This window comes from Saccopteryx bilineata, chromosome 2 (genome assembly GCF_036850765.1).
Source record: "Saccopteryx bilineata isolate mSacBil1 chromosome 2, mSacBil1_pri_phased_curated, whole genome shotgun sequence".
Classification (NCBI taxonomy): Eukaryota; Metazoa; Chordata; class Mammalia; order Chiroptera; family Emballonuridae; genus Saccopteryx; species Saccopteryx bilineata.
This window is the reverse complement of record NC_089491.1, coordinates 103,549,843-103,621,931: the sequence shown is the minus strand read 5'-3', so window position 1 is coordinate 103,621,931 and position 72,089 is coordinate 103,549,843. Positions and strand designations below refer to the sequence as shown.

The 72,089-nt window shown below is 43.4% G+C and overlaps 1 protein-coding gene and 1 non-coding gene across 2 annotated transcripts; one reads left to right on the top strand and one right to left on the bottom strand.

Moving 5' to 3' along the window:
* The first annotated feature begins 24,863 nt into the window (after positions 1 to 24,863).
* LOC136322908 (protein FAM240B-like) lies at positions 24,864 to 43,722 on the top strand. Its single transcript, XM_066254767.1, has 3 exons — positions 24,864 to 25,098; positions 29,264 to 29,409; positions 42,541 to 43,722. Exons 1-3 carry the CDS (start codon positions 24,973 to 24,975, stop codon positions 42,632 to 42,634), a joined length of 366 nt encoding a protein of 121 aa, XP_066110864.1. The 5' UTR covers positions 24,864 to 24,972; the 3' UTR covers positions 42,635 to 43,722.
* Positions 43,723 to 59,919: 16,197 nt separating this feature from the next.
* Positions 59,920 to 60,026, bottom strand: LOC136327987 (U6 spliceosomal RNA). Its single transcript, XR_010730032.1, has one exon. It is a non-coding gene; the product is annotated as a U6 spliceosomal RNA (small nuclear RNA).
* Between the last annotated feature and the right edge of the window lie 12,063 nt (positions 60,027 to 72,089).

Sequence of the window (72,089 nt, the reverse complement as noted above, 5' to 3'; positions counted from 1 at the left end):
AGCAACCTGGGCAATACAAGCTAAGACTTGTGCCAAACCCAGACAAAGAAAGACAAGTGGGGCAGCCATTTTCCCTGATCTTCTGGTCGGCGCGCGCAGATAGTGGGTGAGAGATTCCTCAGAGTGCCTCAGCAGTGGGCGCTCGTGTTATCCCACAGAGAGGCAGAGTCAGAGGCCTTTGTGTGGGCCAAAAGCGGAATCTCCGGGCCGCCCCAGTGTCCTGAGGGAGCCGCGCACGGGGAGGGAGTGAGAGCCAATTCCAACGCTGGAACTTTTCCGTGCGGGAGGGGTTTCACTCAGAGGGTGAGGCGGCCAGCCTGATATCCTGGTCGGCGCACACGGAGAGAGGGCAAGAGATTCCTCCCAGCACCTCAGGAGTGGGAGCCCGTGTTATCCCACAGAGGGGCAGAGTCAGGGGCCTTTGTGTGGGCCAAAAGCGGAATCTCGAGCCACCCCAGCGCCCTGAGGGAGCGAGAGCCAATTCCAATGCTGCAACTTTTCCATGCGGGAGGGGGTTTTACTCATAGAGTGAGACTTCCGGCCTGATATCCTGATCTGCATGCGCAGATAGTGAGTGAGAGTTTCCTCCAAGCGCCCCAGGAGTGGGTGCCCACCCGTCTTACCGGACAGAGTAGCAGAGCCAGAGGTCTTTGAGTGGGTGGAAGCCCCGCCTGATTATGCTAGCAGCTCTGACTGACTGAGCCTTACCCAGAGCCCTGTGCTGAGTGGGAATAGAGTGGGGAGTGGCCAGCTCTTTGAGCCTCTTACTATCCAGGAAGAGGCAGCAGCAATCCCATAGCTGGATTATCAGGCTACTAATTGAGAAGGATAGACTAGGAGAGAGGCTCCAGGAACACGAACTCTCTTACTGTTGGAGCCTATAAATGCTAATGAGCCTCGACTGCCAACGAGACTGAAGCACAATACATGACATCGCCACAGAGACTTATCAACTGCAAACCTCTACCTGAGTGTACCAAAGGGGCAGAACCCGGGGTACAGAGTCACCGACCAGGAAGAGGGAGAGAAAAGTAAAAGCAAGAAGATAACCTCTCAAAACCAAGAATAATCCGCAGACTTTATAACCTATCCCATTTTATTATATTTGTTCGTTTCTTTCTCTTATCTTCATTCTTGATTTTTTTTTCTTTTTTTCCTCCTCCAATTTGGTCGTTTAACTCTCTGCCAGTCTTACTCTCTCCTCTCCTTGAACTACACTACCCATAAGTGGTACATCTCTCATTATCTTTTCTTTCCTCTTCCTTTCTCTCTATGAGGGTTGCACTCCAAAACCCTTAACTCTCTCTCTCCTTTTTTTTTCTTTTTTCTTCTTTTAGTGGTACCCTCTTTTTTTCTCTCTCTTTCTTTCTTTTCTCCCTCTATATTAGTTTCTTCCTTTCTCCTTTACGTCTCCTCTCATTCAAACCTCAATAACGAACAAATTATCTTATCTGGGACTCAAACTTATGTTTGTGGATTTTGGGGGGTTTTTACTTCACCTTTTTAACTCACTAGCAGTGCTCCCATCCCTGGCTCTCCATTTTATCTAGTTCTTGTTCCACTAAATACAACAGTAATTTTTTAATTTGTCCCCCCATTTTCCTGTTTCCCTCTTATTCCTCTCATCATAACTATTAGTCAACCAACACCTAAAAGCAAATCATTCTATTCTTGACCCAAATATTTTCCTTATTTGCTTTTTGTGGGTCCATACCCCCTTTTTTTGGTTTTTTTTCCCCTATTATTACTTCTCCCCAATTCAGGTCCTCCAGTACAGGCATTGTTTGTTCTATTTAGTACAATATAACTCACAGTTCACCACAAGATTTTCTCAAGAAAGAGGGGAGAGGAGAGAAAAGGAAAAAAGGAGGGGGGGAATAATTTCCTTTTTAAAAAATTTATTTTATTTTATTTTTCTTTATTTTTTTAAACTTTGATTTTTTATTTTGATTTTTTTAACTTTTTATTCTTTATTAAATCTCATTAATACTATCAACAAAACCACCCTCAGATGCCACTAAAGAAGAGAAAATAAAATATCATGGATACAAAAGAAAGAGAGGTAACACAGACAGATGAGGAAAAATCTATGGAGAAAAAATTTAATATATTGGAAACCTTGGAGTTAAACGACAGAGAATTTAAAATAGAAATCCTAAAAATACTCAGAGATATACAAGAAAACACAGAAAGGCAATTTAGGGAGCTCAGAAAACAAGTCAATGAACACAAAGAATATATTTCCAAGGAAATTGAAACTATAAAAACAAATCAGAGATGAAAAACTCAATACACGAGCTGAAAAACTAGGTAACAAGCTTAGCTAATAGAACAGGCCAGATAGAAGGTAGGATTAGTGAAATAGAAGACAAGCAACTTGAGGCACAACAGAGAGAAGAAGAAAGAGACTCAAAAATTTAAAAAAATGAGATAGCCCTACAGGAATTATCTGACTCCATCAAAAAGAATAACATGGCCCTGGCCGGTTGGCTCAGCGGTAGAGCGTTGGCCTAGCGTGCGGAGGACCCAGGTTCGATTCCCGGCCAGGGCACACAGGAGAAGCACCCATTTGCTTCTCCACCCCTCTGCCGTGCTTTCGTCTCTCTCTCTTCCCCTCCCGCAGCCAAAGCTCCATTGGAGCAAAGATGGCCCGGGCGCTGGGGATGACTCTGTAGCATCTGCCTCAGGCGCTAGAGTGGCTCTGGTCGCAACATGGCGACGCCCAGGATGGGCAGAGCATCACCCCCTGGTGGGCAGAGCGTCGCCCCTGGTGGGTGTGCCGGGTGGATCCCGGTCGGGCGCATGCGGGAGTCTGTCTGACTGTCTCTCCCCGTTTCCAGCTTCAGAAAAATGAAAAAAAAAAAAAAGAATAACATAAGTATAATAGGTATATCAGAGCGAGAAGAGAGAGAAAATGGAATGGAGAACATACTCAAACAAATAATAGATGAGAACTTCCCAAGCCTGTGGAAAGAACTAAAGCCTCAAATTCAAGAAGCAAACAGAACTCCGAGTTTTTTTAACCCCAACAAACCTACTCCAAGGCACATCATAATGAAATTGGTACAAACCAACGGCAAAGAAAAAATTCTCAAGGCAGGCAGGGAAAAGAAGAATATAACATATAAAGGAAGGTCCATTAGATTATCATCCGATTTCTCAACAGAAACTCTACAAGCTAGAAGAGAGTGGACCCCAATATTTAAAGTCCTGAAAGAGAGGAACTTTCAGCCACGAATACTATATCCATCAAAGCTATCCTTCAAATATGAAGGAGAAATAAAAACATTCACAGATACAGAAAAGATGAGGGAATTTGTCATCAGGAAATCCCCACTCCAGGAATTACTAAAGGGGGTTCTCCAATCAGATACAAAGAACAAAAAAAAAAAACAAAGCCACAAGTAAAAGCTCCAAGAAGAACACAATAAAACCAAATTTAAACTGTGACAACAACAAAAAGAAAGGGGGAGGAGAGGATGGAGATTAACAGTAGCAAAGGACAATGGAGTGCAAAAATACTCACAAAATAGTGCACTACAATGAACAGGGTAGGAACCCTTTTCATTACTTAAAGGTAACCACCATTGAAAAAACCACCACAAAAGCACATGATTTAAAAAAGATAGCAACAGAGGAAAGATGTATGGAATACAACCAAATAAAAACAAAAGATAGAAAGATGAAACAGAAGGATCAAACAAGACACAAAACTAACAGAAAGCAATCTATAAAATGGCAATAGGAAACTCACCAGTGTCAATAATTACACTAAATGTAAATGGATTAAACTCACCAATAAAAAGACACAGAGGAGCAGAATGGATTAAAAAAGAAAATCCAACTGTGTGCTGCCTACAAGAAACTCATCTAAGTAACAAGGATAAAAACAAATTCAAAGTGAAAGGCTGGAAAACAATACTCCAAGCAAATAACATCCAAAAAAAAGTAGGCATAGCAATACTCATATCTGATAATGCTGATAACAAGACAGCAAAAGTACTCAGAGACAAATATGGCCATTTCATAATGGCCAAGGGGACACTGAATCAAGAAGACATAACAATTCTTAATATATACACACCAAACCCAGGAGCACCAAAATATATAAGACAGCTACTTATTGACCTTAAAACAAAAACTGACAAAAATACAATTATACTTGGAGACCTCAATACACTGCTGACGGCTCTAGATCGGTCATCCAAACAGAGAATCAACAAAGATATAGTGGCCTTAAACAAAACACTAGAGCACCTGGATATGATAGACATCTACAGGACATTTCATCCCAAAGTCACTGAGTATACATTTTTCCCCAGTGTACATGGATCATTCTCAAGAACTGACCATATGTTGGGCCACAAAAACAACATCAGCAAATTCAGAAAAATCGAAGTTGTACCAAGCATATTTTCTGATCATAAAGCCTTGAAACTAGAATTCAACTGCAAAAAAGAGGAAAAAAATCCCACAAAAATGTGGAAACTAAACAACATACTTTTGAAAGATGAATGGGTCAAAGAAGAAATAAGCGCAGAGATCAAAAGATATATACAGACTAATGAAAATGACAATACAACATATCAGAATCTATGAGATGCAGCAAAAGCAGTGATAAGAGGGAAGTTCATATCACTTCAGGCATATATGAACAAACAAGAGAGAGCCCAAGTGAACCACTTAACTTCACACCTTAAGGAACTAGAAAAAGAAGAACAAAGACAACCCAAAACCAGCCAAAGAAAGGAGATAATAAAAATCAGAGCAGAAATAAATGAAATAGAGAACAGAAAAACTATAGAAAAAATTAATAAAACAAGGAGCTGGTTCTTTGAAAAGATCAACAAAATTGACAAACCCTTGGCAAGACTTACCAAGGAAAAAAGAGAAAGAACTCATATAAACAAAATCCAAAATGAAAGAGGAGAAATCACCACGGACACCGTAGATATACAAAGAATTATTGTAGAATACTATGAAAAACTCTATGCCACTAAATTCAACAACCTAGAAGAAATGGATAAATTCTTAGAACAATACAACTTTCCTAGACTGAGTCAAGAAGAAGCAGAAAGCCTAAACAGACCTATTAGTAGAGAAGAAATAGAAAAAACCATTAAAAACCTCCCCAAAAATAAAAGTCCAGGCCCAGACGGCTATACCAGTGAATTTTATCAAACATTCAAAGAAGACTTGGTTCCTATTCTACTCAAAGTCTTCCAAAAAATTGAAGAAGCAATACTACCAAACACATTTTATGAGGCCAACATAACCCTCATACCAAAACCAGGCAAGGATGGCACAAAAAAAGAAACCTACAGACCAATATCTCTTTTTTTTTTTTTTTTAGACTATGAAATTCCTATTTTTATTTTGCAAAAATATTTCAAACTTTATCAAACTGGGATGTATTAGGTTCTTTCTTTAAAATTAGATTAGATTAATAACCTAAATTGTGCCACAAAATTTTGTGGTATTTCTTTAAAATTACATTATTATTTTTTCCTTAAGATGGCAGTATTGTTCTTCTTAAGATTTTAAAAAGTGTTTTGTTTTTTTTTAAGGCTTCATGAGGAAAGCATAGCTTTTCTTTTCTTTTTTTTTTTTTTTTAATAAATTTTTATTAATGGTAATGGGATGACATTAATAAATCAGGGTACATATATTCAAAGAAAACTTGTCTAGGTTATTTTGTCATTAAATTATGTTGCATTCCCCTCGCCCAAAGTCAGATTGTCCTCCGCCACCCTCTATCTAGTTCAACAGACCAATATCTCTAATGAATACAGATGCTAAAATACTAAACAAAATACTAGCAAATCGAATACAACAACATATTAAAAAAATAATACATCATGATCAAGTGGGATTCATCCCAGAATCTCAAGGATGATTCAACATATGTAAAACGGTTAACGTAATACACCATATCAACAAAACAAAGAACAAAAACCACATGATCTCATCAATAGACACAGAAAAGGCTTTCGATAAAATACAACACAATTTTATGTTTAAGACTCTCAACAAAATGGGTATAGAAGAAAAATATCTCAACATGATAAAGGCCATATATGATAAACCATCAGCTAACATCATATTAAATGGCACAAAACTGAAGGCTTTCCCCCTTAAATCAGGTACAAGACAGGGCTGTCCACTCTCTCCACTCTTATTTAATGTGGTACTAAAGGTTCTAGCCAGAGCAATCAGACAAGACAAAGAAATAAAAGGCATCCATATCGGAAAAGAAGAAGTAAAGGTATCACTTTTTGCTGATGATATGATCCTATACATCGAAAACCCCAAAGAATCCACAAAAAGACTACTAGAAACAATAAGCCAATACAGTAAGGTCGCAGGATACAAAATTAACATACAGAAGTCAATAGCCTTTCTATATGCCAACAATGAAACATTGAGAACGAACTCAAAAGAATAATCCCCTTCACAGATTGCAACAAAAAAAATAAAATACTTAGGAATAAACATAACAAAGAATGTAAAGGACTTATATAATGAAAACTATAAACCATTGTTAAGGGAAATCGAAAAAGATATAATGCGATGGAAGAATATTCCTTGTTCTTGGTTAGGAAGAATATAATCAAAATGGCCATATTACCCAAAGCAATATACAAATTTAATGCAATTCCCATCAAAATTCCTATGAGATTTTTTAAAGAAATGGAGCAAAAAATCATCAGATTTATATTGAACTATAAAAAACCCTGAATAGCCAAAGCAATGCTAAAGAAAAAGAATGAAGCTGGGGGCATTACAATACCTGACTTCAAACTATATTATAGGGCCACAACAATCAAAACAGCATGGTATTGGCAGAAAAATAGACACTCAGACCAATGGAACAGAATAGAAAACCCAGAAATAAAACCACATATATATAGTCAAATAATTTTTGATAAAGGGGCCAACAACACACAATGGAGAAAAGAAAGCCTCTTCAATAAATGGTGCTGGGAAAACTAGAAAGCCACATGCAAAAGAATGAAACTGGACTACAGTTTGTCCCCCTGTACTAAAATTAACTCAAAATGGATCAGAGATCTAAACATAAGACCTGAAACAATTAAGTATATAGGAGAAGACATAGGTACTAAACTCATGGACCTGGGTTTTAAAGAGCATTTTATGAATTTGACTCCAAAGGCAAGAGAAGTGAAGGCAAAAATTAATGAATGGGACTACATCAGACTAAGAAGTTTTTGCTCAGCAAGAGAAACTGATAACAAAATAAACAGAAAGCCAACTAAATGGGAAATGATATTTTCAAACAGCAGCTCAGATAAGGGCCTAATATCCAAAATATACAAAGAACTCATAAAACTCAACAACAAACAAACAATCCAATAAAAAAATGGGAAGAGGACATGAACAGACACTTCTCCCAAAAAGAAATACAAATGGCCAACAGATATATGAAAAGATGCTCATCTTCTTTAGTTATTAGAGAAATGCAAATCAAAACTGCAATGAGATACCACCTCACACCTGTTAGATTAGCTATTATTAGCAAGACAGGTAATAGCAAATGTTGGAGAGGCTATGGAGAAAAAGGGACCCTCATACACTGTTGGTGGGAATGTTAAGTAATACAACCATTATGGAAGAAAGTATGGTGGTTCCTCAAAAAACTGAAAATAGAACTACCTTATGACCCAGCAATCCCTCTACTGGGTATATACCCCAAAAATTCAGAAACATTGATACGTAAAGACACATGCAGCCCCATGTTTATTGCAGCACTGTTCACAGTGGCCAGGACATGGAAACAACCAAAAAGCCCATCGATAGATGACTGGATAAAGAAGATGTGGCACATATACACTATGGAATACTACTCAGCCATAAGAAATGATGACATCGGATCATTTACAGCAAAATGGTGGGATCTTGATAACATTATACGAAGTGAAATAAGTAAATCAGAAAAAACCAGGAACTGCATTATTCCATACGTAGGTGGGACATAAAAGTGAAACTAAGAGACATTGATAAGAGTGTGGTGGTTACAGGGGGAGGGGGGAAAGGGAAAGGGGAGGGGAGGGGCACAAAGAAAACTAGATAGAAGGTGACAGAGGACAATCTGACTTTGGGTGATGGGTATGCAACATAATTGAACGACAAGATAACCTGGACTTGTTATCCTTTTTTTTTTTTTTTTTTTTCATTTTTCTGAAGCTGGAAACAGGGAGAAACAGTCAGACAGACTCCCGCATGCGCCCGACCGGGATCCACCCGGCACGCCCACCAGGGGCGACGCTCTGCCCACCAGGGGGTGATGCTCTGCCCATCCTGGGCGTCGCCATGTTGCAACCAAAGCCACTCTAGCGCCTGAGGCAGAGGCCACAGAGCCATCCCCAGCGCCCGGGCCATCTTTGCTCCAATGGAGTCTTGGCTGCGGGAGGGGAAGAGAGAGACAGAGAGGAAGGAGGGGGGGTGGAGAAGCAAATGGGTGCTTCTCCTGTGTGCCCTGGCCGGGAATCGAACCCAGGTCCTCCGCACGCTAGGCCGACTGGACTTGTTATCTTTGAATATATGTATCCTGATTTATTGATGTCACCCCATTAAAAAAATAAAATTATTTTTAAAAAAAAGAAAAACTAGGAGAGTTTAAAGATGCATGTCCAGCAAGTGACCCTGCTGAACATCTTGATCTCCAGCAGCTAGCGGGCTTCACATCTAATCTCCTGCAGTCATTCAAAGCGCGCTTTGGAAAATTTCGTGAGTGCACTGGTCTTTTTAAGTTCATCACCCATCCACATGAGTGTGCAGTGGACAGCGCCTACCTGAGTTACATCCCCGGTGTCTCCGTCAGAGATTTTGAGCTACATGCTGCTGACCTGAAGTCCTCAGACATGTGGGTGAATAAATTCAAGTCACCGAATGAAGATTTGGAAAGACTTGCATGACAGCAAGCAGAGTTGGCGAGCAAACACAAGTGGGGAGAAATGAAAAAACTTCAACCCGCGGACCAGCTGATTGTCAAAACTTGGAACGCACTTCCCATCACATACCACACACTGCAGCATGTGAGTATTGCTGTACTGACAATGTTTGGTTCTACATATGCATGTGAGCAGTCTTTCTCACATCTAAAGAACGTTAAGACCAAACTACGATCACGTTTAACAGATGAAAGTCTCAATGCCTGTGTGAAGGCTTAACCTCACCACATATCAACCAGACTACAAAGCCATCAGCAAAACCATGCAGCACCAGAAGTTGCATTAATGGTAAGAAGTACTTTATTCATCATTGGTTAGCAACAGCATAACAACGTTATTAAAAAGAATTCAGAGACTTACTGTACTTTAAAAGTGTTGGTCTTACATAAAATGCACACATTTACTTGTATTTAGTGTTAAACATATTGTATGGCTCTCATGGAATTACATTTTAAAATCTGTGGCATTCGTGGCTCTCTCAGCCAAAAAGGTTCCCCACTCCTGTTCTATATTTACCACAAGGCAGCGATGCCTGGATGGAGAAATTTCCCCCAGCTTTTTCCTCACTTTTCACCTCCAGAAGCCATCGGCCCATCCCATAGTTAATACAATAGACCAGGAAGAGAAATGTCATCTCCAGCTCCATCATGGCATGTTTCCTCAGAAAACTGCCCTGCACATGACGTACAGCATTGTGGTCGGGTTGACCCATTAGCCCCTGGGTCTCTCCTGGCCCCTGGAGATGGAAATCCCTCCGCCAAGCAGACCCCAGGAGCAGGGGATTGCCCCTCCCACGCAGAAACAGTCTTGCTGTTCTCACGCCCACTGGGCAGGATTGCTGTTTCTTCTCACAGTCATTCACTATCTACACTGACCTGCTTGCACTAAATACAAATTTCTCCATCACTCCCCAAATTTGGAATTTCTCTTCCAATTCAGTTAACAGCCAACCATCCTCAGTTCCAGATGCCAGACTGCAGGGACAGACTCCAAAGACCGGACATGCGTCCTGGACTCCAGAACCTAGACCCAGAACCTAAACCTGCATCTTCTCTCCCACCTACAAAGATCAGAACTGCTTACCATCCCAGAGCCAGGCCATGGATCACGAATGCTGAACTCTAGAAACTGACACCCCACCCCAAACGCCAGATTCCATACATTAAATGTTAGAATGTGAGGTAGGAATGGATGCCACGCAAAATCCCAGTGCACAAAACCACACCCAAACATGACTCGCCAAACTCAGATTCCAACCCAGGCCACAAACACGGTAGATGCGACCTGGATTCATAAACAAAAAACAAACCATGAACAAACTCCATCCGTTAGAGCTACACGACAGACCCAAGCTACCAAATGCTAAAAACATGGGAGCTGACCCCAGATCCTATTGATGGAAACACAGCCTGGATTCAATAAAAACAATTCAAGATTCTGTAACTCCAAGCACCTAGATGCAAACTATGTTTTACTGCCAACGTACACATAAAAAAGGTAGATTAAAAAAACAACTCTCCACACTATTAAATTCAACCCCACTCTGAAGAAGCTGACCAAAAAGGGGGACAAAGTGAATGAAAATAATGTTTACTTTTGCTGACAAATGTCCATGATCTCTCTTGGCTGTGGCTCTTTCCTGATGGGACTGCCCATCCTTCATTTCACACGGCAGCTTCACCACGACTTAGGGGAACAAAAAAAAAAAAAAAAACCAACTTATTTTCCATATTCTAAAGACTTCCCACAGCTGAGCACATTAATATAACAACATGGGCAGGATAAATTCACCCCTTAATACCTCCAATGAAGGGAGCCACTATTAAAATGGATCCCTAAGACCATGATGAATTACTAGGTACACATACAGGACACTTTAAAAAATGGAGATGGAGAGTCTTAGATGTCACAGTTAAAAGAGTGCCTTACGGTCACTTAGGAACAGTGCAGCATGCCTGGCAAGTTCATTTTTCCTGGGCAGCCCCCAAAACCTCTGTACCACACAAACTTTTAATGTATGTGGGTCAACAAGTTCCCACTTCAACTCTTCATGTCTAAAGCCAAGGTGACCAGCCCTGGTCAAAAAGCTCCATGACTTGCAACAACGTTCCCATAATCAAACGATACCTATTCCAACTCTGGTTTAAGGCACGCACGGTGCAATGTCAGTGGCTGAGGCCAGGCAGGTCCACATTGGATTCAGGCAGATGGTAGAAAAACTGAGCCAGAAAAGATTGGGCCATTCCATTCAATAAAGTCACACAATAGTGGACAAGTACACAGGTGGGGAAAACCGCTTCTCAGGCAAACAGCAGCGGGAACGCAATCCATAATCCCCCATCTCTCTCGAGCACAAGCACACATAGCCTGATACAGTATAGGCCATGCACACGTGGCACAGCCACGCACCCATGCACTAATCAGGCAAAGTGCTTGCAGCTGGTAACCCCGCGAGCAAGCCTAACACAGCTGCCCACACACAAGGACAGACTGTTACTGACTCCCACCCTTCCTCTCTCAAAAATGAATGTATACATTCTGTGATATCTTCAACCTTTCCCTTTCCTAGCAAAGATATTCCAAAAATGCCATCCACTGACCAGTACATATATGTATACATGGCACCAGGAACATCTTTGATAGATACTTACATTTATGACCAGCGCCCCTCTAAAATCAAACTACACTCACCCAATGCCCCACTGGGGCAGCTTCCTCATGAAGCTCTCTCCCTCGCCTCATCTCCCCCTTCCCTTAACCAACTCCTCTCACCCTGGGAGGATCTGGGCTGTGTCCTTCAGACAAGGCCTTCAGGAAGGGTCTCAGGGTGGATGAGGTAGACAGTCTGTGACCCGGGCCACTAACCAGGATGGGCTAACCTGAGCACGTCCACGTCCGGGTGCACTGACCCCCATGTCAGCACAGACCTGCAGACACCCCCTTCCTGCAGCTTTCCACTGATGTCACTAGGGTCTTCGGCCATCTGTTTGCAGACACATAAATAAACTTCTTAGGAAACTCATCAGGCCTTCTATGCCCCTCCTTTTCTGACCTCACAGGTACATACAGCCCCTCTCCTACTGGCACCTACCCTGCAGAGAAAAGGTCTGACAAAGAAAATGCTCCTTGGATGCACCTGCCGGCCTGTAACGCCCAGGCGAGCCAGGCAGGTCCACACTGGATTCCGGCAGACGTGGGGAATGGCGGAGCCGGAAAGCATTGGGCCATTACTGTTTAACAGATTCTCCCAACCGCGGACAAGTACACAGACAGGGGAAGACCTCTTCTCACCGCAGTGAGCAAGGGATCAAACAGCAAGAACGAACAGCAAAACGACCCCTAGCATGGCAGGCAGACAATCCACCGTCCACCATCGCAATCCGCCCTGAGCACAAGCACCCATTACATAGACTATACACACGTGCACTAATGGCATAGCCACGTGTTCACGCACTAATCAAGCAAAGTGCTTGCAGCCAGTAAACCAGTGAGCGAGCCTAAGGCAGCTGTGTTCCCCACAGTGCCCACGTGCCTCCTGGTCTTTCGAGTCCCTCACTAGAACTTCCAGGGACTTCACTTTCAGTCCTTGAGACCTACCGCACCCCGGGGTCCAGCTTTCTCTTTTTCCCTTCGGTGAACACAAAACTGAACCGGATGAGCCACAAACTTTCCACAACACATCCTCTCGAACCTCCAAACAGCCAGCCGCCTGACCGCGTCCTCTTGCGCGCCCCGCCCGGGGAGAAGCTAAGAGCCCGGCCATGAGAGTCACCTGCGACCCACCGCGCTCCCCTCTGCTCTCTCGGCCTGTCCACCGAGAGGGGACACCCCCAAACCCTCCTGGCCGCGAGATGCCGAGCCCCCTCTCTCTGAACCTCCCTCCGATCGGACCCCACCGCGCAGACAGTCGCTCGGTATAAACACTCAGCTGTCGCTCATTCCTCCCCAGTCCTCCTGTCCGCCCTGACCCTGACCGCTCTCCGAACCTCCTCCCCGAGGTCTTCGCTCGACACCTCTCATGGACCTACACCTCTTTCTTCACAGCCCCCCTCACCAGAGTCTGGTCCTCCTCCCGACCGCGGCCATGGCGCCCCTGCCCGGACCCCTGGCTTCAAGCCCCGCTCGCAGGCGCCGCCTCAATCGCCCGCCCCTCTCCCTCTTCCCCACGTGCGCGTCCTTGGCTCCGCCCCTCCCTCACCTGTCACGGACTGCTGCCCTCTCTTTAGTTGTGTCGCGTGGAGGTTACCGTCCCTTCCCTACGACTTTCCTTCGCTGAGACGACCACACACACTCACACACACACACTCACACACACTCACACACTCACACACACACTCACACACTCACACACACACTCACATACACTCACACACACACATACACACACACTCACACACACTCACACACACACACACTCACACTCACACACACACTCACACTCACACACACAGGACACCCACACCGGCCGCTCTCACGCCCCTCCCGACGCCCACAGCCGCAACACCAACGTGTCGGATGCGTCCACTCCACGCTGCCCACAGGACTCAGGCCGCCGAGGGGAGGGGAACACCGGGGAGGGGCTGAGGTCCAGAAGACTGACTGAACCCCGCTAGCTGGTGCGATCCTCCCCACCCCCACCCCCACCCCCACTCCCACCCCCACCCCCACCCTCACCAGCTAGGTCTCAGCTGAGGAGCCTTCCTCAGGAGGGCTGCCTCGCCGCGGGGTCCGGGCTGTGGAGAGCTTCGGCTGGGCCAGGAGAAGAGGATCCATCGGCCACATTACTTTCCGATGGGCTGGCGACGCTATTGTTTCTTGAAGGGTTTTCCATTCAAAGCCTTGGCGAGGGAGTCCGTTCATTTCCCAAAACCATATTTAACATGAACTGAAGTCGGGTACTGGCACAAACATGACAGCGTACATGTGGGCGCAAGAAAACACATGACGTCCTGTGGCTCGTGGTTTATGCAGCTGTACACACAATAAAAACAATAAAGAGGCCACTTTAAATTCGGGCAACTGCTAGCAAAGAACAGAACAGAACAGAAGGCTGTCAGGAACAAACATGAATGATCTGGAAAACCTGTTTTTAAAGAAGCTACATGGAGGCCGAGACCTAAAGCGCAGAAACGGAACCCTGGCGGCAGCAGACTGCACAGAGCACTGTCCCGCCCGCCCTGCATGATGTAGTCACTCACAGCTCAAGGCAGGTGCAAGAAGCAACAGATGAGAACACCAACAAATAAAACTACATGGACAATGAGAGGATGCTCCTCTTTCTATGTCTCTCCCCGCCCCCCATAAAATCAATACGGTGGTCCTCAGGTTATGACACAGTTTCATTCCTATGACAGTGATGTAACCCGAATTTTGGTATGTCAAAACACCATAGCCTAAGTCACTTACCTATTGTAATGCCGGTGGCCGAGGCCAGGCAGGTCCACATTGGATTCAGGCAGACGGCAGAAAAACTGCAGAGCCAGAAAGGGTTGGGCCATTCCATTTAATAAAGTCTCACAACGGTGGACAAGCACACAGGCAGGGGAATCTGCCTCTCAGGCAAACAGCAAAATGGCCCCTCACAGTGGTGTTGGGCAGGCAATCTGTGCACCTGCAATCCCCCACCTCGCTCCAGCGCCAGCACCCATAGCCTTATATAGGCCATGCACATGTGGCACTGCCACGCACTCATGTACCAGTCAGGCAAAGTCTTTGCAGCTGGTAACCCATGAGCAAGCCTAACACAGCCGCCCACACCTATCCTAACCCAGTTGTAAAATCAAAACAGAACATAAAAACACAAGCCACAGAAAAAGGAAAATAACATAAATGTACTATAGTAACAGAAAAAATGACAAAAAGTGAGTGTAAAAAATATTCCTTACCTTTATTCCTGTAGTTGGCTTGCACACTGCAAGGTAGGAGAGAGTGACCTATTGGGAGGAGGCAAGTTATCAAACAAAGCAACACAAACGAACGTGCTTTTAACAGTCCAAAATGGCTAGATAATTGTACTGGGGTATGCCAACTCCCTCTCCCATACAAAGCACTGCTGTATAGTCTTCCCTGGGGGCAACCAAACTAGTTCGCCCATGTTGTCAGTAAGTGCACCACTAATGGTGTATGTAAACTGAAACACTCAAGTCTCAATTTTTTTTAAATTTTTATGGGAGTGAGCCTCATACGCTCAAAAGGTCATATGTCGAGACTGTCTTAATCCATGGACCCCCGTGCATGAAGTATAAGCTGCAACAATAACAGCAACAACAACACAACTTTCCAACCAACGGCAGTGCTCTGCTGGTCCCTTATCGACTGACAGTCTTTCTGCCTCTCCGGCTCCTCTCTTCGGCTCATTTCCCCGTGCAGTACAGTCACCTCCTGGGCAGCTGCTCGGGTTTGCTGCCCTCTCGCAGCAACATGGGACCAAGTGAAGTGGTGTCTCTGGCGCACGTCTTGATTAGGCACGGCTCTCCTGGAGGCTGGCTGGACACTGAGGGCAGGAGCGCCACGTGGATCGGATGGGCAGCTGGAAAACCCCGCCCTGCTAGGGGGAACGGCATTTCTGCCACCTTACCACACTGCATCCCTCATAAACCACAGGGGGCAACTAAGTATCATTGCTCTGTCATGGCTTTTCCATCAATCTTTTGTTCTGGTTCTACACTGTAACTAATAAACTATATTCTTCATCTTTTACTTTCCACAATCCACCATGGACACATTCCCTTCCTTAAGTTGTAAGCATGGAGAGTGTCTCTGATGAGACAGAATATTTCTCATTTTCAAAACACCTTGCATCCAGACCTCCGACATCCTTTAAAATCCTAGGAATTCTATTGCTGCTTTATTTTTTTCACCAACTTAAAACTAATAAAAACAATTTTATAAGTCATGATGTCAATTCCCAAATATGTCTAAAAATTCATGAGGATGTAAATTAAAACATCATCAAGACGTTTAAGAACATAACGTTTTTTCACCTCACCTTTTGAAATAAAGAATGAAGGAACATTCTGGAAAAAGCATTCTGTGGAAAGACACCCGACCACATATAAAAATTCCTTCCAGTCTACAGCTGCCAAAGTTAAACAGTGCATGACCACCTTAAAACTGGACAAATTGTTTAAACAGAAGGTCCACTCATAGATTCAAATCCATATGGATATGTTGCATCCTAAACGTTTCTCTTGACAATTCAGCAAAAAAATAGGCATGTTAGAATAACTGGTGTTAGAACCACTAGAGGAGAGTATTACACCCCTACATCATACCATCCACCAAAATCACTTCCTCGTGAATTTCAATGGCCACTCAAACCTAAAATAAAAAACTGGGTACAAAAAACAAAAACAAAAAAAACTGGAAGTAAAAGAATTGGAAACAAGAATTAAATTAAATTTCTGTCACATACAGTAGGTTTCAAGGCAAAATAACAGTCCCAGAAATAAAGAACCAAAATTCCTTTTAATAAATTTTACCTACCGGGAAGATCTAAAATCACATGTAATTCATGGCAAACTCCAATGATACATCACACAGCAAAAGGGAAAACAATAGACACCTTCTTAATTATACAACCAGCATGAGTTTGCCTCTCTCAGAGATAGAGCATGCCTTTCAGAAACAATACAACCCATGGAAAAGAACCAGTCCAGATATAATAAAAAAAAAAATAGTTACATTGGCACCCAATAAGATACCATATGCATAAATAACTCCACTATGCAAAAAAAAAAAATACTGTAAATTGAACATGATGTTCAAGAACACCTGAAACTTTTTAAAAATGAACCATATGAAATGATAAAACAAGTCCCTACTGATCTCAATTCACTGAAGTTACATAAATTCCATTTATTCCTCTCAGGGCCATCGGTCTGGAAACCTACATGGAAAGGGAATGACGACACCCGTTATATTTACATATTTTGAATAAACTTCTAAAGGAGCCCCAAATGAATCACTACTACAAGTTGGAAAATAACTTCCATGGAAAGATAATAAAAATACTACATTTCAGGTGTTTCGATCAAAGCAGAATTTGTCCCCAGGGCATATTCAGCCAAGATGGCCGCATTTCAGATTATCGAGAGGGTGGGGGTTGCTGGTGAGCAGTGAAGACACTAACACGTGCTACTCAGTACCTATGGTGCAGGGGACCTTCACCCACATCGGAAAATGACTGGGTACAGAGGTCTATACTGCTGAGAGGACAAGCCCTACTTTATAGGAAACAAGATGAAGAATCCCTGACAACACAAACAGTGTGTCCTTTCGCATCCTACACCTGAAGGGATGCCTCTCTTCAACAACCAACATGGAAGTTGACACCTAAGGAACAACAACAAAGACATAATCCGCCATCTTCCAAACACCAGGGAGGGCTGTCCTAGGCTCAGGAGACACCCAAGAAAGCCAGGAGGCAAATACCTTTTCCCTGAAGCTGCACATTATCCATCATTTAGAACACGCGTGTGGCAAAAGTGATCTTCAACAGTCACCACCTTTTTCATACACTTTTGATGATTAGGTTCCACGACCATCAACATTTCCCCAATTCTCCAAGGCTATTACTTATGATGAAGCATACTTAAAGGACTCATATTCTCTTCACAGATATTAATGTCAAAGAATAAACATTTTCCAGCCTTGATCGGGTGGCTGGATGCAGTCACCATCGACCACGCCTGCAAAACATTGCAGGTTGGGCCCCCGTCCCCCTTCCCCCAATGTCAGGACACTTCCACACTGCACAACTAAATGGAGCACCTAAGTGAACCGATGGGAGCTCATACTCCCCTCCCTCCCTCGTTTCTTCCCTCCCCCTGGCCCCCTGGCCCCCTACCCCTGGTAACCACTTCATTTTCTCTGTATTCATGAGTTGACTCAGTCTTTCTACCTCACCTTTTCCTCCCAGGACCATGGAGAGCACTCCCAGGTGGCTGCTAAGGTATGTTCACCTGTCTCAACAAAAATGGGAGGATCTGAAGTGGCCAGTACTGTCTCTGGCACACATCCTGACTGGGCAAAGCTATCCTGGGCGTCCACTTGACACTGACACCAGGAACCCGAGGCATGAGCGCCATGGGTCCGGGAGGCGACTCCAAACCCCCTGCCTGCGCGCTAGGAGAAAAGAATATCTGTCACCTTAGCACCGAGTCACCTCATGAACCACTGTGGGCATCCGACTATCATTTTCTCGTGGCTCCTACAGACCACTTTCATGCTCGTTCTGTCATACACCTTTTGAGACTTCACACAATTGCCAATGTCCGAGTTTGTCACTTATAGAATACTTCTCATTTCTAGAACACCTTGCATCCAGATCCTTCACTCATTTATGATGTTGCTATTGTATGCATTACTATATTCCAGTTAAAATAATAAAAAGAACTTTATACTATATGCCAAAATTTATGTCATTTTTCCAACACATGTCTATAAATATATTTATATTATAATACAATTTAAAACACCAGCCACATTTTTTATGATCCTATTGCCTTATGTTCACTTCACATACTAAAAAAATAAAGGAAAATTATGGATAAAACCATCCATGGAAGAAAGGCCAAACACACATAAAAATTCCTTGTATTCTACAGCTACCAAAATTAAACAGTAGATTGCCACCTTGCAAATACACAAATTGTTGAAAGGGAAAATACAATAATAGATGCAAATCCACAGGACTATTCCTGACCTGTGGTGGTGCAGTGGATAAAGCATCAACCTGGAACACAGAGGTTGCTGGTTTGAAACCCCGGGCTTGCCTGGTCAAGGCCCATATAGAAGTTGATTCTTCCTGCTCCTCATCCCTTTCTCTCTCTCTCTCTCTCTCTCTCTCTCTCTCTCTCTCTCTCCATGCCCTCTCTAAAACTAAATTTTAAAAAGGAAAAAAGAATTTTTAAAAATTTCATAGGAATATTTTGTAGGATAAAGGTTTCTTCTTAGATCATGGGGTAGAACAGTCATGATGGAATAACTGCTGTTAGGACAACCCTAGCAGAAAAAATAGTAGGCCCCTACCTATGCCATAACATCCACTGAATCCGTTCCTGGTGGATTGTACTAGGCACTCACCACTAATAGAAGACACTGGAGCTCCCTGAAACATGAGGATGCAATGACATTCGAAGTAAAATGATGGAAAACATGGACCAAATGAAATTTACACACGTATAGTACATTTGAATATGAAAGTGGTCCTAAAATAAAGAATAGAAATTCATTTTAACAAATTTCATGGAACGGAATGATATAACATCACCCTCCATGAATAACAAAGTCAACCCATACATCACAGGGCAAACAGGAAAAATAGGCAATTCATAATGATTCAAGGAGATTGAATATACCTTTTCCAGGGATACAGCCTACCTTTTAGAACTGGTAGGACCCATAGATCAACCGCTACAGATGTGCAAACATAACATAAGTAGCAAAAAAGTTTTCATATGCTTGCCAGTTTTCAAATAAACTTCTAAAAAAAACCCAAAATAACTTACTAGTACAATTAAAAAATAATTGCAATGGAAAGATAATAAAAATACTGCATTACAATCCTTTCAGGTTCCAGAAATGTTCCAAGCTTCCACCTCACTGGTTTCTGGATCAAAGGTGACGGTGCCCCCAGGACAGCATTTCACAATGTGAATATGGTGGGGTGAGCCTGGGGTTTACTGCCCAGAAGTGAAGGCAAGGAACAGTGCTCCTGAGCACCCACGATGCAGAGGGACAACTAAGGACACTGAATCACATTGTAAACTGCTGGACACATCTAGGCACCCTTGCTTTTTCATGATTCATTCAATATTCTTTAGTACTGCTTCCATAATGTAACTAATCATTGATCATCTTAGTCTTTTACTTTTCAGACTCCACCATCTACGGGTCTCTTTTTCAAATTTTAGACATTGGAGCCCTGGCCAGTTGGCTCAGTGGTAGAGCATTGACTCAGTGTGTGGAAGTCCTGGGTTCAATTCCTGGTCAGGGCACACAGGGGAAGTGACCATCTGCTTCTCCCCCTTTCCCTTTCTCTCTCTCTCTCTCTCTCTCTCTCTCTTCCCTTCCTGCAGCCATGGCTCGATTGATTCAAGCATGTTGACCCCAGGGGCTGAGGCTGACTCCCTCGAGCCTCTGCCTCAGGTGCTAAAAATAGCTCGGTTGCAATCATTGGTCCCAGATGAGGGTGGCAGGGTAGATCCCAGGTGGAGCACATGTGGGATTTTCTCCCTATCTCCCCTCCTCGTACTTACAAAACAATTTTGGACATTGTTTCTCACATGATCTACAGGGAACAGCATTTCACTGGCAAAATGCTTCTAATGTCTAGAACACCTTGCATCCAGACCCTTCATGCATTTGCAATGCTTAGGATTCAGATCCTCTTTTCTTTGTTAATCTACCGAAAATAAAAACCATTTTAGCCTGAGCAAGCAGTGGATAAAGCATCAACCTGGAATGCTGAGGACCCAGGTTCGAAATCCTGAGGTTACCAGCTTGAGTACAGGGTTGTGGGCTTGAGCATGGGATCATAGACATGACCCATGGTCGCTGACTTGAGTCCAAAGGTCACTGGCTTGAGCAAGGGGTCACTGGCTCAACTGGAGCCCCCCCAGTCAATGCACATATGAGAAAGTAATCAATGAACAACTAAGGTGATACAACTACAAGTTGATGCTTCTCATCACTCTCCATTCCTGTCTGTCTGTCTGTCCCTGTCTGTCTGTCTGTCTCTCACATGAAAAAAAAATAAAGTTAATAGTATAGACTTTATAAATTTTAAGACTACCCTTTAAAAGTTTATTCAGATAGTCTGACCAGGTGGTAGCACAGTAGATGGAGTGTCGACCTAGGATGCTGAGGACTCAGGTTTAAGGCTCTGAGGTAACCAGCCTGAGTGCAGGCTACCTGCCTGAGTGCAAGGTCGCTGGCTTGAGCATGGGGTCATAGACATAAACCCATGGTCACTGGCTTGAGCCCAAAGGTCGCTGGCTTAAAGCCTGAGGTTGTTGGCTTGAGCAAGGGATCACTGGCTCAGCTGGAGCCCCCTGGTCAAGACACATAGGAGAAAGCAATCAATGAACAACTAAAGTGCTGCAACTATGAATTGATGCTTCTCATCTCTCTCCTTTCTCTCGCTTGCTTGCTAAAAAAAAAAAAAATAATAATAATAATAATAATAATAATTTGTTCAGGTAATAAAAAGACAAGCCATGAACTGGAAGAAAATCTTTACAAAACAAATATCTGATCAAACATTTCTGCTCCCTAGACTGCCAGAAAGACAATAGTATTTAGATTTCTGCTCAAAATTCACAAAAAAACTCTAAAACAACTACACTGAAAATGGGTTCATATCTAAATAGACATCTGACAGAGGAATATAGACAGTGTGGACAAAAAAGAGGTTCTATGGAAAGTGACCTACCTCTTTATCTGATAGAACTTTCCAAATTGAGCAGGTCGAGATGGGTACTCACAGCCCAGGTAGTTAACTTCTGTAGCAAAATGTTTCTCTTCATCTCACTAAGCTGTCTAGTGATTCTGCTCAGCTATAGCATCATACCTTTGACATAGCCCCTGACAGCCCCCTCCTGCAAGAGGGTGAGAGCACAAACTCTTAACGACTTGATCATCCCATACTGGTCTTGCTCTCTCGGGCCCTCATAGAATCTTCCTCACTTTTTTAGTTTTCCTTCAATGTATTAAGGGAAACTACTAAGCTGGGAGTCTCTGGAGCACTGGAGATCATGATCCCAATGACTCTAGTGCCTGGAGTCATTTGGCTCAAAAAAAAAGTCCTGAAAATTTTCTACAAGCTTCCATGTTTCTGATGTCAACAAGAGCAAGTAAATAACCTTGCAATATACCATTAGGAAATGACAAATTATAAAACAACAATCACAGGGCACTCCACTCCTATTGGAACTGCTAAATTCCAAATATGACAATACCGATGTTCAAAGTACCGCAATGCCCTACTCAGCAGGAACAGGTGATTCTCTCCAGGTTACATTGCAAGAGGTACAGCCCACCTCTAGAAACAGTATAGCAGAATAACCCACGGCAGAACAGCCAAGCTCAGGTGGTCTAACGCAATGAAGAGCAACTAAGACCTGCTCTCCTCTTCCCCAGGAGCCCTAACGTGGAAGCATACAGACACACTAAGCACACTAAGAAGAGATTAGGACCGCTCTTTTATTTTTTAATTGATTAACTTTAGAAAGACAGAGAGAGAAAAGAACGCAGGAAAGAGAGAAAAGCATCAACTCGTTGTTCCACTTAGTTGTGTGACTATGGATGACCTCTCCTATGGGCCCAGATTGTGCCTTGAACTGGTAACCTTGGCACTCTAGGACAGTGGTTCTCAACCTTTCTAATGCTGTGACCCCGCAATACAGTTCCTCATGTTGTGGTGACCCCAAACCAAAAAATAATTTTGGTGGCTACTTCATAACTGTAATTTTGCTACAGTTATGATTCGGAATGTAAATACCTGATATGCATTATATATTTTCCGATGGCTTTAGGCGACCCCACCAGGGTCGCAACCCACAGGTTGAAAACCGCTGCTCTAGGAAGACACTCTGTCCACTCTGCCACTGGCCAAGGCTGCACTGATTCCTTATGCAGGGTCCTGTCCTATGCATTGCAAAATGTTTAACAGTATCCTTGAACTCTACCCACTAGGTGCCGTTACCACCTCTTCCCATCCCCTCAGTGGACAACTGAAATCCTCTCTACACATTGTCCAACATCCCCAAGGGTGACTAGGCCCAGGGCTGACACCCACTGGCTCAGAGCAGATACACCCATGTAGAGCAGTGGTACTCACTGAGGGGTGAGATGCCCAGAAATGTATATCTTATCCTCAGTTGCTCTGTATTTTGCATTATTGGCATGGATTACTTTTTAAATATATATACATTAAAATATTTGGAGGCCCTGGCCGGTTGGCTCAGTGGTAGAGCATCGGCCTGGCGTGCAGAAGTCCCGGGTTCGATTCCCAGCCAGGGCACACAGGAGAAGCGCCCATCTGCTTCTCCACCCCTCCCCCTCTCCTTCCTCTCTGTCTCTCTCTTCCCCTCCCGCAGCCGAGGCTCCACTGGAGCAAAGATGGCCCGGGCGCTGGGGATGGCTCCTTGGCCTCTGCTCCAGGCGCTAGAGTGGTTCTGGTCACAACAGAGCGACGCCCCGGAGGGGCAGAGCATCGCCCCCTGGTGGGCAGAGCATCGCCCCCTGGTGGGCGTGCCAGGTGGATCCCGGTTGGGCGCATGCAGGAGTCTGTCTGACTGTCTCCCCGTTTCTAGCTTCAGAAAAAAAATATATATATATTTGGAAGATTCTTCATTCTGAGGGTCAGGGAGGAGATCTGCATGCAGCTATGGAACAAGCTGTCAGGGTGGAACCCTGGGGCAATGACTGCTCAGGTGGGGAGATGGTCTCATGGACCCAAGAGAAACAGAAGGCAAGTTAAAAAGTCAAGGGTGCATTCTCCACCAACTCCTTCATATTAGAGAACAAAAAGAAAAGCTGGAGAGGAGGAGAGGAGGGAGGGAAAGGGAGAGAAAAGAAACTGTCATCTAGTAATATGTCATCGTCTATATAGTTACTCTGTTTCACTGTATATTCTTAAGCAGAATATATATACTGTATATAACACTTCACTTTTGGGGCCCTTGCCAGTTGGCATAGTGGGTGGAGCATCGGCCTGGTGAGCAGACCTCCTGGCTTCAATTCCCAGTCAGGGCACTCAGGAGAAGTGACCTTCTGCTTCCCTTCCTCACCCCCTCCCCATTCTCTCTCTCTTCCGTTCCCTCAGCCAGTGGCTCAATTGGTTTGAAGCTGAGGATAGTTCCGTTGACTAGCAGAGCATTGGCCCCAGATGGAGGTCACTGGGTGGATCCCAGTCTGGGCATATGAGGGAGTCTGTCTCTCTCCCATCCTCTCACAAAAGTCTTTTAAAATATTTTTTAAAATCTTTACTTTTGTGATTTTAATGTACTCCTTAGAAACATTTTTAAATTGAGTTTTCTCTCTTTAAAGTGTTGCTTTTGTTATAGGATATACCTGCAAAATGGTTTCAGAATTGACTCTTTTCTCTCCATATATATATATATATATATATATATATATATATATATATATAATCTCATCTGTAAAATTTGGTTCTGCTATTAAAGTGGGAATACAGTTTAAAGTAAACTGGCTTATTAAACTACTTTTATAGATTCAACATTAAATATTCACACTTTAGCATAATAAAATTTGAACATCAGAATTAGATGAGTCGTAATGTATAATGTAAGTTATAGATTTGTAACCCACTAAACCAAGAAATGGGTATGCAGTTAGTAGCATAGGAGAAGGGTTTGAAGAAAACCAGAGCTATTTTTGTTTTGGAGAAGTATTCTAAATATTTTTCCTAAGAACAAAATGTTCTCGTAATAGGATAAGAGACACTCTAAAATGAGAAGTTGATCTCACTTGGATGCATTTTATTGGAAAATACACATCAGAGGTGATTCCTGCTCCAACTGGGAGAGAACTCAGCAGACCGTGATATGTCATCACTAGATCCGTTCAAGGATTAATGGCTCTAAAGAACACGATGCCTTTCTAAGTCTTCCTGTAATGTTACACCCAAGAGTGACTTGTCCCACCATTCCAGCCCCCTTTGCACACCAAGGGGCAGATGGTGGCTTTTCACAAGTCTCAGATGAACAAGGCACAGTCTAATCCAGTGCATGTTCTAAATCAACTCTCTTGTGTCAGGCCAAGTCATATCACTCCTGGGACCTGCCAAACAGAAACTCGGCTGCCCTGGGCGGGTGGGGTAGCAAAGGATGCTCAGAGTATCTCTCACTATGAGGGAAGGCTGCAATGTGTCTGGAAAGATATTGTCTGATTCTGCTACTAATTTGATTCAAATGACCTTGAAAGGCCAAGGGATTTCTGTAAGTCCTCCACTCCACATATAAAGGACTGCAACATGAGACTTCAGGACATCGCCCGTAGCCTCCACAGATCAAGGCTGAGGAGTCAGGAGTGGGGCCGTGAGACTTGCCTCCTTTGCACCCCAGCAGGACATTGGTTCACCTGCACATTCACCTTTAAGGTACAGTCTGTTGAGTTTGTGTTGTCAGGAGTGGGAACAGCTCGCGCCTGGGGCTGGAGACTAAGACATGCTCCTTATTCCTGTGTCTTTGTTGTCCGCCTGAACTTGTGTTCTCCTCACTTGGGACAGCCTACCCTGCACCAGTTTGAGAACAGATTCAGACAGGCCAAGAGAGATTTTCCCTCTCTGATTTCTATGTGTCAACAATGCATACATTTCAAGTTAAAGAGTGTGGGGGGAAAACCACAGAAATTGGTGTTGATCCCAGTGAACAAGGCTCTCTTAAGGTTAACTAAAACACAGAATATATCTAATGTTTATTAATAAATAACTTAGCTCCAAGGAAACATTCATTATAGGTGCCAGGAGGCTTCTCAAAAGCTGATGATCAGGCGGATTAAAGGTTAATTGGGGGTGTTTACTTGACTGAGTAACTTGGGCCTTGAGAAATTAAACTGTGGAGTTCTCTTTTGTTTCAATTTATACAATTAACCATTATCTAACCCCTTATAAGACATAAGTGCACAAGCCTCACATAAAGTCAAGGTTCAATAAATGTTATTAGATCAATGTTTATTAAAAGGGAGTTCTAATCATCTTTATTTGTAAGTTAATTGATGAAGTAAATTTTAGGCTTGCCATTGGAATCACGGTTTTTCCAAATTAGTAACAAGTTACTTCAGATAAAACTGATTCTCTCAATAGATATAAATTGTGGTATAAATGTCTCTGGGGTGGCGAATGCAGTGACATAGAACTGTTTGTCAAAGAGCAGTCCCCTCTGGCTAAAAGCCTGTCTAGTTACAGATATTTGCCCTTCACATATGGGAAAGGCAATCAGACATTCCCATTTGGAAATGAAATTACTAAAATATAAAGCCCATCTTACGCTGAAGGCACAGACTCCCTCCTTGACCTTGATGCTGATGGGTTTCCTTGATGACTAGACACCGGAGAGAACCTCCACGAACCTCTGAACCAAACACCTCAATTGGCAGATGAGGAAACTGAAGTGAAGGATCTTTGCCAAATTCTAAAAAATAAACTTTCCAAACAAAGTGGATGAAACTCATAAAATCAAGGTCATTTAAACATGTATTTAAGAAATAACTAATATGTTAATAATAATATGGTTGAAATAACTATAAGCCAAATATTGTTCAAAGAAAATAGGAGAAACAATCATAATTGGCCATTTAGAATATCTATTGATTGTTAGAACTTGAACATTTCTTTTTATTTACCTAAAACTTTACCTTTCCCATTAGTATATGAAGACAATAAAACTAAAGTTAATGTTTATTTGTTTAAATAATGAGTTCTTTATGTCTGAAATATAACTGAATTAAAACATATGCTCTCCATAATGGTACTACCATGATCTGTTTATTCATTAATTCAACAAAGTTTTTTTGAGAGAGACGGAGACAGGAACATCGAGCTGCTCTTGTATGTGCCGTGACTGGGGGTCAGCCAGCAACCTCCACGCCCGGGAGCTCTAGCTGAGCTATCCGGCCAGGGCTTAATTTTTATTGATTTTTAGAGAGACAGAGAAAGAAGGGGGAGAGGGGGGAGGAAGAGAGGGAAGCATTCATTCATTTTCCACTCAGTTGTACATTCTTTGGTTGCTTCTCATATGTGCCCTGACCAGGGATTGAACCCGCAACCTTGTCGTTTTGAGATGGCACTCTTAAGAGACTCAGCTAACCAGCCAGGGCCTGGAATGTAATTTTTGAACCAATCACCTTAGGAGATTGATATTTATGATCTTAGTGGTCCTCATCCTCAGCGGAGTCCCCAGAGCTCCTGTTTTCTAAAAGGATGCTATCCAATCTAGTGACCAAGACCCCTAGATCAAGCTATAGATATGAAATGGAAGGAATATTATTAAGCCATGAGGAAGAAGAAATTCCTGCTATTTACCACAACATGGATGAACTTTGAGGATATTATGATAAATAAAATAAGTCAGACAGAAAAAACAAATACTACTGTATGATATTATTTATAGGTAGAATCTTTAAAAAGCTGCACCTGCAAATACAGAGTAAAGTGGTGGTTTTCAGGGGCTAGGGGATGGGGAAATAGGAGAGATGTTGCTTAAGGGTGAAAACTTGCAACCAAGTAGATAAATAGGTCCTGGAGATCTAAAGCACAGTACTGTGTTATAATCATCAAACTTGCTAAGAGACTGGACGTTAATTATCTCACCACAAAAAATAAATCATATAATGTGATAGATGAGCTAACTATCACTACGTTAGCATCATATTATAATATGAACATTTGTCAAATCAGCATGTAGTACATCATAAAATTACACCATATATATTTAAAATATATGTCAACCTAAAAATCTGTTTCTTTATGAACAAAATGAGAGGACAATGGCTCTCACGTATCTGTGCGTGGCAAGTGAGACTCACCCACGGCACCCCTGGCAAACGTGGACTCTCCCTCCTCTCGGCACACCGGCTGCCGTCATCTCCACCCCGTACCAACACCCTCTGCCATGTTCCTGGCTACAGAGAATGCCAAATAACTAGGAGATGGGTCTAGGAGAAAAAATAAGAGACGTGTTTTGTTTTTAATCTTTATAGAGTACTTATTATCTCCTCTCAGTTCTGGAACACGGAGCTGCTTCTCCTCAGAGCATTTGCACATCCCTCCTAGAAGGAAGGTCTTGCCTCCTCTCTGGGGCAAGTGTCAGTCTGTTATCATAAACATAATATGAATAAAATATCTATATTATAAATCATGCTATATTATGAATTATGTTCTGCATTATATTGTATGTTATTCTGTATTACAAAGTATTATAATTCTATAATATAGAATTGCTATTCAATGTGATAAATGTAAAAAAATAAAGAAGTGTTATTTATGTCCTTTTCTAAAGTCATTTCCCACCCCAACCCTGTGGTTGCCCTGGGAAACCCGGGTCAGTGGGCCTCTGGGACTCAGCAGTGAGGCTGAACATCGAGGTCCTTTCCCATGTCTGGCCAGGCCGGAGCTCCCCACTGAGCAGCGCTCGCCCCCAGGCAGCCCTCTGCACCTGCCTGCCTGCCGGGGCTGAGAAATGGTCAGTGTTCAGGGGGAAAGTGAGCATTTTTGAATGTTAAACATGTGTACTTTTAGGGCGTACAAACACATACGTGCCAAACAAGTTTGGCTTGAATGTGACCATTTTCAAATACAATAGGCATTTCTTCTGATAAAAATCTACAGAGGAAAAAGCACCTACTTTGAGGATGGAGGGATCTAGTTGAAATTTCAACCCTTTCCTGTCCAGTTATAAGGTGATAGGCAAATTCTCTGTTTTCTCATCAGACCAGTGAGTGTGAAATCACCCATCTCCAAGATGTGGTGAGGATCACATGCAACAGTGTGTATAAATGCATATGTCATACTATGTGCTCAAAAAACCATAGAGGTTATTGTTATTCTGTAAGGAAGGAAGGAACGAGCATAACATTTGTTGAATGCCTATTTTGCTATTTAAATATACTATCCATTTTACACATACCTGCAACTGTGAAGTAACTGTTGACGGATACTTTTTTAAATGTTAAAATCACGACTTCCATACAAATGTAAAATAAATATGTCAAGTTTTTAATTAAACTTATTAATTAATATAATTAATAAGACAACTAGTAAGCTATTACAACTGATTCAAAGGAGGATTTTAAAAAACGTGTATAGGCAATCAAGAATACTGAGGTGAATTCATAAGTATACAATACATGAAAAGTTGGTTGATCCATCCTAGGGATATCATTGCATCCCACTAGACAATCTATTTGAATTTCTATGTTCAAGAATAATTAGCACTGCCATATCTTTTCTATAGTTTACAAAGTTGTAAACTAGCTCAAAGACAATAAAAGTGGCTGGACCTTATATAACCAGATAATCTGGAAGGGTTACTAGACATCTTTTAAATTTTTGTTTCATTTCAAACTTTTTCACAATATTTTCTGACATAATCATTATTATCCTCACTACAGTTGAGGGAACAGACTCAGAGACAATGGGATTTGTCTACAGTCACAAAGAATGTAAACAGCAGAGTCTGGAATCAAACTCATCTTTCACCACTCTAGAATGGGAGTGGCTTTATTTGAAGGGCTGGGATTTGTTTTTGTTTGTTTGTTTGTTTTAGGAGATGAACAATCAATACATCCATCGAGAAGTCTTTTGCTGTGAAACTTGTCATGAGCTCAAAAGCTTCTGGGAAAAAGAAATTAACAAACAGACTCGTTACCGGGAGCTGGAGGAAGATCGCCGCGGAAGGAGCGCCCTGAGAAAGTATGTGGATTGTCTCTTTACTAGTTGTAAAAGGAGATTTCCCCAGAAACAGACCAAATGTGAAAATGGGAAGACTGAATTATTATCATTACCCACTGTTCTAAGAACACAAATATTGGCTATGGTTTGGTAAAGTTGGTGCAGCCAAGAAAAATGGAAAATGAGGTCTCATAGGGGTCACCGCATGCCATGCAGAGCCATAGCAGAAGCACCAGGTTTTGATCAGGAGACAGAACCAAAAGGAAAGTCTAAGCCAGGGGTCCCCAAACTACTGCTCACGGGCTGCATGCAGCCCCCTGAGGCCATTTATTCACCCCACCGCACTCCCGGAAGGGGCACCTCTTTCATTGGTGGTCAGTGAGAGTACTGTATGTGGCAGCGCCACAAAGCACTGCCGTCGCTCACGTACAGTACTACTTCCAGTGACCGGGACGCACATGTCACGACTCCGGAAGTGCGTCATATTACTTGTTATGGCTAGCAGTGACAAATATGGAACCGGACATTGACCATCTCATTAGCCAAAAGCAGGCCCATAGTTCCCATTGAAATACTGGTCAGTTTGTTGATTTAAATTTACTTGTTCTTTATTTTAAATATTGTATTTGTTCCCGTTCTGTTTTTTTACTTTAAAATAAGAAGTGCAGTGTGCATAGGGATTTGTTCATAGTTGTTTTTTTTTATAGTCCAGCCCTCCAACGGTCTGAGGGACAGTGAACTGGCCCCCTGTGTAAAAAGTTTGAGGACCCCTGGTCTAAGCCATAGCCTTTAATGGAGTTTCCATGGGAATGGCAAGGAAGAACAGGGTCAACAGTTTAGAACTGGCTAATTTGTATAATTCCAGAGGGCTTTAGTCTACAGGTGTGGTCCCTAGTTGCCTTGGTCCCTGGCCCTGGAGTAATTTAGGACAGGGGAAACATGGCTTCATGTATGACACTTAGATAAGGAAATGGTTGGAGCCACAGATGCAGGATTGGTTTAGATGCCGGCAGCCAAGCATGTCTCTATCTCTGAGAAAAAGCGAGGGCTGAAAGTGGCAGTATTTCTGTGGCCAGCAAGCTTTTTAAGATGTCAGAATATCATAAAATATGGAAAATTAAATACAAGATTAATTCATCTATCATTCAGTCTTACCACAATCTATACCAGGGTTTCTCAACCTCAGCACATCTGACATTTAGGGCCAGACAATTCATTGTTGAAGGAGAAAGAAGGGGCTATTCTGGGCTTTGTAAAAAGTTCAGCAGCATCTCTCAAAACATCAGATGCCTATGGGACTCCTTTGTCCCACTGTGGCAACAAAAATATCTCCTGACATTAACTGATATCCCCTGGAAGCAAATTCATACCAACTGAGACCCACAGACTTGTAGATAAAGATAAGCATTTTTTATAAATAATAAAAATGAGGTTTTGTTATTTATATTTGATGAGCTAAAACATATGTTCCTCACTCTGCCTCTGTTGTGATCCCCAGCACATGAGGTGATACTAAATTTTAGGATTAGGTCAACAGATTCGTGTGTGGAAGATCCCACATCTAAGATGATACATATTATGATTTGGGGGGAAGGCTAATGTGGTCTTTTTCTCATTGGCAAATGAACTTGTTCTAGTCAAAACACTGTGTTCAGAGGGGAGCATTTACTTATATGAGAATACAAGTATCACATGTGTCAACATTATTCTGAATAAAAGGGCCAGCACCTCCCCTCACATATGCAGAGTCTTGGAGCAAAGAGATCAGCTTGGTTTTTCAGGGACTGTCTGGGCTTTCTATACTTCAAATATCAACAGCCCAGCCCAGCTGTCTATTTGCCAAGATGCCCACTCGCAGGTGAGCAGCAGCGGAGTGTTCTGCTCGTCAGCAAGGCACCATGCATCTGTGTTTCTAAGCACGTGGCGCTGAAAACATGGGCAATTCACATGCTGAATCAACATTAACTTATAAAAACATTTCTTAAGCCCCTGAGGAGAAATAGCCTCTTTCCATACCCAGAAGTGAGCTCTGCCACCATCCCAGCGACATTCCTAGTCACCCAGCAAGCAAAACCAGGCTTTTCCACCTGCTAGAAGACCCACATGTTAGAGCGTCCAGTCCTTGAAATTCCAGGAGAGCAAAGAAGGTCAGTTGTGTGGTCTTCCTCCGTCATCTTCCTCCCCTCAGTCCTGGTTCACAGCCCACTGGAACCTGATCCCAGTACAAACCCTGTGCTGCATCTTTCTTTCCAAAAGTCCTGGGGTGCAACAGTAAAAGCTAAACTTGCAATATGATCTGATTTTTGTCAAAACATATGTATACACACACATACAAAATCTATCTATCTATATATATAGATTAGAAAAAATACACTCAGTAAGAGTGGTGATATTTGATTGGTGGGATGACAGATTTTGTGTGTTCTATTTTGTCCATAGTTTCTATAACAATGCTGTGCCATTTTTTGTAGTTAGGGGGGAAAATGTACAGAAAAGGCAACCAATTGCAAATGGTGTATAAAACAAATGCATTAATTCTCCTGGCTCCCATGTGCCACGGAAATGACCCCCATCGACGCTTGGGGTAACTTACTGTTCCTTTCATAGCTTAAAGAATAAACCTTTAAGCCTGACCAGGTGGTGACGCAATGGATAGAGTGTCAGACTGGGACATGGAGGACCCAGGTTGGAAACCCCTTGGTCACCAGCTTGAGTGTGGGCTCATCTGGCTTGAGCAAGTTCTCACCAGCGTGAGCGTAGGATCACTGGGTTGAGCATGGGATCATAGACATGACCCCATGGTCACTGTCTTGAACAAGGGGTCACTGGCTCTGCTGTAGCCCCACACACAAGGCACATATAGAAAGCAATCAATGAACAACTAAGGTGCCACAATGAAGAATTGATGCTTCTCATCTCTCTCCCTTCCTGTCTGTCTGTTCCTATCTGTCCCTCTCTCTGACTCTGACTCTCTCTCTGTCTCTGTCAAAAAAAAAAAAAGAATAAACCTTTAAAATATGTTCATCTTGAAAGGCTTCATCATTATGTCCCCCAAATAAAAGTTTGCTGATATGAGCAGAGCCGCTGTACTGCTTGAAACAGAGGAAGCTCTAAGAAGTGGAGAGCAGAGGCAGTTTGCTATGTCTCCTCCTCTGTTCTCGAGTCTCACTTACTAGAACCATTGCCTTTATAAACTGTGAATGAAAAATCCAAAAACCTTCCTAATTTGCTAAACAATGAATGACAACTTAGTGGTTTTGTCATAATTTTTGTTAAAACATACACACACACACATACACACACACACACACACACACACCTGATGGACTAGGCTGCATAAAAAGAATATAAACAGTTTCAAACCAAAACCAAAATTAATAATATTTGTTTAAATCCTGCTGATCTGAGCAAACAGTTTGAAATGCTGCATACCCTTGCAAACCAGTGAATGCCATGAACCCCGTGGGCCCTACTCTAGCCCTGTGGACTATGCCTCCCCAAATTGCACTGGACACAGTACCTGCTCCCAATACACGTGTCTTTTTTTAGTCTACCCTCCATTTATATAGGCAAACTCAAGTCATGATACAATCAAGAAGTATTCTAAGTGAACAGTAGGAGACAAAATCTCAAAATTTTCCACCAACCCCTTTGCTGATAGAACAAAATCAGTATTAATCACCTTACGTTCCTCTCACTTCGCTGAGCTGCCCCGCAAGGACTAGTGCCACAGCTGGGTGGAATGGAACAGGTGTTTCATCAGCACAAACCTGTGGGTTCCCCAACTGAGAACACTCCAGAGCTGCATAGAACGCATTCAGTCTGGAAACTGATGTATCTGGCAGAAGTCCTGGAGGTGAGATCACAAAGTGAAGTGTGCGACACCCTTGCACTCTGAGCCCAAACAGAGAGAGGCAGCACAACCTAGGTGGGAAAATCTGAAAACTGTTTGCAAGCAGCTGATGAAGCAATCTGAGAAAAGCCAAGTGCAGCTCAGGGATGAGATGACCAAACCTCCTGGCTTGCTGGGACAGTCCAGGCATATACCTGTCACTGCATTATAATTATGGATTGCAACTCCCTTTTATTTTCAAAAATATTTCAGTTTGGATGATAAATTATATGGACACTCAAGTCTAAATTTCCAGCCTGTAATCATAACTGAGAAACATACAGTGCTTATATGCAAGAAGTTTGGTCTTCAAAATACCTCTTTGGAGTTTAGCAGAACTCACAGTGTTGGGTGGGGCCCTTGTGTGGGGAGAGAGGTTTATCCAGCCTCCACTCAGGACTACTCAGCTACCTCTGCTCAGATTCCTGTTTATCAGCTGGGTCAGTCAACATGCTTTCAGCTGCAGGTAACTAACTATTCAACTCACAACCTCCAACTCATAAGATGAAACTTCTATTTCAAACTTTTTATACAGTAAAAGTTAGTCTATAAAGAATAACTAGGGAGAAAAAGTTAGAGTTTTCATCAAACTGCTGGAGTGAGGAAAGTAGCTGGTGAGTCGAGCTGGTGAGATTGGTGTGCCCAGGCTGCCAGACGATGTTGACTGCTGACACGGTCTGCCCTGTGACCGGACCCAGCCGGTGAGCTGCAGGCCACAAGAAAGCCAACGTCAGGTGCGTCTCTGCTCCCTGAGGAGAAACAGCGGCAGAGGCGTGCTGGTTGCTGTACTGGAGCAGCAGCAGCAGCAGCACCGCCTGACCCTTCATACTGAAACCCCAGTGCAGAGACTAGGATGGGAGCACAGAGATCTGACATGGGAGACCAAACACTCCGTAGACTATCAATTCCTGACGGCAGGGATGACTATTTTACTACTCTTCTTTACCTGTCTGGGTAACCACACAAGTGCTCTGCTCAGACCTCCTTCGAGATAACTCGCACGGGGTGCAGTGCTGACTGGAAGCCCAAACTGCCAACTTTCTGGACCTGCCATTGCGTGTGAGCAAAGGCCACACTTACCCCACCTGCTCCTAGACAATGACTGGTCAGGCACAGGTAGTAGCCCTGGGCAATGTTTACATGTCAGGGCTCCTCTGGTGGGTGACTTTTGTCCAGGACACAGCATCAGCCCAGGCCGAGCCCTCTCAGGACTGTGCCGAGGTAGGGGCTCTTCCTCCCCAAGCACTCCTTCCTTCTCTCTCCTCTCACGGTCTGGACGTCTGAAGGCTCTCTCTTACCACTTTACCATTCGGTTCCCTCCCTTATTTTTTTTTTGTGGGTGATTCTTCCAAATCTGCTCAGAGGGCTCAAACTGACATATATGTACAGTGCCTAGCACATGAGAGAAAAAACTAATTATGTGCCCAAGTTGTCTTCACCGGCTCCCGTGAGAACATTATTACTCTGATCCAAAAATCTCATGAACGCCATCTTATCTTCTAGTCAGACCCCATGTTTATCAAGGATAATTTGTGCTCCTAGATATTAACTACAACTCCTCCACAAATCAATCAAATCTAAAACAATCAATAGGAAACATTATTTGTCTCCATTTGAAAAGTGAGATCAATGTTTCCAGGCATAAAGAAAAAATGTAGGCCTGACCTGTGGTGGCGCAGTGGATAAAGCGTCGACCTGGAAATGCTGAGGTCGCCGGTTCGAAACCCTGGGCTTGCCTGGTCAAGGCACATATGGGAGTTGATGCTTCCTGCTCCTCCCCCCCTTCTCTCTCTGTCTCTCTCCTCTCTCTCTCTCCTTTCTAAAATGAATAAATAAAAAAATTAAAATTAAAAAAAATTTTTTAATGTTATTTTTAAGCTTTAATGTCAAGTATATTGCTCCTCTATGTATCCGAGTCTGTACACTAAATTTTAAGTATGATCTTCTTCATATTGACCTTTCTCACTACAGAATAAAAGGTACCTATATTCACCAACCAAAGATAAGTGGAAGCAACACAATGGTGAAAAAATACTGACCAGAAAGGGACAGCAGTCTAAATCGCCATCAAACAGTATATAAAGGGAACTTGAGTAGAGGAGATTCTAAATCCTTCAGCACCACCTGGCAATAAATAATAATTAATAGCTGCTATAAATAGTGAATAGATGTGTCATAAACCCCAGATATTTAAATTTTGTTTCTAGAATAAAGTCATCATTCCCAATGTGTTAATCTGGATCCTCCAATAAGCAGAGGGCAAGGCAAGATTATATGAGTATAAGATTTATTTGCAAAAGCACCTGAGAGAATGAGGATGTTGTGGTGTGCTGGTAAATGTTTAATAACTGGCTCTGTGAAAAAAATGCATAAATGTATGGTATATACATACATACATTTATTATAAATTTTACTGGTATAAAAGATGAGTAACTCATAATTTGTAAATCCAATGCTCTTTATTATAAACTCCATATAGCCAACTTATTTTTTTTTTTTAACAAAGACAGAGAGAGAGACAGAAAGAGGGAGAGACAAGAACAGAGAGAGATGAGAAGCATCAATCATTAGTTTTTCCTTGCGACACCTTAGTTCAGGGGTCCCAAACTCGCGGCCCACGGGCCGCATGCGGCCCGCCCACCAATTTTGTGCGGCCCAGAGACTAATCAAACTTCGTGGATTAGTCTGCGGGCCAGTCTGCGGGCCGCACAAAATTGGTGGGCGGGCCGCAGGCCCGAGTTTGAGACCCCTGCCTTAGTTGTTCATTGATTGCTTTCTCATATGTGCCTTGACCGTGGGCCTTCAGCAGACCGAGTAACCCCTTGCTCAAGCCAGTGACCTTGGGTCCAAGCTGGTGAGCTTTTGCTCAAACCAGATGAGCCCGCGCTCAAGCTGGCGACTTTGGGGTCTCGAAACCCGGTCCTCCACATCCCAGTCTGACACTCTATCCACTGCACCACCACCTGGTCAGGCACCAATTTATTTTCATAGTATGCTACTATTGATTTTGCCAAACTCTGTTATCTATAGCCAACCTACAGTTGCAATTCAACCATGATTTGACAAATCAGACAAAATGCTTAATTACTGTCCAATTTAACAAAGAGGTCATATCATTAAAGATAATAGTTTTCTATGAGTGGGAGAATGTTTTCACAGTTTTTTGTTGTTATTTAAAATATAACACTTATAGACACTGCACAGGTCTAAATTTAATCTACATTATTAAGGTTTTCCACTACTTACTTAAATGCAGGTATGTGGTCAGCAAACATTTTTTGTAAAGAACAAGGCAGTATATATTTTTTATTTTATGGATCATGTGGTCTAGGTGGCAATGACTCAACTCAGCCGTTGTTCTGTGAAAGCAGCTATAGACCATAATCAACAAATGGGCAGGGCTGTATTTCAAACAAAATTTACAAAAGAAGGAACTTCCCAGCAGGACCTCTAAGGGCATATTTTTATGCCCACCACACCAAAGAAGAGTTAGAGCCCCTCTGAATAATGAAGGGACCACATTATATTAAGAAGTCCCTCAAGTTCAATGAAACACAGAGACATAAACCCTTATTAGTGAGTTTTACAAAATCCCAGTGACAAATTGTACGTACTTTGGAGGCAGATGTAATACAGAATCTTTTTTTTTTTTTTTTTGTATTTTTCTGAAGCTGGAAATGGGGAGGCAGTCAGACAGACTCCCACATGCACCCAACCAGGATCCACCCAGCACACCCACCAGGGGGCGATGCTCTGCCCATCTGGGGCATCGCTCTGTTGCAACCAGAGCCATTCTAGCGCCTGAGGCAGAAGCCATGGAGCCATCCTCAGCGCCCAGGCCAACTTTGCTCCAATGGAGCCTTGGCTGCAGGAGGGGAAGGAGAGGGGGAGGGGTGGAGAAGCAGATGGATGCTTCTCCTGTGTGCTCTGGCCGGGTATCAAACCTGGGACTCCTGCACATCAGGCCAACGCTCTACCACTGAGCCAACCGGCCAGGGCCTACAGAATCTTTCAGAGATGCTTGACAAGAACTGTTAAGCCTAGATAGTATCCAGGTTGGAGAGGTTAGTTAAAAATTAAAATGTACAATGAGTAGTTAATAACCATAATGAAGAAATTGAACCATGAAAACTACTCATAGGTAGATATCAATTGGAGATCGTATAAGCTCAATAAATCACCACTTCTTAGTAAAATGTGAAAAGATCTATGTGTGAGGCAATTGCCCACCAGTAGAGAGCAGCAGTTCAATGGTTTACCCCCCCACCTTTCAAACAGCCCATGTTTATGTCATTCACTTTTATTTTAAGTGTAGGTAGAATGAAGATAACCGATGTTTTAACATTCTCCCACGTCCCTAATTCAATATTTTAACTTCCAATCCTTGGTTGCTAATTCGCTAAAGCAAAGCCACCACCAAACACACTGATCCTCCAGATTCTTGCCATTCTTTGGTGCCTATAAATGAGCAAAGTTTTAAGTAAGAAGTTTCCTGGAGCCAGTTTGGTAATAAATTCCTACACCCTTCAGAGTTTGTATGCCTAAGTTATTTACCTCTGGGAATCTTTCTGAAGACAATAGACAGCTACATGAAAAGAGTATTAAGTGTTATTACATTTATTGTAGAGTTGTTTATAAGAGTAAAAAATAAGGTTGAAGCCATTTTTAAACAAGTTTATTGTATATTTATTTTCCTGTAATAGAATGTATTCTTTCACTTTAGCAGTTATGAAAGTGAATCACGCCCCCTCAACTCATATGTTGAAGCTCTACCTCCCCATACCTCAGAATGTGATAATATTTGGGGATAGAACCTTTAACTGACCAGGTGGTGGCGCAGTGGATAGAGCATTGGATTGGGATGCGGAGGACCCAGGTTCAAGACCCCAAGGTCACCAGCTTGAGCGCAGGCTTATCTGATTTGAGTAAGGCTCACCAACTTGAGTCCAACGTCACTGGCTCAAGCAAGGAGTCACTCGGTCTGCTATAGCCCCCCCCCCCTTAAGGCACATATGAGAAAAACAATCAATGAACAACTAGAGTACCGCAACAAAGAATTGATGCTTCTTATCTCTCTCCCTTCCTGGCTGGCTGTCCCTATCTGTCCCTCTGTCTGACTCTGTCACACACACACACACACACACACACACACACAAAAAAAAAAAAAAAAAAAAAACACCAAACCTTTAAAAGAGCTTATTTAGTTGAAACAAGACTGTTAGGATAGAACTTAATCCAATCTAACTGGTGTCGTTATCAAAAGAGGGGATTGAATACATGAAGAGCCACCAGGAAGGCACACTCATAGAGGAAAGGCCAGTGAGTGTGAGCAGGAGGGCTGTCTAGAAGCCACAGAGAGGTGTTGGGAGAAACTACACCTACTGGCATACTGATCTTGGACTTCCAGTCTCCAGACTGTGAAAAAATGAATTTCTGTGGTTTAAGCCAGTGGTCCCCAACCTTTTTTGGGCCATGGACCAGTTTAATGTCAGAAAATATTTTCACGGACTGGCCTTTAGGGTGGGACGGATAAATGTATCACGTGACCGAGACAAGCGTCAAGAGTGAGTCTTAGACGGATGTAACAGAGGGAATCTGGTCATTTTTTAAAAATAAAACATCATCGTGGTAGAGCGTCGGCCTAGCGTGCAGAGGACCCGGGTTCGATTCCCGGCCAGGGCACACAGGAGAAGCGCCCATTTGCTTCTCCACCCCTCCGCCGCGCTTTCCCTCTCTGTCTCTCTCTTCCCCTCCCGCAGCCAAGGCTCCATTGGAGCAAAGATGGCCCGGGCGCTGGGGATGGCTCTGTGGCCGCTGCCTCAGGCGCTAGAGTAGCTCTGGTCACAACATGGCGATGCCCCGGAGGGGCAGAGCATCTGCCCCCTGGTGGGCAGAGCGTCGCCCCATGGTGGGCATGCCGGGTGGATCCCGGTCGGGCGCATGCGGGAGTCTGTCTGACTGTCTCTCCCTGTTTCCAGCTTCAGAAAAATGGAAAAAAATAAAAATAAAATAAATAAATAAATAAATAAAACATCGTTCAGACTTAAATATAAATAAAATGAAATAATGTAAGTTATTTATTCTTTCTCTGCGGACATTTACCAAATGGTCCACGGACCAGTACCGGTCCGCGGCCTGGGGGTTGGGGACCACTAGTTTAAGCCACCCAATCTGGTATTTTGTTATGGCAGCCCTAGAAAACTAATAAAAGCATTTATTCAATCTTTCCATTTTGGTTATCTTCATTCTTAAGAAATTAACATAAATGTATATTTTTTAAATTCAAGCATCAGGAAAGGGTATAATATTTAGAAGTGAGTTTCTTCCTCCTGAACCCCCTGGACCTGCCTTCCAAAGAACACTGCCGTCCACAGTTTCATGTAGATCTCTCCCAAAACTCCAGTTTGAATAAGAAATAAATATGCAGCCAGTATTGTTATGTAAAATGGGACCAGACTATGTTCACTATTCTGCCCTTGCTTTTTAAATTTAGTCTATGTTAGAAGATAGCATGTGCAGTTTTTTAATGTTTTCCATTATAATGATGTAATAATTTATTTAACCCATCACATCAAAGGACAGTTAGGTTGTTTTTCAATTTCTGGCTTCACAAACAATGTTGTAATTAGGAAAACTACACACATATTTTTGCATATATAAGTAAATATTATTAGATCACATCATAAAAATGAAAAGGTTAGGTCAAATAATAAGAGTTTTTTAAAAGTTTGATAGCTATTGCCTCATTGTCTTGCAAAGAGGTGGCTTTAATTTAAACTTTCACCCTGAGTTTGGAAATTCCAATTTTCATAGTTGCTAACACTGTGTTATGAAACTTAATCATTATTAACCTAATGAGTGAAAAGAGAACCTCACTGTTTAAAACTGAATTTAATAACAAGTTTGAGATTTTTCTATGTCTGGGACATAGCTAGAATTCTTCTGGAAAATCCAATTTCCATCCTCTGCCCATTTGACTACAGATTGTCTTTGTAAGTGATTCATGAGCGCCACGCATGGTTTTCTCTTTGTGTGCAGCTCTGTGAGTTCTGATGGATGCTCAGAATGACATAATCACCACAATCAAGATATAGAACCGTTCCATCACTCTGAAAAATTTCCTCATTCTGCTTGTTTATGGTTAACCCCTCTGCTAACTTCCAATCCCCGGCAACCACTCGCCTGTTCTCCAGCCCTCCAGTTTTGCTCTTTCCAGAATGTCATAAATGAATTATACATGATGTTGTCTTTTGAGTCTGGCTTTTTTCACTTAGCAAAATGTATTTGGGATGAATTCTTGTTGTGTGTATCAATACTGCTATATGGATGTATCATAATTTGGTTATCCACTCCTCAGCTGAAGGAGATTAAGATTATTTTCACCTTTGGGGTGACTATAAATAAAAATGCTACAAACATTTATATATAGGTTTCTGTGTGAACATAAGTTGACATTTCTCTTGAGTAAACACCCAGGATTGAGATTTGTGGATCATATATATGGTGAATGTAAGGTTAAATGAATAAGAAATGACCAAACTGTTTTCCAAACTGACTGTACTATTCTGTTTCCATAGCAACATAAGAGCGGTCCTGTTCAGCATCCTTGCCAACACTGGTTTTTGGCTTTCGTTGTGAGAGGTTTTTTTCATTTTGTTTTTATGTTTTTCTTTTTTGTGGGTTTTTGGTGTTTTATTTGGTTTTTTTGTTTGTTTGTTTTGATCATTCTGTGAGGTGGGTGGTACCTCTCTGAGGTTTTAATTTGCTTTTTCCTAATTATGCTGAGCATCTTCTGTGTGCTTATTTGTTCACCATGGAACTTCTTTGCTAAAATGTCTTCTCATTTTTTTTCCTGTTATATATTTAGTTGTTCATTTTTTTATCATTGTGTTTAAAGTTTTATATATTCTGGAAATAAGTCCGTAAATATGTGATTTACAATATCTTATTCCTGTTTGTGGCTTGAATTTTATTCGCTTTACAGTGTCCTTAACAGAGCAAATTTGAGTCCCAAATTTTCCTTCCCTTATCCCAAGGGAAATAATGAAGACATCATTTTGTGGATATTATCTTAGAAGTCTTAGTCTTGCCTTTTACATTAGATCTATGATTAATTTTGTATAAGATGTAGGGTATAGATAAAAGTCTCTCTTTTCTTTTGAATATGAATGTATAATTTCTTAGCCCAATTTATATATATATATACCTTCCTCCATGAGTTGTCTTTGCCCCTTGTCAACATCAATTGACCGTACAGGGGGTCCTTGGTTTATGACATGGTTCTGTTCCTACGTACAGTGACATAACTTGAATTTTGGTGTAAACTGAAACACACCTTAGCCTAAGTCACTTACCTATCCTAACACAGTTGTAAAATCATAATCTAGAACATAAAAACACAACTAAGCCACAGAAAAATGAAAAAGACATAAATATACTGTATACTGTACTAGTAACAGAAAAAAATGAGTGTAAAAAAAATTTCTTACCTTTATTACTGTGGTTGGCTGGCACACTGGAAGGGGCATTGCAAGATGGGAGAGAGTGACCCATTGGGAGGAGGCAAATTGCCAAAGCAACACAAATGGAACACTGGTGCTTTTAACAGTCCAGAATGGTGTAGGTAAGCATGCTACGTGGTGTTACTGAATATTCCTCTGCCACGCTCAACCAAACTAGTTCACCCACGTAGTCCATAAGTACGCCACTTAAGCCAAACTGCTCACATCACTATTTTTCACGTTTTTATGGGAGTAAGCATCGTAAACTTGAAACATCATATGTTGAAACTGTTGTAACCTGAAGACCTGTATGTTTATTTCTGGATTCTATTTTATTCCACTGATCTGTTTGTCCATTTCTTTGCCAACATCACATTGTCCTGATAGTGGTAACCTTATACTAAGTCTCAAAATCATAGAGTGTGAGTTCTCCAACTTTCTTCCTCAGAGTTGTTTTTGCTAATCTATTTCTTTTGCCTTTCCATGGATAGTTTAGAATTCGCTTGTTCTCTCTGCAAAACAGTCCTGCTGGGATTTTGACTGAAATTACATTGAGCCCACATATCAGTTTAGGAAGGAATAAACTTGAAGGGGAAAGTATGTATTCATAGACTTTGCTAATTTGTCCATTCATTTGTTTCCTTCACTAATGTGTTCAGATCGTGTGTTTCTCTTCAGCATATCCTGAAGCAAAGACGGCGGTATAGTGGAGCTGCAGCCCGGGGCAAACGCGCTGAGCTGTGTCCCTCTCCTCCGCAGGCTCAGGGAGGAGTGGATGCAGAGACTGGAGGAGAGACAGCGGGTGCTGGACAGTCCCGAGGACAAGGGCAAGCAGCCACACCCTGCGGACTGAAAGCCCTGCTTCAGTCCACTTCAAAGAGAACGGGACCCCAAGGGCACTTTTCTAGGAGATAAAACTGACACCCCATTATGTTGACTTACTCAGCAGGACTCTCTCCATTTGCTCTCCCATTTGTGAGGGGCGTGACATGCGAACCTCCCCCATACTAATGGACATTATTATCCAACTCACTCCTCCCTGCACGGAGGACTGGGTGGTGGCCAATGGGAGCTGAGCTCAGATTATTTAATATAAAAAGCTCTTGGAATTAGCACTCCCCCAGTTTCAAAGATCCATGTAGTGTACTGTATTTCTACATTTTTTTTTTTCATTTTGAAACCTGAATGTCTTTTTTATTTCTAAGTGAGGGGAGGGGAGATGACAGACTCCTGCATGCACCCCGACGAGGATTCTTGCCCCCTTCCCGGACAACGCCCATCTGGGGAAGATGCTCTGCCCATCTGGGGCCATGCTGGCAACCCAGCTATTTTTAGCACCTTAGGCAGAGGCTCCACAGAGCCCTCCTCAGTGCCTGAGCCAATGCACTCAAACCAATTGAGCCATGGCTATGGGAGGGGAAGAGAGAGAGAGACAGAAAGAGAAAGAATGGGGAGGGGGTGGGGGGAGGAACAGATGGCCACTTCTCCTGTGTGCCCTGACTGGGAATCAAACCTGGGACTTCCACATACAAGATGGATGCTCTATCACTGAGCCAACTGGCCAGGGCCAAAATCTGAAAGTTTTATCTAAGCTTCCTGAGGGCAATGATCTAAATGGGAATCTGGCTTCTATCCACCTTCTGGGAAAACAGAGTCATGCAATCTTTTCTTCCTGTCCCCCCTTTTTGTGAAGACAAAAATGCAAACACTTCCTTACCTGTGGTAGCACAGTGGATAAAGCATCAACCTGGAAAGCTGAAGTTGCCATTGGAGACCCTGGGCTTGCCTGGTCAAGGCAACAAACTAGGATGCTTCCTGCTCCTCCCCCACTGCCTTTCTCTCTCTCTCTCTCCCTCTCTCCTAAAATCAATAAATAAAATCTTTTTTAAAAATGCAACCACTGACAGAAATAAAACAATTCTTAAGAAAGAGAAAAATTGATTTAGCAATATGGTTTGAAAATAAATGGTATTAAATTTTTTTCCTCTTCATATGAACTGAATTATTTTTTCATAACATGCTTAGAGATATGCAATGAAAACAAGATAATGCTTAATAAACTTGGTTGTCGTGCCCTCACTGGTATGAGCCTTATGTTATCTCCCTGTCTTGGTGAGTTTTCTGGTGCCCTCACAAACCAGCTACAGCTGTGTCCAGACACATTCTGGGTCGCCCTCACTTAGCTGCCTCTCAGGCCCAGATCGTGTTCAAAGGGCAGGAGGGGTTCCCTCAGTACCTAGGGCTCCTCTGCTCAGGGATTCCTCCCTAGGGGACAGGAGTAGAGTGGGGAGCCTCGGGCAGCCAGGGAACAGAGACAACCAGAAGAACAGGGTTGAGGTGGGAGGTAATCTGAAATAGTGCTAAGGATGCCATCTGGGATGAGTACTGCTGCCCCTGGGAAACTGAAAGTGCTCATCACCGCTGAGGGAGCCATGGGGTGGCAAGAGGGGAGGAGAGGTGAGTCCACGTCAGCACAGCTGTGAGACCCAAGGTGCAATACTCAGGACCCTGCTACAACCTCCAAGCCAACCTGGATACAACAAAGAGACAAGTAAAAGAGTGAAGTATAGCTAGGGAAATTTGTGCCAAGTTTGGGGGCAAAGGGCTAATAATAAAACAAGGGTTTTAGTAGGGACGAAGAACCATCGGGAATATATATATTTCAAGGTACCTAACAACATCTGGGGTCTGGAGAAACCCCTGAGAAACTGGTGTTTAAGCTGAGATGTATATAAATAAGTATGAGTCATCTGAGAAAACAGGAGCAGAGGAATGGCCTTGGCAGAGAAGACAGCGTGTATGAAGAGTGGAGGAGGAGCGGGAGGCTGCAGGGCAGGGGTGGGTCTGAGGTGCATGAGCCCATGAAACAGTCTGAGGAAGGGAGCTGCTCTACAAGAGGGTGGGGACTGAGCAGGGCTTCCGGAGCTCAGGCTGATGACTCTAGGATGATCCACAGGGGCACAGAGAGCCACTGACAGGTTGTAGAAGAATTAACTGATTAGATTTGCATTTTTAAATTTTTCCAATTTTGCAATACACATACACACATATATATAATTTATTAAAGTCCATAAGTATGATCATATTACACATGCTTATATGATTTTAGTGCAGTTTACCATTAATCTTTTCTCCTTTGTCTTTGCTCTTCTGACTTGCTCCCCTCCTTTTCAATACTCCCTCCTGCTGCGGACCGGACCAGCGCAGCTAGTAATTGTCCAGGTCCTGAGTGAGAACCATGCAGAATGAAAACATAAACTCAGAGAGATAAAGGATGGAATCGTGAGGTCTCTGCACAGCCAATAGCTTGCAAGAGCAAAGCAAAGCACCCAGTCTGCTTTATTATATAGTGCAGAGCCAGGGCAAATAATGAAGTCTCTGATACAAAGTCACATATCTGAGGCATAAACAGGAATCCATTTAAGGTGTAAACAGGAATCCATTTAAGGTGTAAACAGGAATCCCCCCACCGTGCATAAGTGAAATCAACCAACATCAGAACAAACAAAGGGTGAGAGAAAGGGCTTGTAAATTGCCTCTAGCAACTTAATCAAGCAGATGGGGATGGGACAAATAGAAACACTCAGCTTCGTGGCCAGCATGGAGGTGTGGGGAAGAGGTTTGCCTTTAGCAACTTAATCGAGTGAGGTGGAGAGATGGGCAGCAAGGACCCTGTCAGCTTACTGCCAGTCCCCCATACCTGTCCCTCAAAAATCTAAACTGCAAGGACCCTGTCAGCTCACGGTCTCCAACACCCTACCATCAGCAACCTCTGCCCCCAACCCATGTTAATAACCTAGTGTGGGTCCTCCTGCAGTTTTCTGTGTTCACATAGCCATGTACAGACACACACACACACACACACCCCAATACACAGAAACTATACATCTAAAGGGCTTTCCGGGAATGTGTTTTTGTGGTGACATTTTAGAAAACAGAATTATGTCACACGTTTCTGCCGCTTGGTTTCTGCACTCAACGGCACCTCACACAAATGCTTCCAGGTCAAGTGAGTTATGCTTCACATTTCTAATGGGATCACATTTTACTATGATGTGGATGTTTCATAAGAAATTCGATGATTCTTTTAGAGTCATCCACTCTCCAGGTTTTTGCTACTCAAACAAAAGAGCAGTAAAAACTCTTGTCCACAGGTTTTTACTAATGGTATTGTACTGGATAATGGACTGCCAGGAATGGAAAATCAGAAGAAACAGTATTGCAGTTTCTACTTTTAAAATATTACTAGAATGCTTTCCAGGAAGGCTAGTGAAACTCCCTTTTCAACCAGCAGTTTATGACAGTACCTTTCTCTCCACATCACTGTCAGCAATAAGTGTGATTGCTGTTTTTAATTTTTTCTAGTCAGAGGGATATAGAGTGACATCATTCTGTTTCTTTGATCACTAGTGATTGAGGGTTTCTTTTCATTTGTTTGTCTATTACTTTAATTTCCTCACCTGTGAATTGCTTGTGAAGACTAATTGCCCAATTTTCTGAGGTTGGCTTTCCATGCCAATGGTACAAACTTTTTATACACCGTAACACTTAACCCCTGGACTGTCATTTGCGTTAGAAGCCTACAGGGCAGGGAAGACCCGCTTACACACCCATCATAAGTCTGGAAACCTCGAGGAAAAATAGATATATGTCTGTAAAAATGAAGAGCTTAGATGTGGTCACAGGTATCATAAGTAGAATGAATTTGGCAAAATCTCAAGTTTAAATGATCACTTGGCTGCAGTTGGGAAAATGGATCAGAGGGAAGATACCCAAAAATATCAAGAGGCGAATGAGGGGCCTGTTTCCGAGAAAGGGACAAGCAGAGAGTGTCAGGTCTGAGGGTTGACAGAATATACGGAAGCAAGGCATGGAGATCCTAAAGCAATGCTAAAATATTTTAACATTTGATTAGCATGGATCAAGTAACAAGAATATGAGCCCAGTGGGGACCTGAGCTCCTGAGCTGCGTTTCCTTGTCTGTAGTGACAGGCACACCCTCCTCTGCTTCTCCTGATGAAATAAGCAGACATAGAAGCTCCTAGAGCAGGGCCTGGCACACAGTGAGACATGGTGTCCCTCAGCGCTCGGCCCCCTTCCCCCCTTGCTGTCATTCAGCTGGGCCCATTGACTGCGGTAGATTGTCCTGGAGCAGTGGTTACCAAGCCCGCCTGCTGATCACAATCACCTGGGAAACTTCTAAATTTATGAATCCCTGGGCTCTACTCTCAGGGATCCTAACGCTGCTGGCCTGGAGTGGGGATCCTGAATGTTTGTGTTTTTATCTAGCTGCCAGGGAGATGTCCATGCTTACTTAGTCAGATGTGGGAACGGCTTCCCTGAGGGTGCAGGACCTAGCAGAGAAGACAAACAATTAAAACTGAGTTGGTCACCAAGCTGTACCTTAGATCTCTAGAATTCAGACATCCTGAGCAAATGAAACTTTGTGCATCTCCCCACTGCCTCCACCCCCAGCTCCTAGCAACCACTATAGCTAATAGTTGTGCATTGTATATTTGAAATTTGCTAGGTCAGTAGATCTCAAGTGTTCTTACCACAGGAAGAAAAAGTAACTATGTGAGGTGATGGAAATGTTAGCTTGATTTTGTTAGCCATTTCACAAAGTGTATGTGTATCAGAACATCACATTGTAACCTTAAATATGTATAATTTTTCTTTGTCAATTATACTTCAATAAAGCAGGGGAGGGGGGAGTCAGCATGGTGGGAAGACCATGTGCACCTCTATGGGGCTCTGACCGGGGGGAGGCACAGAGGACCAAGCGGGGAGGTCTGGGAGGGAGGGGCACCACATCCCTGAGGACCAGCTGTGCTGTGAGCAAGGGGAGGGGAAGGAGGAAGGGAGAGGTAGGCTGGGGTTAAAGAGGGAAGCCCTTGAAATGCTCCCGAGGGAGTTTGGACCTTATCACAAAAACAATGGACACTCATCAAAGGTTTTTAAGCAGGGCAGTAACTTGCTAAGATCTTATCTTAGTAACAAGTAAAACCACCCTGGCAGTAGTGTGGAGAATGCACTTTGCAGACCTTAGGGATTGTTTCTGCTAAACTGTGATCACCCAAACAGCCTGACAGGAAAATACACCCCTTCTGTGATTCTCCACTTTGCTCGAGGTTCACCTGTGACTCAAGGTGAACAGCTTTATACTTGCAGCTTTTCTTTCAAAATTAATTAGCACTTTTCCTTTAATAATCTTGTGTGAAATGTTGCCTGGAAAATGGCAAAATCTTGGAATGTGCCCACTGAGAAGTGAGCTCAGCTGCTCAGAAAGGCTTTACTGCACTCACACCACAGCTTCCCTTACGTCCGAGTGAGGAGTGGCAACAAGGGGCCTTCTGACTTTTGGACAAACGATTCAGTAGCAGTGACAGAGGAAATGAAAATACAAAGTATATTTTTTCACAACACAGTCCAGTGGTAAAACTGAAAAGAGCCCTTGACCCCAGGCCAGTGCCCAAGCCCTCAGGCTGCTCCTGATGTAGAGAAGCTGAACTGTCCGTGCCCAGCCAGGAGACGGGGGCTTTGCAGCAGGAGACACCGGGAAGAGCTGGAGAGAGACAGTGGTTAGAAAAGATTTCCTGTCCTAGGCATTCGGACGAGCTGGGCAACACACCAAAACTAGGGGAAATCAGAGGACCACTTATGACTCTGGACCACCTCAACCAAACACCGTGAGCACTGAACTGCTGGTAAAGGGCAAGCCAGGCACAAAGCTGTTACCAGAACAGGCCAGGATTCATGCTGTCTGTCACCTTTTTATTTTTTATTTTTTGCTAATTTCATGAAAGACAGCAACCAAGTAGGTATAAGAGCATCTTTAATTAAAATTGCAACAACTTGAGAAGGCAGGGGACTCCTATCCAAAAAAAACTACTTTAGCAGTCTTGGCTTACTGGCCAGTTTATATCTCCTTTGGGAATTAGGAACTCATTACAGAGCATGCAGTTAGTCTTGTAACAAGTGCGGGAAGCAGGAGCCCAGTTTGCATGGATGCCTCCCCAGAATGTCCTTCTGACTCTGGCACAGGTCTATCTGGCATCTGGGATGTTGCTCCTGAATGCCCGGGGTCTGGCACCTCTGGGAACTTTCTACAAGAGAACTCTGTATTTCTTAGACAACAAAGTAAAGATTAAGATTTGTAAACTAAGCTTCTAATTAATCTAAGGGTCTTAACTTTTCATGGTAAATCCTGTGACTAGGCTTTTACAAACAACTATAGTGATTTAAACTTACCTAATTGTCAGGTCCCTCCCAATGTAAGTTTTTCTGGACATGTCTGCAAAAGGTAAAGTTTTTCTTGCATTTCAAAGTAAAGTCCAGGGAGCCATTAAGAGAGAACAGCAAGCAGATTAACTATTTCCTAACCCTTACATATCTCCTATTCAATACAACTGAAAAGCTATTACCAAAGCCAAATTTCTCATTTGGGGGCTCTCCTATCAAAACCAGCCCTCCCCCCAATGATCACAGGACAGGAAACGGTAAGTTAGAAACAACAAGCTCCAAGCCACCATGCTCATGAGAACACACAGATTCTAAACGGGAAGTAGGATTTCCCTACGCTGAAAAAATCTTAAATTAGATTAGAAAATAAATAAATAATTATACTTTTTCCAATTATAAAAATATACATGTTTGTAGTAAAATTTAGGAAGTAAAAAGTTTGTAAAAATTACCCAAACTCTCCACCATGCGGCAATAAATACTACAGTATTTAGAAAACACAGAACATCTCTCTCTTCGTGTAGAATCAAAAAGACCATTTTCTAAAACTGTAATCTTACCACACATAATTTTTGTAACCTGTTTCATTCAATAATGTGTTCTGGACATTTCAAAATTAATGATTACAGATTCACGTCATCTTTTTGTTAGCTGCATAGTAATTGCATACCAATTATTTATTTTAAAATTCCCTTTTTGAAAACATTTTTATTTCCCATTGTGATAAGCAACACTTCAATGAACATCATGCATATACATGTAGGTATATATGTATGTATGTGTATGTAGATACACACACACACAGAATGTGTCTGTCCAATTATCTGCTTAGGATCATTTCTAAGGAGTGGAACTGCTCTCAGAAGGTGAGCAGACAGCTCTTGGCTCATAGCAACCCCTCCCCCCCAGACTGGAGCTATTGGTTTTGCCTGATCCCTGTCAATCCCCCTTATCTTATAACAGACTGAAATAGGTGCAGGGGAGATGCTCATCTTCATCTCACCTCCTGTGGTGAAGGGAGAGCTAACTCCACCCCTTGGCCCATGACATCGCCTGACCCATCAAAGAAGTGCCAGAGACTGGCTCAGGGATGGCCATGATCCAAATGGGTCCAGAGAAAGTGGGGCCTGGACTGGAGCTGTAGGGAGGGCGACACATGTTTTTCTGGGTCCACCAGAAGCAAAGATGGAACCTGGAGCTGCTGTTGGTCACCGAGGGGAGTGCTGCCCAAGAATGAAGCCAGCATACAGGACCACGAGGCTGAGGGGGTTTGGGGGGAAAGTTCCTGGACTCTGGCAGATCTGGAACCAGCTTTATCTTCTGGATCTTTTGACTTCTGAAGCAGATATATACATAATCTTCCTCCTTTTTCCCCCCCAAAATCACTGTCTTTCTCTTGTAATTAAAAAATTTCCTGAATAAGAAAGCAAAAGTCCTCCTTTGGACCTGGTCTCCAACACACAGGCATCAATCCTAGGCTCTGACTAGATGGCACCAATGTCCCCTCCTGGCCATCTGACTACAGTGACTAATCCCAGGCTGGACTGGCCCAGAGCCTGGCTAGAGACAAAAGTGCTTGGAGACAGGCACCTCAATAGCTGAGCTGGCAAGAGAAGTTCTTGCAGCGTCCGCATCTGCGCAGAGGGGCTCACAGAGGCAGGGCTCACTCCTTTTATTTGAGGGAATAATAGTAACTCCATTCAGAAAGGCAGTGAGAGAGGGGCTCATTGTCAGCTAAGTGTGAGAAACTCTGGACTGAAGAACAATAAACAACTTCATTTTTAAGTGTTTACTGCTGAACTTCTCAGATTCATTAGCATCCTAATATGCATCAGGACTCTCCAAAGGCACCATGTGTTCGAGGCCTGCGGTGGGGATGGGGGGCTTCTCATGCAAGCCAGCCCAGGTGAGAGTCCTGGGGCTGCACCTTCCAAGCTGGAGACCTTAGGCCAGTCACTTAACTTCTCTGAGCCTCACTCAGGGCTGCTATGTAGATTACATAAGCAAAGTGCTTGAATAGCACCGTAAACACCAAAAGTCTGCAAATGTTAGCTATTAACATTTTAGCATTCAAGTCTACAATGCACTTCTTACCTTCTCATCTCATCTGAAGACTCATTTTCCGGACCAGAAAGCAAGCTCCCAAGTACGACCGCCAGAGGGCAGTGAGCAGATGATGCTCCCTGTTAGCTGCCCTGGCAGGAGACCGGTTGAGAGAGGACAGTGGTATGGTGTAGTTTAAGCAATTAGATCAAAGGAGTCAGTTGGGAGCCAAGGTCACCTTGACTTTTGGCTTCTACATGGACTTTAGTGCCCACTGAGCTTCTTCCTGTGTCACAGTGCGTCTGCAGGGGTGGGGGAGGGGGGCTCCCTCCTGCCAAGACCGCTCTTCTCAGCTGTTTATTCAGGGCTGTGGTTCAGGACTCTTTATTTTCTTTTTCCTTTTATTTCCTTCCTTCCTTCCTTCCTTCCTTCCTTCCTTCCTTCCTTCCTTCCTTCCTTCCTCCCTTCCTCCCTTCCTTCCTTTTCCCTCCCTTCCTTTCTTTTCTTTCTGCCTTTGGAATTAACAGTATCGGAAATGTTGGCATTCAAAGTAAAGTTTCTGACTAGAATGGTGCACACTGGGGTAAAGGTGAAGCATTCTGTGTCCCACACATTCTACTTTCTGGGGCTGGAAGAGGAAGAAGCAGGTCGGCAAGAGGGTAGGTTGTTCATAATTGCATAGTATCTCTAGACATCTCCCATAGCGGTGCTCTTAACCACAAGCCCCTATCAGACACCCTGCCTGTGAACTTCTGCCAAGGGGTCAGTGTTTTAAACATTGTTTGTGTTTGGCTGGTACTAAAATATGTCACAATTCCTCCTAGGGAGAAATTTTTTAATGCTTCAGATGCCTGCTTGATGCCCAGGACGTCACCCTAGTGCAATAAATATAGGCTCGCTCCTGAAAAGCCCCAGCCAACCTCCTTTTCTTAATCTCAGCTGGTAACACGTTTTTTCTTTCCTCACCTCACCACTAGTTCCTCCTACTATATGGCAATCAGACCAGTGGTGGTAAAAGGTTTTAAAAATGCTTAATAGATCTGAATACACATTCATGTATTTGGTAAAACCTGATTGAGACATATAAAGGTTTAAAAAAACATTTACTTAAATAAAGTGGGTATGTTTTAAGACAATATTAAGCAAATAAGACAGATATTGCATAGATAAGTCAAACCTTGTGCTAATGGTGTCACAGTAGTGGTTTGGGACCCTTGCCCCCAGCAAAGACAGAAGTTTCCCATTGCTCGGCTCATAGGAGTCACCCAGAGTACTAAATAGGTGTGGGGCAGTTTATTTCAGTATATTAAAAATCAGAATAGCATATACCCACGATAAGATAAAAGTTCAAAGTGTACCAAAAAATACAATGGACGCCGCCCCCGTCCCTAGCCCCTCCGCCGAGGCCACCACGGCACAGGAAGCTGAGTGACTGCTCAAACTTCTTCCAAACATCAGCACTTGAAACACTGGCTCTTTCCCTCCCTCCCACCCTCTCGGTGTGCTTTTCTGTAGTTACTCTTCTTTTTTTTACCTCTTTATTTTAAATAAGAGGAAGAGGGGAAGCAGGCTGAACTCTTGAAGACCAAACAATTAACTTTTTTTTCTGTAAAGTTCACTTGTTTGCTGGCGCGCATGGCTTGGAGACTCGGGCTGAGAGGCCCCGCAGCGCCACCTCCTGGACGCTTTCCATCCGTCTACTGTGGAGATGCCTGCTCCGTGATTCCCAGGTTTGCCAGCACGTGCGGCTGTTTCCGCCCGCGGTGAAGTCATCGCATCAGATCTGACCGGCGAGACGAGCCGGGACTCAAGAGATACTAGATTTGGTGCAGAACCTTCGAGTCCGTGGCGCTTCCTCAGGTCAGGGCAAAGCTGAACCTTCTCTGGTGGACCTCGCCCTGGAAGGGTGCTCAGATCATGACAATGAGGCCCCCTGTACCCAGGAGCAGAAGGGAGTGAGTGCCCCCAAACGCGGCGCAGGGTGGGCACCTTTTGAGGCAATGGACATGGGAACCCATGTCGCTGCAGTTCTCATGTTTGACCTTTCCCCTGTCCACAGTTATGATTGGGAGGACCATGCCAAGAGATTTGCGTTTGGGTGTTAAAACTTGGTAAAAGAGACGAACTAGAGCTAACTTTTTACTAAATGAGGTCTAATGATATTTATCTTTTAAACTTTTCCCACGATTAAAGTCACAGTATCTCAAGTAAATATTTAGCAATTATCAAGGACCAGTTCATGTGCATCTATCTTGTATGGAACAGGGACCGGAAGAGTGATTAGCAAAAGAACAGAAGTCTACAAATGTGTTGTTTGTTGGAACTGTGGCCAAGACTCAAACGCAAAGTTGTTATTAGTAGAGTCTGGAGATGGATGCACCCGCCCTGGAGTCAGGCGGACTTGGGAGCTAATCCGAGGTCTGCCACTTACTAGGCACATTTGCCAAACTCCATAAGCATTGGTTTCCTCACCCTCAGGATGGGGGCAATAATTCTACTCTACAGGAATTTTGGAGGGGTTACAGGAGAAAAAGTACATTGTCTACTTTAACATTGGAATCTTGGTTCATTGCATACATCATTTGGAAGAATGAGGCGTCAGGCCTTGGAATGAATGGGGTGTTTTCTCACACATAGTAGAGACGGCTTGTTAACAGCTAACATGAGGACAATTGGCAATGCTTCCAGTGGCGATAGAATGGAGCTTGAATTGATGCAGCCACTTTGGAAAGGGCTCAGCATCATCTACTGGAGTGGAGGGTGAGCGAGGTCCATGGCTCAGCAATTGTTGTGTGATCAGGAGATGCATGCAAGAATGTTCATAGAAGCACTGTCATGGTGACCATAATCTGGAGTTGGCTCAGATGTTAACAAAAGAATGGGTAAGTAGGAGTTTTTTCATGCAATGAAAAGTTATATAACACAGGAAGGAAGATGAATGAATCACAGCTACATGAAGCAACATGGATGAATCACAAATGTGATACTGAGCAAAAGAAGCTGGACACAAAACAACACACACTGTGAGAGTCCATGCTTGTGACACTGACTAGCTGCAAGAGAAAACACAACTTTGGAAATGCATATTTGGTGAGAGACAATCAAAAGGAACAGGGGACTGATTACCTTAAATGTCAGGGTGAAGGCTGCCTCTGATGCAGAATGAGGGCTTAGTGAAAAGGAGGTCAGGCTATTTCCTGGAGTGTTAGCTAGCTTTTATATCTCTTTTAACCTAAGCACTGGCTACATGAATGTTTGCTTTGTGATGATTTTCTCAGATGTCAGTTTTTGTTTTGTAAACTCTTTCTGCATGTGTGTGTGTCATTCCACAATAAAAATGCTAAGAAAACAAAAACATGTAAAACCTTTTAGCACTGTGTAAGTTCTCATTAAATAAGGCAGTTGTTGGTTTTGTTAATATTGGCTTTGGAGATACTTAATTGGAACTGCAAAACTAGATGAAGCATTTCAAACTGACAACTCTCTTTCTAGTTGTATAAGCTAGGAGTGACACAATGTGTCTGACTCAAGAGCAAATTAGCAGACCCAGCAAAGGGTAGATCTTGGTGTTCACCAAGCCAGCAGGCTGCTAGCAAGCATAGGGCACAGTGCCTTAAGAGGCCACGCCTAGCAGAGCTCAGGAGAATTACCTAGCCTAAATGAACAAGAATTTCTGAAGATAAGAACAGCTGTGGGCACTTCATTAAGCCTGCCTGGTGATTCTAACCTGCAACCAGGAACCTGCGCTAGAGCTGAGGTGGAGGAGCCAACTGCTGCTAAAGGAGCACATGCTGCCCTCAAGGAGCACAGGTGCCCCCGAGGTGCAGCCGAATGTCCCTCACAGGCCCCAAGGAATCTGTGTCACAGGCTGAGATGAGTAGCAGTGGGAATGGCTGACGCCTAACACTGCCTCCCCTGTTTGTTTCTTAAGACATCAGAGCTTCTGTGTTCATGAGTAGCCCCCTTTTCCCTTTCAAATGCTTAATCCTGGAATTAGTTTTTCAATGAAGGGCACCAGTATCACTTGACTCAACATCATCCTGGATAACAGCCCGTGTGCTGGATGCAGTGAAGCCAGATGTTAAATATGTGATTTTTTTTCACACCTCTTCAGAAATTTTGACTATTTTTTTTTTAAAGTTACAAGCTGTTTCAATGGTATAACAATAACTAAAAAATGCCAACTTATCCATTTGTGAGTCTTTCTCAAGATACATGTCACACTAAAGACAAAATATGTGGAATGAATAAAGTTGAGATAAACTAATCTTATCTGATGGATGCAACCCAACAAAATCCTGAGAACACCAGGACAAGGTAGCTACATCTTCTCCCCTGCCATGAGGACAGCCTTTGTACATGATGACACAATTCTATTCTGATGCTTCAGACTCCATAGGTTAAAGTGCATGATTCCTAACAAGACTGTCCCCATTTGAGATGACAGCCACAAGTTTGGGGATCCCCAGGTCACCTCTACTTCTGACTCATGGCTACAAGTCCAGGAGGTTTCTGAGACCCTTCTGAGTTTCAGTAATTCACTAGAATGACTCACAGAACTCAGGAAAGCACTACACTTATAAATACACTTTTTAATTTATTCATTTTAGAGAAGAAAGAGTGAGAGAGAGAGAGAGAGAGAGAGAGAGAAATGGGGGGGGGGGGAGAGCAGGAAGCATCAACTCCCATATGTGCTTTGACCAGACGAGTGCTTCAGGGTTTTGAACAGATGACCTCAGTGTTCCAAGTCGACTGCGCCACCACAGGCCAGGATAAATACACTTTTATCATAAAAGATTTAAATCATGTCCTGGCCACTGTGAACAATGCTGCAATGAACATGGGGCTGCATGTGTCTTTACGTATCAATGTTTCTGAGTTTTGGGGATATATACCCAGTAGAGGGATTGCTGGGTCATAAGGTAGTTCTATTTTAAGTTTTTTGAAGAACCACCATACTTTCTTCCATAATGGTTGTACTACTTACTTTACATTCCCACCAACAGTGTATGAGGGTTCCTTTTTCTCCACAGCCTCTCCAACATTTGCTATTACCTGTTTTGTTAATAATAGCTAATCTAAAAGGTGTGAGGTGGTATCTCATTGCAGTTTTGATTTGCATTTCTCTAATAACTAAAGAAGATGAGCATCTTTTCATATATCTGTTGGCCATTTGTATTTCTTCCTGGGAGAAATGTCTGTTCATGTCCTCTTCCCATTTTTTTATTGGATTGTTTGTTTGTTAGTTGTTGAGTTTTATGAGTTCTTTGTATATTTTGGATATTAGGCCCTTATCTGAGCTGTTGTTTGAAAATATCATTTCCCATTTAGTTGGCTTTCTGTTTATTTTGTTATCAGTTTCTCTTGCTGAGAAAAAACTTCTTAGTCTGATGTAGTCCCATGGAAACAACCAAAAAGCCCGTCAGTAGATGACTGGATAAAGAAGATGTGGCACATATACACTATGGAATACTACTCAGCCATAAGAAATGATGACATCAGATCATTTACAGCAAAATGGTGGGATCTTGATAACATGATACGAAGTGAAATAAGTAAATCAGAAAAAAACAGGAACTGCATTATTCCATATGTAGGTGGGACATAAAAGTGAAACTAAGAGACATTGATAAGAGTGTGGTGGTTACGGGGGGAGGGGGGAAAGGGGGAGGGGGAGGGGCACAAAGAAAACAAGATAGAAGGTGACAGAGGACAATCTGACTTTGGGTGATGGGTATGCAACATAATTGAACGACAAGATAACCTGGACTTGTTATCTTTGAATATATGTATCCTGATTTATTGATGTCGCATCATTAAAAAAATAAAATTATTTAAAAAAAAAGAATGTGGGGTTTATAAAGCCTTAAATATATATAAATAATAAAATAAATATAAGGTAAAAAAAAAAAAAGATTTAAATCAAGACCAGATAAATGAAGACATACATAAGACAAGGTCTGGAAGAGTCATGAACACGGAGCTTCCATGCCCTCTCCCCATGACATCAAGGGGCACCACCCTCTCAGCACATTCCTGGGATCACTACCAGGAAGCTCCACCAAACTTCAGTGTACAGAGTTTCTACTAGGCTTGCATTATGTAGCTGAGGTTGATGGGATTACTGGCCACTTGACTGAACTCAATCTCTAGTTCCCCTTATGTCCCTGGAAGTTAGGCTGGCTCAAAAACCCAACCCTCTAGTCACATGGCTGTTCTTTCTGGTGGCCTTCATTCTGAGTCGTTTTTTCTGACCCAAGGGGCTCATTAATAACAAATATACTCTCCTATTACCCAGGAAATTCTTAAGATTTAGTCTCCCTCCCTGAACCTAGGGACAAAGGCCAATCAAATGTTTTATTATACAACGAGCTTCAGACTCTGGGATGTCATGTTGTAGAAGAGGGAAAACAGATATCTCAAAGGTTTCCAAGAAAATATTTAAACCAGCCCTGAGAAGAAATGGAACTTTAGAACAAATGTTCAAGTTCAAAATGTTCTGTTTAAAGCAAAATACTGTTACCTGCCAGCCTAAAGTGACCACCACCCCTCAGATAGTGGGGCCCCTGAGGAAGAGCAAAGCAGGTTAGGGTCTGTGGAACTGACCAGCACCCACCAAACTTATCAGAGAATTGATACAAATCTCAGTAGCAATGTAACAATTTATAATAAGGAATATTTTGGTTAGGTGATTCAGAATCACTGTACCAACTTGCTGTTACCTTCTTCCACCAGCAACAAAACCAAATTAATAAGGGATTGGTGCTTGGTGACTGTGGAATCAGGACAGTGACAAAATCCTATACAGTCTCACTTTTTGACTCTTTTTCCTACAAGTGTACCATCACCCTTCTACTTTCATAATATAATGTTTTCCTTAAATATGCTTATAACTATTTTTTTTATTTATATGCTGCCTTACTAACATCATATTGTATTTTCTTAAGGACACCTCAAGGTCATCTTGATTGACCTTTTTAGATTAACAAATTTTCCTCAGTATGTATATACCATCAAACTCTTATGCACTTTTAGACTGGTGATACCAGCTCCTTTCACAGCATTAAATTTCGGAACTTACCCCAGAATTTGGCCCCTCTGCCTCTGTGTGCTGTGAGAGAACTGTCAGTGAGCATGATTAAAAATAGCCTTTCAGTCCAGCCAGTGTTTACTTCTTGAGGCATGTGTGACTAATCGAAAGCGTTTATCACATGCTTAGTTGCCTAGATTGTATGTCCTACAGCTAGAGCCTTTTAAAATATTGTTTTATCGATATTTGACTGTTCAGTTGACGCCTTTATATAACTTTCATCAGTGAGGCATGAAGAATGAGGCTACTGAAGAGTGGGTCTGGTGTGGTCCTAGAGATTACAGAGAAGCCAGAAGGAAGGGGGGAAATGTTTACAAATACAACACTATTTCTGCCTCAAATAGATCCCAAATGGGTGTGTTTTGACTTTCCAAATTCATCAAGTGAAAAAGCAGGCCTTTCAGAGACTCGGGCCCTGTAACTGGACCTGACACTTGGCTTCAGTCATTCAGCACCAGCATCCGCCTCTCGTACCGACGTTTCAGAAGCTGAAGGATGCTGCCCTGGGGTCTGAGACCAGAGTTGGACACATGGATGGCATCCCAGGTGTGTGTACCCGACCCCTTTAGTCTGCCATCTACGCCAGGACGGTTTGGTCGGGATTCTGTCACAGAGCCATCGCAACATCTTTGGGAGCAGCCATTCAGAAGAAGAAGAAATTGTTTCCGTCGTCTGTCCAGGGGAGCCGGCCAGACTGCTGCACTAGGCAGACTGGGTGTTCCATCTCTTTGCTCTTGGAGTGGTCCTGAGTTCTCACGTGTCAGGGACAGAACGCCTCAGAGAACAGCACTGCTCTGTGATCAGTAGCATCACCGACACCCTGCCCGAGTGTAGTGTGGCCTCAGAGAGCCTGAGCTAACACCCTGTGCATGGATCTCCTCACTGAGGCTCACAAACTCAACATGTCCCTAACAAGAATCACGATCCACCTCTCCAAAGCCCTTCCCTGTGCTGCTGGTTCCAGTCACTGGTGCCACCATCTATCTAGAATCGTGGACATCTTTCTTGACTGGCCCTTCCCTCACCCCCAGAGCAAGCCACCGGCAGGTTCATCCATGTACCCTGACTTTTCTCAAACCTAGCCACTCTCTCCATCCCAACTTCAACACCCTAGTTGAAGTAGCACTCATCTCTCTCCTAGTAAACTCTGACACCCTCCCACTGGTCAGCGACATTCACTGCCTCTCCCGCACTCTCTATCCTAGTCCAGGGTGATTTTTTAAAAACAGATTGTGTCACTGCCTTGATGAAAGCCCTCCACAATCTCCCACTGGTCTCAGGACACAGGTCAACACCCAGGTTCGGGTGGTCTGGCCTCTGCCTCATTTTGAGCCGTTTGTCTCCAATCTTGATAAACCAGCCCTGCCGGTGCTCCTCTGACTGTGCTCCCTCTTCCCACAAGACAGCTGTCCCTACGTCTGTACCTGCTGTTCCCTCTGTTTGCAACAGGACCTTCCCAACATCTCCCTGCTTTTACTTTTTTGTGGCAAAACTTGCATAACATAGAATCTAGCATTTTATTTTTTTCAAGATTTTATTTAGTCATTTTTTAAAAAGGAGAGAAAGAGAGATAGGGGGGAGAAGCAGAAAGCATCTACTCCTATATGTGCCTTGACCAGGCAAGCCCACGGTTTCAAACCAGTGACCTCAGCATTCTAGGTCGATACTTTATCCACTGTGCCACCACAGGCCAGGTAGAATCTAGCATTTTAGTCATTTAAGTATACAGTTCTGTGGAATTAAATACATTTACATTGTTGTGCAAAAATGTGGAACGCTTCACAAATTTGCATGTCATTCTTGCATATGGCCCCTGCTAATTTTCTCTGTCTTGATACAGTTTTAGTCTATGTGCCATTAGAACAGGCAGCCGTCTCTTTTGACTGTATAGTGTGACTCATTCTGCAGGTCTCAGGTTAAGAGTCACTCCTTGAGAGAAGCCTTCCAAGACCAGGCCCAGCACCCTTCACACCTCCCCGGGCTGCACAGCCCCCAGCACGAGTGATAAGACTATCTGGGATCTTCCCCTCACTACACTGTGGTCTCCGTGCCTGCCGCACTTGGGGCCTAGAGGACTGCTTCGCATAGAGTAGGGTATCAGTACATCATCTTCAAATGAATGAGTGAATGAAAGAATGAAGAAATGCAATTCTGCTCACAGTGAAGACTACCTTTGATAACTGCAGAAAAGTAGGTATTTCTGCATTATCCTGAATTTTGTTCCAAAGTGGAATCTGGGCTTCAACTTTGAAAAACTCAAACTAATAGAATTTTTTTAAATGTTTTTCCAAAAAGAAAAGTTATTTAAACTTTTCCTCTCATAAAAGAGAAAAAAATACTTAGTAGTCTTTTTATTTTTTAATATTTATAATGTAATTATTAGTATCAGTACTTATTTTTTTTCTTTTCTTTTTTATTTATAAATTAAATGTAGCCTGACCAGTCAGTGGCCTAGTGGATAGAGCGTCGAACTGGGACGCAGAAGACCCAGGTTCAAAATCCCAAGATCACCAACTTAAGTGCAGGCTCATCCGGCTTGAGCATGCAGGGTCGCTGGCTTGAGCGTGGAATCATAGACATGACCCCATGGTCGCTGGCTTGAGCCCAAAGGTTGCTGGCTTGAAGCCCAAGGTCACTCACTCAAGCCCAAGGTCGCTGGCTTGAGCAAAGGGTCACAAACTCTGCTATAGCCCCTGGTCAAGGCACATATGAGAAAGCAATCAATGAACAACTAAGGTGCCTCAATGAAGAATTGATGCTTCTCATCTCTCTCCCTTCCTGTCTGTCTGTTCCTATATGTCCCTCTCTCTGTCTTTCTCTCTCGCTGTCACACACAAAAAAAAGAAAGGGAATTAAATGTAATAAGGTGACATTGGTCCATAGGAACACATAGGTTTTAGGTGTATGCATTTCCATAGCATATGAACTATTCATTGCATTGTGTGTCCATCACCCAAAGTCAAACCACTTTCTGTCACTGTAAATATGGTATGGCCCCTTTATTTCCCTTTCCCCTAACCTTCTTCCTGTGATAACCACTTCATTTTCATCTATGTCCATGAGTCTCTGTTTATATTTCACCTATGTGTGAAATCATACAGTTCTTAGGTTTTTCTGGTTTACTTATTTTGCTTAGCATAATATTCTCAAGGTCCATCCATGTTGTTACAAATGGTAATATGTCATCATTTCTTATGGCTGAGTAGTATTTCATTGTATATGTGCACCACATCTTCTTTATCCAATCCTCTATAGAGGGACAATGGGGTTGTTTCCGTGTCTTGATCACTATGAAGAATGCTGTGAAGAACATGGGTGTGCATGTGTCTCTGCATACAGATGTTTTTGAATTTTGGGGGTAGATACCCAGTAGAGGGATTTCTGGTCATATGGTAATTCTATTCTTAATTTTTTGAGGTACCCTCATACTATCTTTCATAATGGCTGTACCAGTTTACATTCCCACCAGCAATAAATAAGGCTTCCTTTTTCTCCACAGCCTCTCCAACACTTACTATTACCTGTCTTGATAACAGCCAATCTAACAGGTGTGAGGTGGTATCTTAAGTTTGATTTGCATTTCTCTAATAGCTAGTGAAGATGAGCTTCTTTTCATATATCTGTTGGCCATTTGTATGTCTTCTTGGGAGAAGTGTCTCTTCTGGTCCTCTTCCCCTTTCTTTTTTTTTCTTAATTGGATTTGTTGTGTATTTGTTGCGGAGCTTGTGAGTTCTTTATATATTCTGGATATTAACCTCTTATCAGAGCTGTTATTTGTGAATATCAATTCCCGTTTGGTTGGCTGCCTGCTTGTTTTGTTGTCAGTTTCTTTCATTGTGCAGAAACTTTTTTGTTTGATATAGTCCCATTCATTTATTGTCGCCTTTACTTCCCTTGTCTTTTGGATCTAATTCATAAACTATTCTCTGTGGTCAAGGTCCATAAATTTAGTACCTATGTTTTCCTCTATGTAATTTATTGTTTCAGATCTTCTGGTTAGGCCTTTAATCCATTTTGAATTACTTTTTGTGCATGGGGACAAACTATAGTCAATTTTCATTCTTTTCCATATGGCTTTCAATTTTCCCAGCACCATTTATTGAAGAGACTTTCTTTTCTTTATAGTGTGTTTTTGGGTCCTTTGTTAAAAAGAATTTGGACACATACATGTGGTTTTATTCTGGGCTCTGGACTCTGTTTCATTAGTCTCTGTGTCTCTTTTTCTGTCAATGTCATGCTGTTTTGATTATTGTGATTTTGTAATGTAATTCGAAATCAGGTTGTGAGATACCTTCAGCTTTGTTCTTTTTTCTCAGTATTTCTTTGGCTATTTGATATCTTTTATGGTTCCACACAAATCTGATGATTTTTGTTCTATTTCTTTAAAAATGACAATGGGATTTTAATGGGGATTGCATTAAATTTGTATAATGTTTTGGGTAATATGGCCGTTTTAACCATGTTGATTCTTCTAATCCATGAACACAAAGTATCTTTTTATTTTGTTGTGTCTTTTTCAATTTCTTTTAATAATGCTTTGTAATTTTCTGTATATAGGTTCTTCATATTGTCTGTTAAGTTTATTCCTAGGTATTTTTATTTTTGTTGCAATTGTAAAAGAAAAAAAATTAGCAAGAGAAAGACAGAGAGAGAGAGAGACAGAAAGGGAGAGAGATGAGAAGCATCAACTCATAGTTTTGGCACTTTAGTTGTTCATTGATTGCTTCTCATATGTGCCTGGACTAGAAGCTAACAACTAAGCCAGTGACCCCTTGCTCAAACTAGCAAGCCAGTGACCTTGGGCTTCAAGCCAGTGACCTTTGGGTTCAAGCCAGCAACCATGGATCATGTCTATAATCTCACATTCAAGCCAGCAACCCTGGGCTCAAGCTGGTGAGCCCACACTCAACCCAGTGACCTCAGGGTTTTGAAATTGAGTCCTCAGTATCTCAGGTCAATGCTCTATCCACTGCGCCATGCAGAAAATTTTTTTGAATTCATTTTCTGAGGCTTTATTGTTGGCATATAGGAAAGCAGTAGACTTTAATATACTGTATTAATTTTGTATCTTGTGATTTTACTGTATTGGTTTATTGTTTCTAATAGCTTTTTGGTTGAGTCATTGAGGTTTTCTATATACAGAATCGTGTCATCTGCAAGAAGTCATACCTTTATTTCCCAATATGGATACATTTTATTTCTTTCTCTTGCCTGATTGCTCTGGCTAAAACTTCCAGAACTATGTTGAATAAAAGTTGTCAGAATAGGCATACTTGTCTTATTCTTAATTTTAGAGGAAAAGCTTTCAGTTTTTCACCATTCAGTATGCTATTGACTGAGGGTTTGTCATATATGGTCTTTATTATGTTGAGGTACTTTTTTTCTGTACTCATTTTATTGAGTGTTTTAATCATAAATTGATGTTGTATCTTATCAAATGCCTTTTCTGCATCTGTTTATATGATCAAACAATTTTTCCCTTTCTTTTGTTACTCTGGTATATTACATTGATTAATTTGTATATGTTGAACCATCTTTGTGCTTCTGGAATAAACCCCACTTGATTGTGATGTATTATTTTTAATGTGCTGTTGTATTCAATTTGCTAGTATTTTTTTTAGGATTTTTGCATCTGTGTTCATTAGAGATATTGGTCTGCAGTTTTCTCTTTTCTTTGTTGTTGTTGTCCTTGTCAGGTTCGACAAACCCCTGGCTAAACTCACTAAGGAAAAAAGAGAAATGAATCATATAAACAAAACATGAAATAAAAGAGGAGAAATTACCACTGACATCATAGTTATACAAAGTATTATACTAGAATGCTATGAAAGATTATATGCCACCAAATTCAACAATCCAGAAGAAATGGATAAATTTCTAGAACTATACAATCTTCCTAGTCTGAGTCACAGAGAAATGGAAAACCTAAATAGACCTCTAAGCAGGGAGGCAATAGAAATAGCTATCAAAAACCTCCCCACAGGCCCTGGCCGGTTGGCTCGGTGGTAGAGCGTGGGCCTGGTGTGTGGAAGTCCCGGGTTCGATTCCTGGCCAGGGCACACAGGAGAGGCGCCCATCTGCTTCTCCACCCCTCCCCCTCTCCTTCCTCTCTGTCTCTCTCTTCCCCTCCCGCAGCCAAGGCTCCATTGGAGCAAGAGATGGCCCGGGAGCTGGGGATGGCTCCTTGGCCTCTGCCCCAGGCGCTAGAGTGGCTCTGGTCGCGGCAGAGTGACGCCCCGGATGGGCAGAGCATCGCCCCCTGGTGGGCATGCCGGGTGGATCCCAGTCAGGCACATGCGGGAGTCTGTCTGACTGCCTCCCCGTTTCCAGCTTCAGAAAAATACAAAAACAAAACAAAACAAAAAAAACCTCTCCACAAACAAAAGTCCATGACCAGAGGGCTACACTAGTGAATTCTACCAAACATTTAAAGATTTGGTATCTATTCTTCTCATAGTTCTCCAAAAAATTGGAAGAAGAAGCAATACCTCATAACATATTTTATGAGGCCAACATCACCCTGATACCAAAACCTGCTAGTCTTTAAAAGTAAGTTTTCCCTTGATTCTGTTCATCAAGGTTTCAAAACTATTGACTCCTGCAGCAATTTGTAATTTCTAAAACCTAATGTAAAGTAGAGCTCACTTTGCATAAGCCTGCAAGATGCTCAGCTTGATTCTGCCCACTATGTCTGCAGAGACATCCCCACTACGTGTTGGGGTTGACAGTGAGGTCTAGAGATAGCTTTCCCTGGAATCTGAGGTGTGCTTTCACCCACCAAGTTCGTGGGAGTTTGTGATGCCCGATTCCAGGAAGACCTGGAATTGGCTAGATGAGGTGCACTGAGCTTTCATGGGACAAAGAACTGTACTCCTGAATTACAGCAGCAACAGTTGACATTCATGTAACCCTTCACACTTGATGTATTATCATAACACTAGGAGCTAGGGATTGACATCATCATAAACAGCATCCTAATTTTACAGATGAAGGGAAAACACTCAGAGGTCAATCAGATGGCCCACACTCCCTTAGCCAGGAGCCAAGCCAAATTTGGCATCTGCCTTTGATGCCAAAACCCTGCTCTTCCACTCCACTTTGCTCTGTATGTCATTAACTTCTGTGTCTTTAGAAGCAACCTGTGTTAAAACAGTGCCCTTGATGTGGTGTAAATAAAGAGCTTCTGGCCACTTTGCCCTGTGGGCAGAGCCATGGAAAGTCGAAAGAAATGTGGCCTGTGATTATATGCCCTTTAATGTTGTTGAACACTTAGCACTTGATTGCACACTCTGGTTATCCAAAAGTGTGTGCTGACTCACTGGCTGGTCAAACATCTGAGAGGAGGCACTGCACGATGATCTAGACTGCCTGGAAACAAAAATCTAAGAGCCTGGGGCCTGTGAGCCATCCCGGGCTCTGTCTGCACAGAAGAGAGTGTCCTCGTACAGACAGGGTTCTGACCTAGAGCTGCTTCTGCCCTGGTGTTCTGTAAAGCTGTACTTAATCTTAGGGGGAAAGCTAGGATGCCCTCTGCCTCCAAGCATAGGCCATGGGAGGCTAGGTCCTTCGGGTTTTCTCTAAATCCTGCCTGTCCCCACCCTCTTCACGGATAACGTGGTGAAGAGCACACTAAGCTCTTGGATCAACATGAGAATGAAACGCATGACGCACCTACCGCAGGATCAGAGCGTGCTTACAATAGTGCTGTGCGCTCCTGGCTCAGGAGGTGAAAGGGAGAGAGGCGCCCGTATGAGGTCATTGGACAAAACCTCCAAACACCTGTCCCCTTGCCACCCCCACTTGTGGCAAGCCTTGGACTCACTGAGCCAAAGGTTCCAGTGACCATGAATGTCCCTCAGGCTGGTATTTCCCATCTCTCCATTAGGTTTCCTTTTTTTGTATCTACAAATCTGCCTTTCATCACCCCTACCACGTGCTCCCCTCAGAGGCGTGTTCCCTGTGACCCTCACCATCTCTTCCTTTGGCCATAGCTCATTCCTTTTCGTGTCACGGTCAGAACTCCAACTGGAGCAGGAAGTAGGTGCTCGGCTTATTCACACAGCAATGCACCCCCCCCCAACCTTTATTATCTGCCTCCTTCTTGGATTTTCCAAAGGTCCTTTGCTTAAAAAAGAAATCTTCTCAGGTTCCCTGCAGTTTACTTCAGTGTCACCTTTCACCTAATTCTAAGAGGACTTCAAGCTGTCCAGGAGCGGAAGGAGGGCTCTGTGTTATTTTCAAGGTTTGTAGAATCAGCAGCAGCATTATTATTTAGAGTGATTTCCACCATGATCCTTACTTACACAATTACCTGTCCTGACATTAAAAAACTTTCCGCTAAATTAATTCTTTTGTTGTTGTTTTTGTTGTTGAATCTTAACTTTGTCAACTTAAGAATAGTTTCCCCTGAAGCCTGCAGTTTCCTGTCTGAACCTGTTCATTTAGGGGCTTCATATGCAGACACACTGGGTGTGTAAAAAGCATCAAGAACACACCTGTGGGCAGAGATAACAGTGCCCCAGAGTCACAGGACAGCCTGGTTGTCCAGGTGTTTATTCTTGTCCTATCCCTTTTCCTTGCTCTTCAGGAAAAAATGAGGCCCTGAAAAACTACCATGGATGTAGAGTATTACCAATGATTTTTTGAGGAAAAATTCTTACATATCCATTATCAGGTGTTTACTTATTTCCAGCACTTACAGTTTAAATCACTTTCCTCTTAAAATTATTCATGAGAATGTATTTTTTCTTCTTCTTCTTCTTCTTTTCCAAGTGAGAGGAGAGAAGATAGAGAAACAAACTCCCTCATGCTCCCTGTCCAGGATTCACCCAGCAACCTCATTTGGGGACGATGCTCTGCCTATCTGGGGCCATGCTCACAACTGAGCTATTTTTAGCACCTGAGGTGGAAGCTCCATGGAGCCATCCTCAGTGCCTGGGGTCGATGCACTTGAACCAATCAAGCCATGGCTGCAGGAGAATAGAGAAAGAGAGAGAGAAAGGGAAAGGGTGGAGAAGCAGAAGGTCACTTCTCCTGTGTACCCTGACCAGGGACGGAACCTGGAACATCCACATGCTGGGCTGATGATGAGCACGTATTTTAAAAGGCTCGTTTAACAAACTTACTGTTGCAGTCCTGGACCAAGTGGGAAGGCTGGAACATGGCATGAAGGGGCACCTGAGGGGGGCAGGGAGGGACTAGAGGAAGCAGCTTTTTCTGCTCATCCTGAAAGTGCTTATCAGAAAGGGAAGCCCTGACACTGGAAAGTACGGCTTTTTGTTGGGAATTAAGTTTCTCTCAGTACCCTGAGTGTTAAGCAAAAAGGAGGATTGCTGTGCTTTTCTCTGTATGATAATTCGGTGTGTGTAGGAGGATTTGTGTCTTATAAAGATTTTGGAAAGCTGCATCTCTTTCCAAAAACTGAAGATGGTTCCCAAGCACAGGGAGCCGGCAGGGAAGGATGACAAAGACACCATTCTAACCAGACCCTCGTCACTGGGTGAGGACCAGCCTGACTTTTTAATGCTTTGAAAGCACAAACAAGAAGATTTATAGAAATTTGAAATCTAGTTTAGAAGAACAAAATTAGTGTAATGAGACCAACATGCACATGGTTAGAGGCTGAGAACTATTCACAGAGAAGGGGCAGTTTCCTCCGTGGTCTTTCTCACATTTTGACAGGGGCGTCCTCAGGTTTGTGTCTTGGTATGCTACTATGGAAAAATTCCACAGGGAGTGGCTCTACTACAAATCTCTTTCTTCCTCAGCAGTTTATTCCAACCTCATCCACCTACAAAACAGTCTATAGAAAACCTGTTCTGAATATATATAGACAGTATTCACTTGGGGTCCAAAAATAGAAAGAAACTAGAAAATTATGACAAAATATTACCTGCATTTTTCATTTTCAGAGCTTGGTATCTTTTAATTTAAATAATGCCTCTACACAGCTCTCAAAACTGGTTTTCCAGATGAGAATCAAAAATATAAACAACCTCAAACATTTTAATCATTTACCATTGTGAAGTATACTACTCAAACAGAGCCCTAATCCTGAAGACAGATATCTATTGCTGTGTAACAAATTACTCCCAAATTTACTGGCTTAAAAGAACAATAAACATTTATTATTTCGGTAGGTTTTTTTTGGGGGGAGGGTTAGTCTTTTTTAAAAAGATTTTATTTATTGATTTTAGAGAGAGAGAGAGAAGAAAACAGAGGAGCGGAAAGCATCAACTTGTAGTAAGTGCTTCTCATATGTGCCCCGACCAGGCAAGCCCAGGGTTTCAAACCAGCAACCTCAGCATTCTAGGCTGACACTTTATCCACTGCGCCACCACAGATCAGGCACATCCCTGGTAATTTTTGTGGCATGAGGACTTAGGAGCAGCTTAACCACAAGGTTCTCGCTCCTGGTCTCTTATGAATTGTAGTCAAAATGCTGGTGACAGCTGCAGGGATCTGAGGGCTTCACGGGCTGGAGGACATGCACATTGGCCAACTCACCTGGCTGCAGGTTGCTACAGGTTGCTGGTGTGAGCCTCTGCTCCTCACTATGAAAGCTTCTCCCCAAGGCTGCTTGAGTGTCTCCATGACATAGCACTGGCTTCCAAAGAGTAAACACTGTGAGCGAGAGGAGCCAGCGGAAGCTACATCTCTTTGAGGACCCGGCCTCAGAAGTCACATAGCATCACTTCTGTTCGTTCAAGGGGAGGGGAGTTAAGCTCTACATTTTGAATGGAAGAGTATCAAATAATTTGCAGACATGTTTAAAAACCATCAGTGGTTACAGATAAATGCAAATTATTTTAAAACTTTTATAGCTTATTTGAAGTATAATTTATATAAAGTAAAATTCACAAATCTTAAGTCTATGGCTCAGTGACTTTTTACATGAATATAATCCTGTGCAACCAGCACCTAGATTACATCAAAAAGTGTAACAATTTCAGCTCCTCGGAAAGTTTCATCATGTTAATGGGAGAATATGTGTGAGCCACACACTGTCTCAGTAACTCACTGACATCCAGGGTCCACAGCAACCCTGCCAGAGACCCCATAACTGAATTTTCCACCAAGGGAGACAATGTTTATCTTCCTCCTTCCAGTAGCAGGTGAGCTTGTAAGGGCTGACCCTGGTGGTGGGCGCACAGCTCTGCATAGTGCTGTCATCCTGGGGGAGCTCCAGCCAGAGGGGCGCCAGAGACAGGGACTGCCAGAAATGCCCATACGGGTGTGGGCCTGGGAAGACACTTTCTTGAAGCCTCCCAAGATCAGCCTGGAAAGGAGTTCTGAGCCAAGTTCCTGGTTCAAGCCAGTGAGATCTCGGTGTTGATGGATATGTAAGTCTATTTGTGGCCACCTGCCTATGAGGGTCCAGGATTTCTGGGAAATGCCAGAGTTAGGAAAAATTTGAACTGCACCTTCTGAATGGCCTCTGGTCCACACTGGATGTGCACTAAGTGGAAGCTTCCCCAGATTCCCGTGTCTCTGAAGGCTGGGCTGGGGGCCTGAGATCTGCGCGGGACCCTGTGTCAGGCAGCTCGGCAGGAAGGGTGACCTGGGGGGTTGCTTCAAGGCTCATTGTCTGGACACCAAGCCCTGGGTTAGCTAAGCCAAAATGGTGACACCAGGGTCCAACTGCAGGAAGTGTGTGGACACCCCAGGGCAGGTTAGCTTGGGGCCTTGAAAAGAAGGAAGTTTCATGGGGGGTTGCGAAGTATGAGGCGGGAAGTGGTGTGGGTCCCTTCAGATTGGGAGAGTGGAGCCATGTGCACAGGTGAGGAGGGTGCTGGGAGCCAACTCTAGAAGCAGAGGTCTGAGGACTGCAGGCCTGAACCTCAGCTCTGTCTGGCATTTGGCCTCCTCTGTCTGCTTCTGACTCACTCTCCAGACCCCTGCCCATCTGAGAGTCATTGTACCACCGGCCGGAGCTGCTTGCCTCATGGTCTGAGTCTAACTAAACTGCCCTGGGAACTTCCCTCTCCCTCCACTGGAGGTGGTCCTCCTCCTCCAAACCCTCGAAGTGATGTTTTCTACTTCAGGAAAGGCCTTGCTCCCCTGCACTGCAGATACCTGGGAAAATGTCTTACTTCCCGTTAGGAGCAGAATTGTGTTCCTTAAAATCCACATGTTGGAGTCCTAGCTCTGAGCACTGCAGAATGTGACTGTATTCAGAAATAAGGTATTTAACAAGGTGATTAAGTTAAAATGAGGTCAGTAGGGTGGGCTCTAATCCAATGTCACTGGTGTCCTTACAAGAAGACATTGGGACACAGACCCCAGAGGAGGACTGCATGAGGACACAGGGAGGAGATGGCTGTCTGCAAGTCAAGGAGAGAGGCCTTGGGAAAAACCTACACTGCCCTCATCTTGGCCTCCGACGTCCAGCCTACAGACCTGTGAGACGAGGAGTTCCTGCTGGTACAGCCGCCCGCTGACCTCGCCCTCAGAAGGTCTGCGCCCTACCACCGCAGGCGCAGAGTCTGGCTGAGGCCACTGCTCTGTCCCGGCTCGTGTCCTGGCTCCCTCGGTGTCCCGCCCCTGCCTGCCTCCTGGGGCAGCCCCCTTGCCTGTTTCCTTGCCCAAGAGCAAGGTGCCCAAGGGAAGGGCTGAGTACTGAGGAACAGGAGGGGCAGCGGGAGCCCCATACAGGAGGTGGATGAATCTTTTATTTGTTTCTGTTTTGTTTTTTTAACCTTGGTTTGAGGGTGGCAGCAGAAGGACGGGACAGCCAAGGAGGAAGGACCATGAGAACTCGTGGGGCTGGGGGCGGGGGGAGACATGGGGACAAGGCTTGAGGCAGACAGCAGGAGCAGAGGGGCTCGGCGGGTCACTGCGGGGCCTGCCACCGGGCCCTGAGCACAGACAGCAATGGCAGCCAGGTCTGTGGAGGCGCGAGGGCCGTGCCAGGTCCGGGTGAGCCCGCAGCCTGCAGAGGCTGGTAAGGAGCTCGGGTCTGGGGAAGAGCAGCCGTGGGGTGAGGAGGAGGGGTGAGCCGCCGGGTCTCGCTGATCCAGTCAGCGAAGTAGGTGACGTTGGTGAACACGCTGGGGTAGACGGGGTGCCGGCAGTCCAGGCCCCAGCTGGCCAGCCCTACCAGTACCCAGACATCGAGGAGGTCACAGACAAGGGGGCCCCCGGAATCGCCCTAAGAAAGAAAGGAGAGTTAGTGGGATGACAGAGTCTGGGACACCAAGTGGCCAGGTGGGGCTTGTGAGTCTCCGCTGTCCTGGCCATACCAGGGTGACCCTCTGTGAAAGTCCAGGCACCACTGTGGACCCCATGAAGTCACCTGGTGGGCACTGGAATCACAGTTCAAAGAGCTTCTAATTGACCCTCAGGAAAATCCAGGATCTAAACCCTTCAACACATGGACCCCACCCTCTGCCTCTGCAGCCAGGGAGGGCCCCGTGGCCCAGGATAAGGCACTGTCCAATGCCAGCCAGAGAAAGCTGCGTGGCTGGAACCCAGGAGGGCTGGCGTGTGAGCAGAGCCCAGCCTGCTGAAGCCTCCGCAGACCCTGGCTCCTGACACACCCTGAGCTGCAGCAGCACATTCTCCCCAAGGTTCTCTGCCTTTTTCATTTATTTAGGCCTTTGGTTTGCTCTCAGCTTCTTTAGAAAATGCCCAGGTTGAAGCCTGGTGGAGGAGGCCTGCATTACTAGATGAGTGGGCAGGGGTCCCCAGAAAGCTGCTGAGGGTTACTGGAGTCCTGAGATGTTGTCAGGGAAGAACCACCCAGTTGGAAGTCCCCTCACTTCACTGGCCAAAGGGAGAGTCTCAGGAAGTGCAGGAGCGGGAGCCACAGCTACGTGTGGTCGCTCTGCCTCCACCCATCCAGCCAGCACGGGGCATCCAAGGTGGTCTCCGTGCTCAGAAGCACAGCAGTGGAGAGACAAGGTTTCTCCTTCATCATGCTTTGTAATAACCA

What these genes read in the sequence shown, in the direction of transcription:
- LOC136322908 (XM_066254767.1), top strand. Translation starts at nt 24,973, where the DNA reads ATGAGACTTCAGGACATCGCCCGTAGCCTCCACAGATCAAGGCTGAGG. An exon ending in CCTGCACATTCACCTTTAAG is followed by an intron (nt 25,099 to 29,263) that starts GTACAGTCTGTT and finishes TGTTTGTTTTAG; the next exon opens with GAGATGAACAATCAATACAT. An exon ending in GGAAGGAGCGCCCTGAGAAA is followed by an intron (nt 29,410 to 42,540) that starts GTATGTGGATTG and finishes TCTCCTCCGCAG; the next exon opens with GCTCAGGGAGGAGTGGATGC.